Below are 72,089 nucleotides of genomic sequence, written 5' to 3' on the forward strand. Positions count from 1 at the left end.
CTTCGTAGTAATGTCAGCCCTATGTGTAAAGAGGGTAGTGAGAGATCTGTTTCCTGGCTCAAAGCACATACAGTACAATACCATATGCTCCCATCAGAAGGAACCGTGGGTGCTCACAACTAATCAAGATCAATCTCTCAATTAGGCAGATCACAGGGTTCAAACACAAAGGAGAAGTGGTAACTCCCAGTGATGCACTTATTCTCTTAGCCACGTTGTTTCTGTGTTGGATTATTGCTGAAAGGCTCAGGTGGAGGAAAAGGGTGTTTCAAGGAGGAGGTGTCACAATATGTCATTTATAAACAGTGAGTCATATTGCACCATATACAATTTATAACGCATCCACGTGGACAGGTGCAGATACACGCAGGCGGCTTGGTCGGTGCTCTCAAAAGTCTGGATCCCAGCCAGCTCTAGTCTCGGAGCTGTTTAGACACAAACCAGTAATATACACAGCCTGTCACCAGGCCTTACTGACTTGAGCACAGAGCAATGTTAACACAGTTATATAGACCAGAAATGGTTCATGTCTGGCCAGATCAGAAGATGAGGAGACAAATCTTACATCTACATCCACTCTCAGGAGGGAGCACCCATAGATTCCCCTGAACTCCTTCTACTTGTTAAGGAAGATGCAAACATCTGAGATTCAGCCAGTGAAAAAGGGTATTTTCAAACTCAGACAGGATTTGCTTTGCTGTGGGGATAAATATCTATATAAGTCTTATCTCCCTCTGAGGTGTGTGGACATAAATATCTATGTATGTTTTAGCTCCCTTTGAGGTTTTTCTTGAATTTTTACAATGTTCATAGACATGCTGGTAGAAAAAAAAAATATCAGTGTTGCATGTCTTTCAAGCATATGGCACTCCTTAGAGCCAACAAGGCTTTTGTATGAAAGATGAATATGAAATCAGGGCAAGATTTTTGTACACCAAAGTAAATTTCCCCCAACACTGTGTACAGCAAATAAAAAGAGAAAAGAAAAGGTGGAAAATCTGTAAGGTGATCAAGCTACCAGTGAGTTTAACACAGGTCCGCAGGCTACCTGAAAGAAAAGATACAAAACAAATGAACAAACAAACAAAAATCTTCCTTGGAGATCGAGCCAGTCAGCTGGCCAGAAAAAAATGCCAAAGCAACAGTGTATTGGTGCCATCTGGCTACTTCTCCTCCCTCCAATGGCTCCCTGCCATATTCCTGACCAGGATATTGGAAGAACCAGACACAGGCCACATCCAAAAAAATCCTCACAGGTTTTATACTGGGCCCAGTGGATGCTGGAACAGGTTTCTGGGAGTCAGTGTTATATAAATGTCAAGCAGTGTGAACATGCCTGAAAGAGCTAATAGCTGAGTACCAAACCTTGCTACATTAAAGGCACACTGGGACTTGACAGCAGTAAAAGAAGTCCCTTATTCAAGAGACTTCAGGTTAACAGGCTGCAGCACGTAGGAGGATGCTGAGTTTTCTCCTCTATGGCTACTTTTTATTTCAAACTTCCCTTTCACACCCAAAATGGGACTCTTACCTTGAAGAAGACAAGACCTGGGGTCACTTTGCCAAGAACTAATCTTTACCTTAGTTGAAGAAAACCTGGTTGTGATTATCAGGCAGTTGTATTTATTTTGCTTGATATAAATGTAATCTAAGGATTGAAACCAAAACACTACATATTCAGAAGATAATTCACAGTTTTAGATATCAACTGAAAATCAAAATATGCACCATTTGCAGTCAGCAACATTCGCGAACCACATGTATGGGGTATGTACAGCTGGTGTAGAATTTAATTTGAATGCTATTTATGTGCTATGCATGCTGCATATAAAGCAGACTGTCAACTGTTCATTTCCAAAAAAGGAAATAAAAGATACAAAAATTAAACCTGCAAATTCCAGAAACCTCAAGTTTTCAAAACAATAAGGTCAGAGTAAGGTTTAATTAATTTTTTTATTTCATTGATTTTTGCCAGTTTAATAGAACCTTTTTTTCTCTTTTGGTGTGTTTTTTTTTTAAAAATAGTGCACTTTGTAATTGTTTATATGTGGTTATAAAATTCATAGCTCTCTGAGGCACAGGAATGACCCCTATTTAGTCAATATATATTTCTTGGATTTTTTAAAGCTTCTAATATTTTAATACAAATAATTTATATCTTAAATAATTTTATTTTTTTTAAGTGTGAGATTTCTAGATTTTTAGGAGAGAAATGTCATTTATTCATACTACATATATAGCACAGGCCTTTGCAGTGCAAGTGTCCTGGCACTGCTCTAATAAATAAGCAAAACACAGTACCTCCAGTTACTGCAAATTTTACTTCATGTTCATTTGATCTGAAGTAACACTACAGAAAAATGCACCTCACTATTTTACAAGCTGACTTAGAATGACCTAAGAAGAGCTTTTGCAATTCCCCTTAAAAAAAAAGAAACCTGCAAAACTTTTCTTTTTCCAGTCCCATTGTCTTTTACCTTCTCTACAATTATGAATGGAATTTAGCCCTATGAGGAGTCCATGCCATGATCACCAGTGCAGAACACAAGAAAGTATGTGTAAAGGCCTCTATTTAATCTAAAAGACATTGGAAAACCTCATTTAAAGACTTACTTTAAAAACTTATACTACTACAACTACTACTAATAATAATGATAATAACAACACAGACCTTTGCAAAAATAAATTTTACTAGTGTCAGATGTACGGTGTCTGTGACAGTAAATAAAATAAATCATGGCCATTTGATAACCCTGAGAGGAAATGGAATAGTACAGTTTGGATCAATATGCCCAAACTGTTCTCTATCCAAAATGGAGTGGCCCACCCAAACTGCTTATTGAGAGCCATTGCCACCTACCAAGAGATGCTAGACACTCTCTGCAAGAAACCACATTCCATGCAGTGGCCTCAGTGAGAAGGATGAAGGATCTCTTTTTTGTCTAAAACATCGTAGATGACAAAATGGTCTGGTTTTGTCCATCCTTTGCAAAAGGCATTTTATTATCTGTCTTAAGCTGATTTTAAAGAATTTCTACTTTGGCATAAACACAAAATATATACTTCTAACCCAAAATCCAAAATTACTTCCTCAAGCAATTACTGAATATTGGTCTTTCATTCCCCTAAAATATTCTAAGTGAACATAAATTTGGAAAAACTCCATAAGAATTCACACTCATTGAGGAAGATGACTAGCAGAATAAAGTCTGCTTTTCAGAAGAGTAGATTTCGATTTATTCCAATATCTTACAGGTAGGATCCTGTGGGAGGCAGCTCTGAAGGCCAAAGCATCTCAGAAAGGTAGCAGTTCTTTAAAGACAACATCCTCTGAGAACACTGCTTCACACCAACGCTTGGGGGAAAAAAAGGTACATGTATTAGGATACAGTCTTGGCTAAACAGGGAATGTGTGACAGAGCTTCAAAACATAAAGGCAGTATATGAGAGGTGGAATCTAGGACAGACTACAAAGGAGAAATGTATAAATGTTGCTTGGACATGTAGGGATGATGTTAGGAAAGCCAAAGCTCTCTTAAAATTGGCCTTCCAGAGGGATGTCAAGGCAACCAGAAGATGCCCTGCCTTTGTGTTATGGTAATAAAGGTTGAACAAGGAAAATGTGAGTCTATTTCTGAATGAAGCTGGTGATTTCATGTCAGTGGATACACAGAAGGGGCTGTTTCAGCCTCCCCAAAGGAACAAAGTCTTCAGGAACTCCAGGCCTGTTCAATAAGACAGAAAAGCCAGAACAAGGAAGACTCACTCTTGGTGGAAGAACAAGTTAGGGAACGCTTAAACAAACTAAGTATACACAATGAATCCTGCAAGAATGGACTGATTTCATCACAAGGTCACTGATTATCTTTGCAAGAACTTGTCATGTAGGTGAAGTTCCTGAAGAATGGAAGAAAGAAAGTGTCACTCTTATCTTCAAAGAAGGCAAAAACAAAGAGCTGGGGAACTACAGCTGGTCAACATCATCTCAGTCACTGAGATTATGAAAATCTGCCAGGAAACCCTTTTCAAAGAAGAAAGTAATTGGAAGTCATAAGCATAGAATTATGAAGGGGAAATCATGGTAACCAGTGTGATGGCCTTCCATAATGAGATAGTTGGTTGATAGAAGAAGGAAGAGAAAATGTTGTTGTCTACCTTGATTTTAGTAAAGCTTTTGACACTGTCTCACTGTCATCATCATAGACCAACTGATGAACTAAAAGTGGAAAGTGAGATGAATTGGAAGTTGAATAAATAACTGGGGCCAGAGAGTTATGATTGGCAGCATAAGTTTCATTTGTGGTCAAATTATTAGTGGTATAAACAGGGTACACCACACTGGTGCCAATACTGTTTAGCCTTAATACTGACCTGGACACTGGAAGACAGTGAACTCATCAGGTTCACAAATGACAAAAAATTGTGAGGTGTATCTCATATTTTTACCATTCAGAGGCACCTGGACAGGCTGTAAAATTGGTCAGAGAGGAAATGATTGAAGTTCAACATGGGGAAACACAAATTCTTGCACCTAGAAAGGAATAACCCTGGGGACCAGCACATGCTCGGGACAACCATGAAGAAAGCAACTCTGTAAAGAAGGGTCTTGGGCTCCTTGGACAGCAAACCGAGTATGAGTCACCAGTGAAGCAAAAAAAAAGCCAACACTATCCTAGACTACATTAGGAAAAATGTTGGCAGTAGGTTGAGGGAGTTGATCTTTCTCCTCTACTGAACACTGGTGAGACACATGTGTAGCAATCTGTCCAGATCTAAGCTCCCCAATATAAAGGAGAGATGAACTTACTGGAGTGACTCCAGTGTGGGGCCAACAAAGATGAACAAGGGTCTAGGGCACCTCTTGTGTGAGGAGAGGCTGAAAGAGCTAGGACTGTCAGTCTGGAGAAGAGAAGGTTCAGAGGAGATCTTACCAACATTTATAAATATCCAATGGGAAAAAAAATAAATAAACAAAGAAGAGGGAGCCAGACTCATTTCATCAACAGCCACAGATGGGGCAAGAGGCAATGGTTAAAAATTGAAAACATGGAATTCCATCTAAACACAAAGAAAGCTCACTTTTTTTTTTTTACTCTGTGGCTGGTCAAAGATTGCAATTATTTGCCCAGAGGGGTTGTGGAGTCTCCACCTGTGAGGCTACTCAGAAGGCAACTGGAAATGGTCCTAGGACACCTCCTGTAACAGACCCTGCTTGAGCAGGGGGTTTGGACTTGATGAACCTCAGAGATCGCTTCCAACCTCAGTCATTGTCTGACTGGCAAGTTTCAATAGCTAGCAACAGACACTGAATAAAGTGCATTTAGAATTTCTGTAAAATGTTAATGGTGAGGATAATCAGACTTTGTTGGAATTCTTCAGTTACTCTAATATCTTCTCAGCAGCTGAAACCTCTGAATAAGGTGAAAATGTAAGCTTGAAAAAGTTGCTTCAGATCCCTCAGGAATTATATATTTCTAACAAGTACAGAAAGGAGATCTTCAGTCTAAGTAATGCAAAAGTTAGACCAAAGTGTACAGCTTCAAAAATAAATGTCAGGCTGCTTCTCTATGCTGCTTGAACTGAAACTGTTCTAGAATCCTCATAGACCAACATAGATTAAATTATGATAATAGTGTTTTCTCCTTTAAAACTCTGTGAGCATCTGAATACCAGTTCTCTGGTCTGCAATGCATATTTAAATATAACTTGTAGCATATTTGAAGTGCATATGCAAATCTTTGTAGGTATAGAAGGAACATTTAAATTAATATGAATTTTCTGACACAATGTAGATGAGGGATACATTGCAAGACATTTTGTGCAAAAAAATTTCAGAAGAGTTGAGAAAGGAGCTTACTCTATTCTATACTTTGTAAAATACTGGAAAAGTTCAAGATTACTAAAACCACAGTAATATCCTGCCCACAAAATCTTAAACAAAACTACTGAGTGGATTGCAACTCTGTCAGCTTGGCAAAGAAAGAGGGAAGTTTCATTAAGGGAAAAAATGGCTGGAGAGCTGAGCAGTGTTCCAAGTGCAATTTAGGGTCTACTGTAATCTTTGGATACATAAATAAGGCATGTCAAGCAGGGGAGAGCAGCCTGGTATTCAGGCTTAGCTATCATACAGCCAGTCAAATACTGATCCCCTGAAGGAGTGCAGCTGGAGCACAGTGTCCAGTTCTGCTGCTAGCAATGTAGAAAGCGTTCAGCAACTAACCAGAAGACTCCCTGAGGTGTGTTTTGTTATGATAAATGGAAGGGTTTGATTTTAACAAGTGGGAAGTTGACAACTCAATTTGCATTAGTAAGAATGATCTTGAGTCTGGCCAAGAGAGGTGCAGTAGTGCAATGCTAAGGAGTTGAAACTAACCATGTTCAAACCAGGAGAAAGCTACATGTTTTAAAAAGTGAGAACAACTATAATTGGAGCAATTTCTCTAAGGTTAAGCTGCATTAACAAAGAAATTGAAACATTAGTATTTTCTTTTCCACAGACACAATCTAGTTTAAACAAATTAATTCGCTGCAGTCTTATGCATTGCACAGGAAGTCCAATTAAATACTTGCAGTGGTTCCTTTGGGCTTTTTAACTGTAATCTGTAGTTTGTGACTCTCCTGCCCTCCCCAAGACTGTCATATGCATGTAAATGCTGCTCACACAAGTGCACATGCCTGCCACAGCTACAGGAGGATGAGTTGCACACTCCCTCCATGGCACTGTAACCCACATGTTTTATGCTTCAGCATTTGACTTTGGCCCAAAGAAAGAGAGAACAGCTGTTGTTTAGACTCATTAAGAGCCAAGGAGCCCAGCAAAGGTCTGTTCCACGCATTGCCTGCGCGTGAGTGGATCGGTACGGCACTACGGGAGCACAACCCAACAGTTGTTTCCAAAAGGCATGTGCCAGCACCATCTACAACACATTTCCCCACACCTTCCCTTAGACAGCACACATCATCACCATCTTCATCATTTTCCTATGGTTAACACAGCAAAGACTTTCAAATACTTGCAAATGAACTATTAAGTTAATTAACAGAATTGATGCTGAATTAGAGTTGCATATTTGTCATTTCAAACTCTGGGTCTACCTTGACACAGCCTTTTCCTGACTGTGCTGTATTTTGGGACTCGGTCAACTCTACCTGCTGGTCGTTGCCTGAAAATGTCTTGTTCAAAACAATTGACTTAATGCCTCTTGTCTGCTTTCCTCTTGGCAGAGAACACCTCCATCTGGATTTACAACCTCCTATGACCACCAGGCTACCTCTCATGACACAACCAATATCCTCACATATACACAGACTGTTTTTATCAAGTGATGGCAGCTCCTAGGGCATTCTGGTTTTGCCTTATCTCCCTATTTCATTTTTTTAAGTGTCAACCTATCCCAGTCTATAGCAGATTTTTCTGTGTTGTTCTTACAAGCAAAGTCAAAGGTTGCATTAACCCTGTTTCATTTCCACTATTCTGTAATAGAAATACTAAACATAGTAATAAAATTACTCTGTAGCCCTTTAGTACCAATAGTATTTATTATTTGTGTGATAGTTTATAACAAATGGACTACAGAAGAGTGCTCACCTAAACCTTCACTTTACTGCAAACTCGTAATGTCATGTCCACATAGCTGAGACTGAGACTCTAGAATGTGTCTGCTGTTCCAGACAAACCAGCAAGAATTACCTGAAGTAGCAAAATCTCCTCTCCTGTTTAGCTGTATCAAGGCTGTCTCAGAGTTATGAGAACAGGAAGTTTACTCAAACACTTCAGCAAATAATCTATGTCAAGTTTGATCTAAAGGGATAATTCTCTGTTCACCTTACCTGTGAGAATAGTCTTTATGTCTTTTGCTTTAATTAGTCTGTATGTTTTGTAGAAATTCCTTAACTGTTTGAACACTCACAATTTCTTGGCAGCCATTAAAACTTCCCTCTCATCTTTCTCCTGGATTTTTCAGTTCCAATATTATTTCTTCTAGGGTGTTTTGTTCTATTTTTGATCAACGTTTTTCTGTAACTGTTTAAGAATTACAATACAGGATGAAATAAAATCCTGTGAAATTGTGAATTAAATATTGTGAAATAAAATCCTTCCTATTCTGGTCCCTTCCTTCAACTGACAATAATTTTTGTAAATAAACAGTTCTGATTACCCTATGCTAATACCATTTCTTTTTTCTTCCAGGGGGTCATTCCAGCAGCTGTTCTGGCAGCTGTTGTCCAGCTTCCATTTGATACTGGACTGATTTCTGTTTTTCTGACAGCATAACATAAACATGATCTAGCACTAGACTTTGTTACACTGCATTTCTATTAACTACTGAACCTCACTCAGGTTTGTACTCAAACTGCAGCATCACTGATTTGGAGTTAAATGTACAATTTCTATAATCCCAAAGTAGAAGCTGCCAGATCCTTCTTAGTGATGGCAGTAAGTGATGCAAGGGCAGTCTCTGATTATCATTGATTGGAAATGTTAAAAAAAAAAAATCCAAGGGCTGAAACCAATTACACTGAGTCTCTGTTTGTTCCTAAATTTACTGACCCTCTATACTGTCTGGTTTGTCCAGTTCAGTAGAACAAAGTTTCCTTCATCATTTCACATCTTGAGGAAGTTGTGCAGCCTTTACTTGTCAGCTGAGATTATCCCAGAGATGAAGCTTCAAGCATTTAGGCTCTAGCTGCGCACTCTTAAGTAAAGGGAGTGGGAGTCCCTAGTCCCCCAGACAAAGTGGCACAGACTTATGGATACTCACACTGCTAAGGCCAAACCCACCTCCAACAGAGTGGCTTCACCCAGAGCCCTGGGCTCTTGGCCTCTGCCCCATCAAGTTCCTGGTAGCCCTAAGATGTAATTGCTACTTCGTTTTTCTTTTGCTGGTTTACAAAACCTAAAATAACATGAAAGATGCAATACAGGCATCACACACAGCATCTGCATCATCACACTAAGAAAAAAACAAAGCATGCTGACAGGTTTGGCATCTGGAAGCACAAAGCCTTCCAGGATGATCTGAGATGACTATCCAGCATGAAGGGAGCCAAACCTGTTTTCAGGCAATACTACCCTTTGGGCATGAACTGGCAGGAACTACTTTCGGACCCTTAGAACCACAGATTAGTTTGGGTCAGAAGAGACCTCTAAAGATCAGCTAATCCAACCCTCTCTGCCTTGGACAGGGACATTTTTCACTGGATCAGATTGCTCAAAAGTTCATTGAATCTGGCCTTAAACATTTCCAGAGGCATCCAGAAAAGCTCTGGGAAGCCCATTCCAATGTCTCATCAAACTCTTCACAAAAATTCTTCCTTATGTCCAATCTAAATCTGCCTTCTTTAACTTCCAACCTGCTGGACACACTTGTGATACAGCCCAGATTATAGCTGTCTTCGTGGGCTGCAAGTACTCTTTTTTGAGTCCTGTCCACCAGGATCCCCAAGTCCTTTTCCACAGGGTGGTTCTCAAGCCTTTCATTCCCCAGCCTGCACTGATATTCCAGATTGTCCTGACCCAGGTACAAAAACTTGCATTTGGCCTTGTTGAACTTCGGGAAGTTCACATGGGCCCACCCCTCAAGGTTATCTCTTCCTAAAATGGTTTGGAAGTGGCTATCTGGAATGGCTGACAGCAGAAGCAGGGTATGTACTAACAACTACACGGTGAGCACAGTTCAGGCTCAATGCCTGCCTTTTATTTTCCCTGTCCTGGAAGCATGGTTGACCTGCTAAATGTCTAGTGAACACATCTCTTGCATCTTAAATGTATTAACATCTTTCCCTTACAAAATAATTGGGGAAAAAAAACCCAAAAGGCACTTTATTTATAGTAATAATAGCCCTTTTATGTGAAAGCTCTTTAGGTCCTGTGATCTATAATTTTCAAATCATCTTTGAGAACGATGTAGTAGGTGCCCCCCAGGCTGTCTGCAACCACTAGGATTTCCCATCTGGCCCACCATCTTTCCTGTAGCAGACGGATACCAGATGTTTGAGGAATTATATTCACTGGGACAGCTGAACTCCAGCATGAGATTCTTCAGAGCCCAGCTCACAGAGAAGCATACCACCACTGTGCCCATGAAAGCTGGGGGAGGACAGGAGGGCTGATAGCATTGTTTCTGCCCATGTTTGTTTGTCAACATCCAGTCTAAAATATTAAATGTACTCCTTAATTTCTCATTTGATCTCTGGCCACACAAGCAAGTTATTATGAGACAGAGTGAAAAATCACAATAACCCCTTGAGTGCCACCTGGTCCTGATTGAATCTCCTGATCTCCAACTGCATAGAGAGTTATTTATCAAAACCACATTTCATATAGGATGAAGGTCTGTAGCTACAGCCTGTAAACAGAACAGAGAAGATTCAAATGCTTAAATGTTTTTTTTCCCATACAATATATTTTACTTTACAGTCTATTTGCCTCCTGTTAAGTAGTTTCCCATTTAGGGCTTTAGGATTTTTGCAGCTTCTATTGCTGCTTCTGTGTTCTTCTTGTCAAATTATCTTTGACCTCAGTGCACATCTGTCCTCTGCTCAGTTCTGACTTGTCTCCAAAGGAAGGGTCCTAGTCAGGCTCTCTCTGCTGACAAAAAGCCACTCACACTCTTAAAGGCTTCAAAAGCAGACATGATTTATAAGGTTTGGTGCTGTCTGCCTCCCTTTCTCCTGACACCTACTGTCTACAAATATAGGGTTTAACCTTCTGCAGCTGCCTTGGGAAGAGTTTCAGCTCTTAACCAGTTTTCTGCCTGACCCAAGATCCTGGGTTTTCCAAGGCTGCCATAATCCATGTCATAATCATGTTGCAGGGGGCTGGCAGAACTCTGCTATTCTTGGGGCTTATGTCCAACTGCTCCTTCTTCCCATGCACACTATACCTGGTACGCACTGGGAACCACTGTGCAGGACAGCCACAGGTTACCACATGCTTGTGCTACAGCCTTTAGGGACATACTCCCTATGAGAAAACATGTGGGTCTTGGATGGAGTGCTTTGTGTACAGACCGGAGGGCAGCACAAAACAGGTTTAAAAGCTCAGAAATATTCATAAAACAAAGGATGAGGCAGGTGTGGTATGTCTAATAGCCCTTTCTAAACAAGCCCTATCAGGGGTGAACCTCTTGATGAACGAAGCCAGAAAATGCAAGGCACAGGTTCTTGGACTCCTGGACTGCGTGCTCTACACACACAGCAAAATGCAGCCATGTCTCCTGCTGAAGGCCCCCGGATAAGGATGTTGAACCAGACACCCTTGGTCAATCCTAGAACCAATTTGATAATGGACAGATCACAGTAAATTACACTTGGTGTGAAGGAAATGCTGCCAGAGCTTTAGCTGAATGATATTGAGACTAACAAAGTTTCCTAGAAAGGCTCAGGAAATGTACTTTAAGGGTAAAAAATAAAGTGGCATAGTGTAAGATTCTGATGTGTTTCCCCCAGGGTCATTTGCACATCCCACAGCTTTACACCCTGGGACTGTACCAGTGCCATCAAGTTCAGCCACTGCCACCGGCTGAACAAGCACTGTTTTGTGCCAGTTTCCTGGTGGGAGTGATTGATGAGAACTGGTTGAGCTTGCTCTGTCCAGAGCAGGTGTGGAGCAAATTTGCCCTGACTCAGTCAATTAACTTTATCAGAGAATCAGAATCAACAGCATGAATATGATAACAATGTGTTGCAGGGTCCATGCTTCTCACTGCGCCTGGTCTCATGCTGATGGAATAATTCTGAGTTTATTGCCAAAAATGGAGCCCAAGTCTCGTAATGTGTGAGCACTTCGGTCCAGATTCATCCCATGCATGACCTTCTGCTATTATACTGGATAATTCCTGCAGAATTTCCTATAGCCACAGTTAAGAGAGGGAGGCAGGGAATATCCCACAACTTATTTGGTAGTCTAAAAAATGCATCTCAGGGAACCTCTGTTCAAGCTGTTCAAGTACACGCCTCTGCAATTCTGATGGCAAATCAGACAGGTATAAGGCTGACCCTCAGTGAACTGACCTCTTAGAAAAACTGCATGCCATTCTTTACCAAGATCTTTAATTCAGGATTATAGACAAGAAGTAGAGAACCAATAACTACTACTAACTATTAATGGTGGGCTTCTTTCCTTCTTTTCCTTATTAATGGTGGGCTTCTTTCCTTCTTTTCCTTCCTAACAAGGTCTGATGTTATGTGTAGGTATGTATAGGGATATAAAAAGTCTCATGCTCTTTCCCTGACAGTGCCTCAACTCACAAGTTCCCAGAAGTAATCTAAAATGTTTTGTAGATCAGATGCACCTAGTCTTGCCTCCAGCCTTGCCACTTGCTTTCATGCCCATTTAAACTCAAATAAGTCTAACTGTTATCCAGGCGGTTCACCAGCAAGAGAAATGGGACAATTATGAAGTAAATCAGTTTGAAATATGTTCAGACCTCCATGCAAACGTGCCTTTGCACAACTGACTGTCACCTTGGTAGATTCAGCCTGCAGGTGCATGGAATTCCTTGCCCCCAGAAGTCCTCTCCTGGAATAATCAAATTACTCTGCAAAGGAAACACCAGTAAGTCTCTGTGACAGCCTAAGACAGGACTAAGGATGCTAAAAGCTTTTGTCAGCCCTCAAGTATTTTCTGGTCACTCAATCTTACCCTCAGAAAGGAAGTTGTTTGTAAGTTTATTGGCACCCGGACTGTTCTTGGCAACTGAGGATATGTTGCAAAATACTCTGAAAGACAAAGTTCCTCAGAAAACTGAACTGTATGGGGTTTTTTCCCTATGGATAGCATATGGCCTCTGTCTTTACCCCACCTTGATATCTGGCTCAGCTCTTCAGTGGTTGTGCTATGCCTGGGTTTGAATAAAGGACTAACTGAGCAACACCTAGGCTGTCCCAGATGTCAGAGCTCAGCAGCTGGATCTCTCAGGAGCTCAGCAGGGTCCGTACCTCACCTGCTGATGCTTCCCTGATCTTTCTTCCCTGGTCCTTGAGAATGCAGTGGACTCCTTTAGCTTACACCAGCAGGCCTCTGCCCACACAGTCAGTGAAGTGCTGGGCCCATAGCTGGCAGCATTCTCTTCTCTGGATGTAAAAACAAGTTCAAATCCCATTACAGTGCTTTGGCTCAAAAATACTGTGAGTGTCACAGTGCTAATCAGAGCTACGCACTGTCACAAGGAGCTTCCTTGTCGGCCATGATTATTGCTGTCATTAAAAGATCCTACCACTTTTAAAATGAAGCTAGGACATACAGTATATGAAGCAAATGACCAACCAACCAACCAAAAGTAAGAAAAGAAGAGAAAGAAGAAAAGGTAAAAAAGAAAAAGACAGAAAGAGAAAGACAGAAAGAAAGCCATCAAGCCAGGAAGGCAGAGAAAAAGAGAGGAAAAAGAGAAAGATGAAGGAGAGAGAGAAAAAGAGAAAAGAAAAGAAAAGAAAAGAAAAGAAAAGAAAAGAAAAGAAAAGAAAAGAAAAGAAAAGAAAAGAAAAGAAAAGAAAAGAAAAGAAAAGAAAAGAAAAGAAAAGAAAAGAAAAGAAAAGAAAAGAAAAGAAAAGAAAAGAAATGTAGCAATGTTACTTTCCCCTTTTTATTGCAAGCTGTTTCCCCAGAGCCAGTCTGCAGTCTGTAGTCAGAATTGTACTGTACTTCAGTGAAGGCAAAGAAATAATACCCAGGAGAGAAAAAAAAAAAAAAAGAAAAAAAAAGGTGATCTAAAAATGGGAGTTCTCCTACCTTGTATTATGTGCAATTCCAGGCACTGTAACAGTGAAACATGAGCTGATATCTCTGTTTCTCTGAACATGCTATGTTTTAGAGGATGTTACTCTCAGAGCTTCTAAACTTTGTGACATAAACAGCAAACCTAATTCTGAAAAGAGCATCTACCACACCTGATTACCATAACCAGGATCACACATCTTTAAATCAAAAGTCAGTTGAGTTGGAAAAGGTTTAAGTTTTTTCAATAAATTACTTTTTATAATGACTATAAAAGTTATATAGTACACAGAGACTTGCTAGAGGTAGATACTTTACTGTATCTGAATTGCTGGGAATACTTGCTGAGACATAAAGCTGACAATCAGACATCTGAGTGTGTTTGAAAAACATCATCTACCAAAAGATTAAAGTATGGATTTAGCAAAGTAATCCAGGAAGGAATTTCTTTGTTCTTTCTTGTTACTTATCATGGCAACTAAAGGGATATAATAGGAAATGAGCTTACACTTTACTTCAGAAAATGTTGAAATATAAGAAGAGTTTGAAAACAAGATAATTTTTCACTGTTAAATATATGGATTTTTACTCTTCCTGAACTGTATTTCAGCACATTTTTTAATTTTATGCCCATGATAAGTTATTAAAAATATAAAATTACCTTATTTATAGAGTCTAAGCGCATTGCAAGTCACAGAGCCTCCATTTTTCAGTGTAGCAACTAGTTAGACTCTAAATGATCTTTTAATTACAAAGGGAGGAAGGGAATTTCTAGGAATAAAAGAGATTTGTTATTCTACAAAGAGGGTTAAAAAAGGACCGATGATTCTAATTTTTTTTTAAGTACTAATTACAATTTTTATTAAAAGAAAAAATAAAAAAGCCCAGTTAGGAAAAACAGCCTTGTAGTTAAGATTGTTGAGTGAATGTCATAGGGAAGGTTGTGGGAGAGAAAACTAAGGATGTGAAACTGAGCATATCCTTCTGATGTGCAGCATGGGGAAGAAAGGGTATTAACTAATGAATGTATCCAAAATACTGACAATATTTTAGTGTTCCTGGAGACTTAGTGAGCTCTAAGATGTCTGAAAAGAAAGAGGAGAAGGTCACTGATCTTTTAAAATGGCAAGGGAAGAGGAAGAGAAAGAGTGAACCTGTCATCTACCATCTGGTAAGCCTAGCTTCAGTCTGCAGTAATGTAGTGGAAAAAATATTAAAAGGTAAAAATCTTAAGCATTTAGGGGAGACTAGATCCACAACCAATAAACTGCATGGATTTATAAGGAATGGAAAGAAGGCATGCAAAAGTATTTTTTTCTTCCTATAATTGCAAAGTGGTGACTGAAGGGAATACAGTAGGTATAATATACATGCCTACTAACATATAGATTTGTATGTATGGGCTTCAGTAAATTAAATAGGATCTAGCAGTGTGACCAAAAAAAATCCAATGTAATTTTTGGGCTTCTAACACAGAGACATTGTGTCATGTACCTGGGAAGTGATAGATGTCTCTCTCAGTATACAATACTGATGAGATAGCATCTCGACTACTGCTTTCAGATTTAAGTACTTTCAGTACCAATAAAAGTGAACTGGATGGAGTTCAAGAAGCATGGAAGGAAAAGCAAAAGCCTATAGAAACAGTTTGGTGATGAAATATTAACTGAAAATAGACATCTATAGCCTAGTCAGACAAGGGTGGGAAGAATAAGCTCAGTGCCACATTCCTTACAGTGGAAGTACAAAGAAAATAGGGTCAGGACTGAAAGGGAAAGCCAGACAGGGAGTAAATATTAATTGTAAATGGCCAGAGCTCTGGCTCCTGCTGCTGCTGAGACTCAGCCAGGCATTTATTGGGGTGCAGTAGTGCACATGAATGGGGAAATGTGTTCATGAGGATAGAAATGGCTTGGAGGGCCTAAAGGAGCTTCTCTGGGGACAGGAGAGAAAAGAAAGCAGAAGGGAAGGGAAAGAAAAAAAGAGGGAGTGGGGGAAGGGAAGGGAAGGGAAGGGAAGGGAAGGGAAGGGAAGGGAAGGGAAGGGAAGGGAAGGGAAGGGAAGGGAAGGGAAGGGAAGGGAAGGGAAGGGAAGGGAAGGGAAGGGAAGGGAAGGGAAGGGAAGGGAAGGGAAGGGAAGGGAAGGGAAGGGAAGGGAAGGGAAGGGAAGGGAAGGGAAGGGAAGGGAAGGGAAGGGAAGGGAAGGGAAGGGAAGGGAAGGGAAGGGAAGGGAAGGGAAGGGAAGGGAAGGGAAGATCTTCAGCTTCCCCAAACCAAAGCAGAGCATATGGTAGGACCTTCCAGTCTTTGTCCACAAACCTCAATTTAATAACTCAGTGAGTTTGTCACTACCCATATGCCCTGTGTTGTCCCTGAAACAGGGATGGCATCAAACTCTTCCATCCTAATTGGTTTCAAGTACACAGATTTCCTAGTGTGTCTATATAATTTAATAGAAAATACCTCCTGAGAGCCTCCTGATTCTTGTCCAACCACAGACAGCCCACAGGTTTCAGCTTCAGAAGGGACACCAAAGAAATAATTAATTATCTCCCCATGCCATAGAAACGCCGAAGGGGACTTCTACGTTTCAACACAATGCCTTTTTACATTTTCATGTAGTTTTCTACGGCTTCATCCCTTCCCTGCACCACAGCCCTGAGCTCCGCCGCCTCCGAGGAGGGCCATGCACTTCTCCCGATACCCAGGAGATGGTGCTGTGGATTTTGGATCGGGAGCTCAGCGGCCGGGGCTGGGGCCAGTAGGTCCCCGCGGAGCTCGGAGGGGACCCCGCGGACACCCGGCGGGTCTCCGCAGGAATCCTCAGGTGCCCTTGGTCTCTTTGCAACCCTCCAGAATTTCCTTTACACCTCTAGCGGTCACCCCAGAGGCGCAGGGCCGGCTCAGGGTGTCGTTCCTCATCCCAAGAAGCCTTAACTCCGCTGCTCTGTGGGTCAGGTTCACAACGCCGTTTTTTGTCCCCTTACCTCCGTTCCGCAGCCTCTCGCCACAAGAAATGTCCCCAGGCCCGGCTGTACACAGAACCCTGCAGGTCCCCCCGCCCTGCCCGCTCCCCCCGGCCCCGGGGAGCTGCTCCTGGCGTCCCGGGCGCTGAGAGCATCTCCCGCTTCTCATCCCCTACACCTCCGGGTCGCCTCCTCCCGACCACCCGGAGCCCCCGGCGGGTTCCCGGGTCCCTGCCTGCAGCTGGGAACAGCTCCCAGGCGAGCCCACCGCCCTCCTGGGGCCGCCTCCGGGCAGAAAGGCTCCTCTGAGGATGTTTGCACCAGGAGCGGGTGCAGCAGGGAGGATAATTTTATTTCCTCTAACTGGGTTTTTTCTACACCTTGAACTTAAATAAAGTTTTCTTCACAGAGAAGGCAACACAGCTGCAGTTGCGGCGAACGAAAGCGCTCTCCAAAGCTTGGCTTAGTGCTGGAAAAGCTGGGCAGATCCTCCATGGGGGCTGCCCCTGCTGCATTCGGCCCTCGGCTCTGATTTCCCCCAGGTTCGGCGTGTCAGAGGCAGAAGAGACTTCGGGCTGAGCCAGTGGAAGAAGGACTGGATAGCTGGGGAAGATCCCAAGCCCTCCTCTTGCTACGGGGCCGTCCGGCTGCAGCGACCTCTGCTCAGAGCAGGCAGGGAGAGAATGACTTCACCTGACTAAAATCTGTCTGCATTTAGCTTTTGGGCGTCTGAGGCCGAAATTTGGAAAGTGTCTTTCATCAAGTAAACTTTTCTGCAAACCCTGGAAAGAGAGAACGGGGATTTTTACTTCTCTCACAGGTGGGGAGATAACTCTCGATCAGATCTTTCTAAAGACGGGACAGAAAATCAGCAATCGCCGTGCTGTCCGCTCTCATCTGTATCCAGGGACGTTCCAGCGTCCTTGTCCCCCTGTCCCTGCCTCCCGCCCCGCCCGGGATGGCCCGCACCCTGCCGCTCACAGTGGAGCCTGGGGGATGCTCCGGGGCGGCCGGCGCAGCCCTCCTGCAGCTCGGCTCCGGACTGCTCATGTCCCGAAATAATGGCCCAAGTGTGGAGGAGCTGGTGGCAGAGGGCTGCGGTACAATTAAACAGGTAACGAGACGCTAGGCAGATGTGTTTTCATTGCGCTGTAAGATAAACGCGGTGTTAAATGCCTGACAACTTCCCAGAAGCAATCAGCAAAAGTTTACGAGTGCATAAACCTCAAAGACCATTCCTCGGTATTTTTATAAGCGCCGCATTTAAAGCTTCTATAAATTCTTCTGCTTGCTTCCAAACTAAAGTTCCCGTAGACTGCTAAACAGCCACTCCTTCGTGGGGTGGGGGGGAGAGGCAGACCGCAACAGGCAGGTCCAGGGAAGGTGAAAGGGGCTCTCTTCTCGTCCGCTCCACTTTGATCTCCAAACTCCCACACCTCCCAGGTAAAGTTTGTAAAAAAGTTGGCATCTTTAGAGCACGACAAGTCACAGACGAGCACAAGATATCGGCAAGATAAAGGGATACATTCATGCCTCAAGAACAGGGGACAGACCCAGTAGAGAGGGAAAGGAAATCATGAAGACCTGAATGAAAGGAAAAGAGAAGTGGTTGAAAAGACGGGATGAAGCAGGTAAAATAATACGAGCAGATCTAGGGGCAGATCACGCAGACTGACCCGTGGTCAGGGAAGAGCAGAAAAAGCTTAGACGGAGAGGGAAATTTCAGACGCAGAGGGCAAATCTGAGACAACGCAGCCGGGGGGGATGGAGGCTGCCGCGGAGGTCGCCGCGGTGCTCCCGTTCCCTCGCCCCGACGGCGCGGCCCGGCAGCACCCCTCGCCTCTCGGGAGCAGCCCCTGGACAACGGGCCCCTCCGCCTGCGGAGAGGCAGCGTAAGTGGTCCCCAAAGTTGCAGAAAAAACACGCGATATAGTGCTAGTGAACCCACAGAGCAGCGGGAGAGATCAAGCCGGAGCCCTCTGTCTTCTAAGAAATAAGATGAGGGGAATGAAATGTTCCCACCAGCCATCAAATTATAATAACAGTCTCTGTCATCCTTAAATGACCACACCAGTTTTACAAGTTGGATGTTAAACAGATTAAAAAATATTAATAAAAACACCAAATCCCTGTTGCTAACATAAAGCCCTTTGTTTATGATCCCCGGGAAAATGAAGTTGTTAATTGAAAAACAATAAACTTAAAATGCTTTGGATTAATAATGATAGAGGTTAACGGTGACATCCATCCCTTGGAAGGGGGGAGGGGAGCGAGGCTCTCGGTGACTGTGCGCTTGGACGGCGACCAGGGACAAGCGCAGCAGCCAAATGGGGCTGGGGGCGGGGGGTGAGACCCTCCCTCTTCGGAGGGCTCGGCTTGTATGTTCGCCTCTGATCCGGAGACACGAGGTGAGGAAGGTCTGTATTGTAGTCATGTCCTCGCTAGATGAAATCTCAGTCAATTACTCTGAAATCTGCAGCTTGGCTTCTTTTCATTCTTTCCAGGTGAAAATTCAAACGTTTTCTGTTGTCGCCTGGTCCTTTCTTTACTGAAACAAGGCACCCAACTGTTCTGATATTACCATTCAAAAACGGGTTCTGTGGCAAACCTCATTTGTGAATCTATTACAGAGATTAATAGATTATTTCTCCTTTTTCAACTAATTCTCAGTGGGGAAATTTAACCATATGGTAAGGAGAGAATTAGAATTTCATCACATTAGAGCAAAATGTAATGAAAAGAGTCCAACACCTGGGGCCAACTCCGAAAGACACAATTAAAAGGTTTTTAATGAAACCAGAGAAACCAAAAAATTTCATACCCTTCAGTAATCCTGCCACATAAGAATGATTTGGAAGTGTTGGGAAATATTGTTTTTTACTGATGTCATAGGAGTGAAAACCTGCCACTAAATACGCGGAGTGCGAACAGAAAGGCGAGAGCTAGCTGCTCGCCTCAAGCATCAGAGGAGTATGGGACAAAATTCAGACCGAACCTCGGGTTTCCACTTCAGCTTTTGGAAGAGTGTTCCCGGCTCCGAGGATAAGCCCCGGGAGAGGAGCAAGGGGTCGGGGTAGCCGGATGACTGAGGCCACCTCACCCTGACACCGGCGGCGGCATCCCGGTGTTGGGGAGAAGAGCAGGGGTTCTCCCTCCGAGTCGGGTTCGCTGGAGGGAGGCAGGAGGGCACGGACCTGCAAAGAGTTGGTCAGTCACAGTAAAAAATAAATTTTAAAAAGTTTGGTGGGTTTTGCCCTTTCTCTTCCAGCCGTCTCTCTCCCCCAGATCAGTTCATTTTCAAGGTAACTGATGGGGTTTTATGTTTTTTATAGGGACACGGGGGATAATCACCCGCAAGCAGCAATCTGCTACTTGAAAAGGGATAAGGGGAGGAGGAGGGGAACCTCCCCGTAGTTTGGTCTCCGTTTGTTGGAGGGAGGGTGCGGAGAGGGAGGACTGGGGACCACCCGCCTCCCAAGAAAGCAAGGTGGACTTTGGCGGTGGGCAGGAGTGGGCACGACGGCTGGGGTTGCTCCGGGGGTTTTTAATTTTATGTTTTTCTTTCCCAGGCGATGCTTTTTGGGAAGACGGGTGGGGGTGGGAGGGAGCTATAAGTTAATGTAAATGCAGGGGGTGGGTGGGCTGGGGGGAGAGGGTGTCACTCCTGACTCCACGGCTAAGTTAACAGAAGTCTGCTGGCAGCACTCGGAAGGAGAAGTGTTGAAGTGGGCTTTTCTGCAGTGCAGGGCTGTAATTTGCTGAAGGAGGCAAAGAACATCCTTCGATCTAAGTAGGGCTTTTAGTGTGCTCATTGATGAGTGAAAGTCGCCACACATGTCAAGCTAAAGGCAGTTGTTGGGTTACTAACAGGACACAACGTCTTGCAAACATATGCGTTAAGCTGTGTATACAGATGGCGGGGAGAATAATGGAGCAGGCGCCTCTTATAAAGCTCTAGCTGCTGCCTGTCTTCAGACCTGGGAAAAGAAACTATTCAGACTCAGGGCCAGATAGCGCCTGGGATTGTTTGTTACCGTTTTAATCCTATTAATTAAAACGTTAACCTGATTGGGTAGAAAGCTCTGTCCCAACAGGCGAGTCTTCTTCATAATAACCTACTCTCAGAGATAATGATGTAAAAGACTCCCCCGTCTGCGGCGGCTGCTGGTTGATGGGTCCGGAAATCTCTTGAAGGTGAATCCAAGCAAGATAAACGGTGGAAGCGGCTCCACTGGCAGCGCACAATGCCCCAGCGCGGCGCCTGCTGAGGGCGAGCCGGAGCCACAGCCACAGCCCGAGCCACAGCCGCTGCCGAAGCCGCAGCCCGAGCCGGAGCCGCCGCCCGAGCCGGAGCCACAGCCGGAGCCGCCGGAGCCGCAGTCCGAGCCGCCGCCGGAGCCAGAGAAGGGGCAGCCGCGGCGCCGGGCACGACGCAGCCCCGGCGGGAGCCGGGAAACGATTTCTGCCAGCGGGACGCCGGGGAGCCGCCCGCCGCGGCGCGGAGCCTTGGAGGAGCGGGCCGGGAACTGAGGGGGGCGGAGGAGGCGGAGGCGAGCGGGGCGCCGATGGAGCGGGCGCTGGGGCTGCCCGCAGAAGAGGACCTCTTCCACAAGAGCCTCGCCGCCTCGGCCAAGCGCATGGAGTCCGCCTTCCGCTCGCCCCCGGGGCTCGACCTCTCCCACCCCCGCGACCGCCAGCCCTCGCCGCTCGCCTGCTACGAGGCGTCGGAGCCCGAGGCGCTGCTGCAGCCCGGAGTCGGCGGCGACCCGCTGGCGCTGCCGCCGGGCTCCGTCTGCGTCAAGTACGGCGAGAGCGCCAGCCGCAGCTCGGTGGCCGAGAGCAGCGGCGGCGAACAGAGCCCCGACGACGACAGCGACGGGCGCTGCGAGCTGGTGCTGCGCGGCGCCGGGGGGGACCCGCGCGTGGCCTCGCCGGCGGCGGGCGGCGGCGGAGGGGGGGGCGGGGGGCTGAAGGCGGCCGAGGGCAGCTGCTCCAACAGCCACGGGCACGGCGGCAGCAAGAAGTCCAAGGAGCAGAAGGCGCTGCGGCTCAACATCAACGCGCGGGAGCGGCGGCGGATGCACGACCTGAACGACGCGCTGGACGAGCTGAGGGCGGTCATCCCCTACGCGCACAGTCCCTCGGTGCGGAAGCTCTCCAAGATCGCCACTCTCCTCCTGGCCAAGAACTACATCCTGATGCAGGCGCAGGCCCTGGAGGAGATGCGGCGCTTGGTGGCTTATCTCAACCAGGGCCAGGCCATCTCGGCCGCCTCCCTGCCCAGCTCCGCCGCGGCGGCGGCGGCGGCGGCGGCGGCGCTGCACCCCGCCCTCGGCGCCTACGAGCAGGCGGCCGGTTACCCCTTCAGCGCCGGGCTGCCCCCCGCCACCTCCTGCCCGGAGAAATGTGCCATCTTCAACAGCGTCTCCTCCAGCCTCTGCAAACAGTGCACGGAGAAGCCTTAAGCGCCGCCGCCGTGGCCGCCCCCCGCCGCGGCCGCGGCCCCGGGGAGCGGCGAACGCCGGCCGTCCGGTCCCGGTCCCGGACCCGCACCCGGACCCGGACCCGGGCCGGGGGGCGCGGAGGCGGCGCAGGGACTGATCGCTGTCCGGGCCCCGCCGCCCTCTGCCCGGATTCGCCTCGCCTCGCCTCGCTCTTCTCCTCGGGTGCCGGCGAGACGGGACCGCGACGGGAGCCAGCGTGCGTGCGGCGGGGAGGGGGCGCGGGGCCGGGGGTGCCGCGGGGAGGAAGGAAGGCCCGGCCCGGGGGGCGCCGGGGGGGCTCGCTGCGCGTCCGGACAAAGGAGAGGCCGGGAAATAGCAGGCCGGGCTGGGAGCCGGGGCTATCAGCCGGGGACAAATCAGAGAGGGCACTTGAACATAGATTTTTTTTTTTAATTAATTATTATTAGCAGTATTATTATTATTCTGAGCCAGGAAACAAACTAACTTGAAATGTAAACTTATTATTTAAGTGACTCGCAGAAACAAAGAGACTGGAACACTGCTATGGAAGACTTTGTATTTTTTATCGTCTCTAAACTTTGATCCTGTGAAAATGCGCAAAGTTTGGTGAGAGTGATTTAAAAAAATCGAGAGAGTTAAAAAAAATGACAAAAAATAACTGATCAAACCCCCTACTCCGTGTGGCTGAAAGTAACGCATTTTTAAAAGAAATATTTATGTGCACCTTGTTTCTTTCCACTTTGCAGTGATGTATAAACAAGACATGCTATTTATTTGTTATTCTTTAAAATGACCCTTCCACGCCAACAATATTTAACATGTGTTAAGGTCATGGGTCTTATGTGCAGTTACTTTAAATGCTTCTGAAATTCTGTTTATGGATTAACTTAAACTGTGTGCCAAGTACTTAAAACATTTATTTGCCAACAACATATAAACAGAAATGTTGATGTATCCGAGCTGCTTAGGTTTATGAAAGGTCATCTGGATTTTAAGTTGCATCATCCCTGTATTTAAATTGAGCTTTAATAAATTGCTTCAGTCCAAAAATTACAGGAAAAGTGTATTCTTAATTGCTCAACCAACTAATTTTTGAAAGGGTACTCTTTGCATCATAACAGGTAATAACTATTTACTTTTACGAGGCATCAGAGCAATAGCTGCTACAAGAACACTTGCCAAGCCAATATTTTCCCAGGCGCTGTGTTTTCGAGGTATAATTTAAACTGCTTTTAATGTGTACGTAAATTATTCTGACTGTGGATGATTATTTAAGTTGAAATACTTTAAAATACTTTAGGCTAATTTACAGAAAGCGTGGAATTCTTCTCTTCCTTTTTCAGGGGATGTGGGGGGGGCGGGTTTATGGTTTGTGATTTTGTTTGGGTTGTTTTGTTTGATTTTTTTTTTTTTTTAAGAAAAATGAGAGATGAAAAGCAAGAAGTAGCTATTTACCCAAAGTGAGCCTTCAGTTTGAGTTTGCATGGCTGGGTGGCTGTCTCTCTGCCATTTGTAAATCAAGAGGTTTTTTTCATATTCTTTTTGTTAATTTTTTTTTTTTTCCTTTTCAAAAACGAGTCCTGCTATTTTCCAGTACTTGCAGATAATACAAATTCGGACTGTCAGGTTGGATGGCAAAATAGGAGCCATGATGGATCTGTTGGCAGGTCACGGATGTGTAAAGAGTGATATATATTAAATAGGTCAATCAGATTATGACAGCAATGTACGATCGTTTGTATGTGTATCTATGTCGGAAAGAATCTTTATTAAAATATTTTGAACAAACGCTTGTATTACGCTGTGCTTTGTTAAGCATATCTATCCAGATTTAAGGGGGTGGATGGTGGGGGTACGTAGTTTTCCTTCCTTTGCCTTGCTCTGAGTGCGCCCCAGTACGCTCCCCGTCGCCCCACTCTCGGCTCCGGGTGTCCAGGCAGGGAGACGACAAGTTCCTCGCTCGCTGCGTTCCTCCCGCTCCCGTGGCAGGCGGACGGCAGCCGTGGGGCAGCGCCGGGCCCTGCCCGCCCGTCCCGCTGGTCCACGCCCGCCCCGAGCCCTGGCGCTGGATGCTCTCGGGGTACGCTGCGGGACCGCCCCCCGCCTCCTCCCAATCCGCCGAGTTTTGGAGCCGCGCCTCCTCTCGTGGACCCTCCGCCCTGCCCCAAACCCGAGGGCAGGGGAAGCGGGGAGCCCCCCAGGCTGTCTGCTCGGCGCTAAGCCCGGGCCGGGGGTCCCGGTCCTGCGGCTCCACCCTCCCCTCGGGCTGCCCGGGCCGGCGCCGGGTGTCCGCGGAGCCGCCTCTCCCAACGGCAGCACCACAGGCGGGGGAATGGGATAAATATTTTCTGCTCCACTTCCCATCAAAAGAGATTAATCAGAACCTGTAACTTTTCAGGAAACATAACTGTAAAGTGCCACGGAGCTGTGGGAAGGCAGCCCAGAGAGGGTGGGCAGATCAGCCCCCAGGCGCAAGGAGAAGCGTCTCTCAGCATTTACTAGACAAAGGCTGGGTGCGTCTAATTATGATTATTAAAACAATTTCCATGACGATGTCTAATATTATGTTAATTTGAAAACAACTGTGTATGAAAACTGTCGACTATAATACCTAAATTCATTTAATGAAACACATCGTTAAGGCAATTAAACCTCCTGGATGTGATTAAGGAACATAATTACGACACTGTTCTGCGCCATAATTGGGTGTCTTTAATCAAGGGGTAAAGTGATCAGCAACACAGCCATTAGTTTGTATTGTTCTGTCTCTGCTGTCCATCATTCTGATTAGGAATTAACCACCGCCACCAGCTTGGCGTGGTGCGTGCCTGTGTGTGTGTCTGTGTGAGTGTGTGTTCGTGCATATAACATCGCAGGACACATTTGCTGCAATATTCACCGCCTAATGTCTCTGGCTACCGGGCGGGCTTCCTTCCCGGAGAGGTTCCCCTGGAAGGCGCTGGCGCTGCCCGGCTTTGCCCGGCCGTGGGGTGGGGGAGGACAAGACAGGTCCCAGCAAACTCCTGGAGCGGCCGGGACCTAAGGTGGGGAGAAGGCAAGGGGCTGGGGGAGGCCCACGCCCTGCCTCCCGATTCCCGTGGGCAGGGTCCGAAGTGTGCGGGCCGGGCCTGGAGCGCTCCCCGCCGGCTCTGGGAAGCGAGGTCTATGGCACATGGAGCTGTTGGTCCGTTCACCGCTCCCTCTCTCGCCTGCATCTGCTTCGGAGCGACGGGACAGCGGAACGAAAATCTTTCTCATCCCTGGCTACCGCTGCCGCCCGACTTTGGGCTCTCTTTCTTCCTCTTCCATCGCTTCGGAGGGGGACGAGGGGTCCGTGCCGGGTAGAGGTGCTACCACTCCTGGCCCCACTCCTGTCGCGCTGCACCGGGCATCCTCCTTGGGAAGTGGCACGGAGCCACTGGGCCAGTCCCTGAGCAGGTCTTGCCAAGGCAAGCGTAATGTGTGCCGGGCTGGGGGGAGGAGAGAGGCTCCCCCGCCTCCCTTAAAGCCTGACAGATCACTTAGCCAGAAATGAACATGTACCCTTTCAAAAGAGCTTCTTCCCCGTTTCCAACCACCCCACGGAACCGGGATGTCCCTCAGCCTCCTCCGGAGCTCCCTCTGCTCCCGCCGCCCAGCCTGGCTCCCTTTCCCGGCCCCTTACCCCGGCTCGGAGCCTAGATTGTCCCAGCATGAGTGACATTGGCTTTCCTAATGTAATGACTTATGAAAGATATAATCATGTGTTAAATTGAATCCTCCGCTTAACTGTTAATGGTGTGCTCTGGGCACATTTACGTATTAGATGCTATGGTAACTAATTACCACTAGAAGAAGGGATAATACACTTTCCAGACTTTGACAAATAATTATGAGTGTTCACATCCCTGCTAGCAGCAGTTGCAGCGGATCTGCTGGAATGAGTAAGTGAATAAATGAATGGGTAAGTGAACTTGTGTGCATGGAGGGGACTAGATAATGAATAGTGGTCAAGTGAGTTTTCTTATTAAAACCTTTAATGAAAATGTGATTTAGGGTGGAAGGGGGAAAAAAAGTGCTACGCTGCCTCTAAACGTAATTAAATCGCGTAATATAAACATCAAAAACATAAATAAGTTTGCTTTTAATTAAAAGTCAGCAGTCAAAGTAAATTATCCACGTGCTCGGAAACTTTACAGCAATTAGCACTTTTTTTTTTTTTTTTTTTTTGTGGCGGTGGTGGCGGTGGGAGGCTATTAGGAGGTAAAATAGACGAGCCGGGACTCCATGACTCTCTCCAGCATCATTTGTAACTGTGATCGCACCGCCCCTACCCACAGGCCGGAGGGATCCTGAGGCTCTAAGCAAACGGCAGAAGAGCTCCTTGTCGGAGCGGGACAAAAGTTTGGGGAAGTCGCTCTGGCCTCTGTGCCGGCCCCGGCCCCCGCCGCCCGCCCGCTCCGTCAGGGCTCGGTCCCCGGGGCCGGGAAAGCTCCGGCACTAGCGGAGCCCACGGAGGACGTAGGGCAGGTTCTCCCTGAAGTGTTGCGCACGGCTTAGGCAGGCGCCGCAGGGGTTAAGCCGATTGTGCCCGTTCCTGCGCTGCCATCCCGCCGGGCAGGGGCAAAGGCAGGAGCCGCTGCCGGGAGCGGGAGCCGGCACGGCTGCCCCGGCCCCCCAGCCCCAGCCGGGGGCTCGTAGCAGCCGACCACGTAGCAGAGGGGACATCTGCTAAATGAGCACAGAACTACAGCCAGCCCCATTTCCCCCTGGTCACTCATCAGCTCGGTGTCACCCAGCCCGCCCACACCCGCCCCCGAAGCGCTCCGGAGGGGAATTTGTTCTGGTTCGGCTCGTTCTCCAGCCTCGGGAAGGGTTAAATCCTTCCCCAAGCCCCTAGTTGCCCTTGTCCTCTCAACCTGATTCAGAGACGTGTAATAAAATAGGAAGCAAATTTATGGTCTGTTTCAAGCACTTTACTGCTGTATTTTTAAATTCATATATGCACATATAAGAACTATGATCTGTGAATAATTTGAAATGCTATAGGAAAAGGATGTATTTTAGATCAAACGTAACCGTTTTCTTACATAATTGTCTCGGATTAAAATAAAAAAATAAATATACATTTCGAAGAGAGACAAAGCTGAAAATCTAATGACAGCCATAAACTGCTAGACAGCCATAAATTAACGTCTTCATCAAACACTGAAGGGATCAGTGCTTATCTAAATCAACAATTATTTCTTCCGAGAAGTTGCAGAACAGATTGTCCCTTTAATACTATTTTTAAATCTTCATAATTGAGGATTAGGGAAAAACAATCGCCTTTCCAGAGTAAACCTCCTTTCCACCAGCCGAAGCCCTCCAAACTCACTGAACACCCAAATCTCTTCCCTAGGAACCTCCCCGGGGGTCCCGTCCCCCTTCCCACTGCAGCATCCCTAGTAACTCGTGATGCTTTTAGGAAAGGGCACGCAGGAATCTTTCTCACCCCCCCTCTCCCCTGATTTTTATCGCGGGCCGGGGGAGGTGGGATCGCAGGGAGCACAAGCCGGCGGCGGGAACCCGGTGGGCAGCGGGCGGGGATACGGGCGGGCGAGGTGCGGGTCCCTGCCGCTGCCGCGGGCCGGGGGCATCCCGGAGCGGAGCCATCCCGGAGCGGAGCCATCCCGGAGCGGCAGCATCCCCCGGTGCTTCAACCACGAGCTCAACTAATGCCCATCCGCTTTTCAGGTTCAAAGCTTTAGCGAGGCGGCACTTCTCCCAGCTGCAGCCACCTGCGATGCCGGTTTTGCAAGAGGCTGATGCTAAGAATTCATTTTTAAAAGGGAACTGAAAGATACGTTGTGAAGAGAGGAGATTCACTGGCTCACAAGATGGAAAAGAGACAGGGAAAGACTTGCTGCCTGTAGGAGGTTAGCAAGAGACTAAACTGTTTGGAAGAAAGAGATAGTTGGAAAGATGAGCTGATGGGGAAGAAGTCACTGTCAAAAGTCTTCACAGGGTGTTTGCTTACTGATTTTTACTCTCCCTGTAGCCAGAACTTAGACTTTTATTCAACTTCTCTGTACTCATAGCTGCTGGTTTTGGGGAAAAGAAAAAGAAACCAACACTTTAGTGTCACAATTGGTTTAGCAAGTCTTTGAAGATAAAGAGAATCCTGCAAGGCTTCCAGCAAGAACAGCTGAAGCTCAGGCTTCCTTTGATTAATTATTTTGGTGTGAATAGTTTTGAAGACAAGCACATTTCTGCTATTACGAATTATGTACTCAGATAATCTCAGTACATGAGATCCCAGGAAAGCCTAATGCGTAGAATAAACACAGAATGAGTTATATGAGGATCAATATCCCACTACAACTTACTTGCTTTCACTTTAAAATGGAACAATGTCTACCTTTTTCTGACATGCTTTTATATGTTTCTTCATATTTATTACTAATTATAAACATAGACAATAACTTAAAGATCATGATACTTTCATAAACATAACTTTGAGGGGTGTTTTTGTAACAAGACAATTTTTCTATTATGTAGTGGGTATGGCAACATGACTAGGTGGGATACATAGGCTGGTTTAGGCAGCAGACAGGAAAATACTTCACTTTCTATAGCCTGGCAGTCAGAGTAGCCCTATTCATATGAGTTAAACATATGCATAAATTGATACCTTGAACAGTTTTAAAATACATTGCTATACAAATAACATCAAGACAGTACCTAGTATCAAATCAAATACTAGATAAAATAACAGTGTTAGGGAGTCTCACTAACTCCTTCCTTTCAAGCTATCTTTCAGATCATTATGGAAAGCTCATTCAGAAATGTGCCCTTCAAGGAATCTTGAACAATGCCACTTTTTAATTTATAAATTTCAGCAACTTCTAATATAGCCTGGAGTTAAAACAATTGCACAGCTACACACACATTTATCAAACCCAGAAAATACTGCAGGTCTGTCTTCTCCAGGAAGTATCTTCAATAACCCTCGCAGACATACCTGACAAGCATTTCTGCATGAAGGAATGGAGAAACATCGATGTCTTTAGGCTACAACCTTCCTATTAAATACCTACTCGTAGAACTCAGCAGCCACAGTGATACCTAGTAAAGCCAAGGTGTGCTTTGCTTGTGCAGTGCTGTGTATCGTAACAATTTCATTCATATCCCCTTTTAAAATGAATGATCTGTGAAGACAGAATATTTTACTTTAGCTAGTACATCTTGTACTACATGGAGGTTTACAAAAGCAAAAGCCTAGCAGTTGTACTTAGGAATCACTAGATGACTGCAGATTTTTATACCAATTTTGAATAATGTCCTAAGAATGTCAGAACTATCACTTTTTTTACCTCCTCTGATGAGAACTGGCTTATGTTTCATGGTGGGGGGGAGGGTGTGGTAAAAAAAGACACTATCATTTCCAATATTCAGAGGAGTTTCTGTATTCCACTGCTGAATTAAAGGCTTTTTTTTTTTATTACAGAAATATCGTCAAGATCAAGTAACAGAAAAATGTAGAATGTTGAAATAATAATTAAAAAGTTAAAGCAATAGTTGTGAATCTGTGAGAAAAGTATAAACATAAGCTGGAAAAAATACCATGGAAAATCATCCAATATTAAAATAGATATATTCCTTTTTATTGTGCCCTTGAAATACAAAATTCCTTTAAGATGTTAGATTACTAAAATAACGAAATTTTGATTTTCTTGCTCAGAAGTACCTTAGTTATCTAGGAGCCTGAACAATGGATATTAAGTGTTAAAGAAGAACCTAGCCACTGTTCATCTATATACAAATTGTGAGTTTGCAAAATTAAGAGCACTTGGCAATGTCTTGAATGACAGAAAGTTCACTAATGACAAGATGAAAGATCATGTATAATTCTACAAGAGAAATTCACAGACCAGTAATTATTAATAAAAAAGCAGTGCCAAAAATAGTGACATGCAGCTGGCTTAAAAGCATAAACAAAAGAACAACTCTTCCATGGTTTTGTATTATTACATTAGGACATACTGACAGAGATATGAAAATGTAATTTGCAAACACGTACACAAATACTAGATGGTTTCCTAAATAATGGAACATTTAAAAAAGTTTACAATAGCATCTAGCAGCACTAGGTGCCAGCATGAAAATGGCGGACATTCAATCTGTAAATTAAAAAACGAAGAATAATTAAAAAATTATGTTTTAGCATTCACACTAGTTCGCGATAAATTAACTTTCTTCTTGGGTGCTATAAAGGACCATACTGACTTAAAAAACCTATTTTTAATGAGAAAAAAGGTGCTTTTTTTTAATAGTAGAAGATACTATTGATACAGCCATAGACATCAACAATTTACAGTCAGAGGCTGGTAGCAACCAGCCGAGTCACATCTCAAATGGATGGGTGAGTGCACCAATTCATCGGGAACACCAGAGAAATTCAGCGGGTACCCATGTGCTCCTCCTGCCTGACCCTGCACCTGCCAGGGCTGTGGATGCCTCCAGCAGGTACTGCTGGGCTGGCAGGGCAGAGCTCCCCTGCTGAAGTGGAGAGGTGGGAGAAGGAAGCACAGGTTTGCCTCCCCCCACCCTGCCCTGCAGCCCCACCTGCACCTGAACGCTGGCAGACACCACTGCTGTTTCTGCTTAGATGATTTTGCCTCTTTGTGCTCCAGTGACAGACACTCGAGCTGCACACTCCTGGGTCCTGCAGCAGAGGAGGTCACCAACAAGGGTGCTGTGCCCTGTGTAATGAAACGTGCTCTTCTTGGCACACCATCCTGCAGCTAGCTTGGCTCCAGCTGAGACTTTTGGGGATGCTACACCCTGCTGTGCTGTCTCAGCCTATTGACCAGGAATACCAACACCATGGGCCTTTCAGTCGTGCTCCATGGAGACTGAGTCACTCCTGGTCAGACCAGCTACTGACTCTCAATATATCCCCTCCTCAGCTGCTGAATACATGGACCAGAAGGGCTTAACCTCTCTGTCCAGCTCCAGCTCTCATGAGTTTACATGGGGATGAGGCTTACTTCCTCAGCAGCTGAGGTATGCCAGGGTAGTAGTGATGCATTGCTTACCAGCCAAACCAATCTACCGGAGCCCGGGTTACCAGGGACACAATTCCAGGCCAGGCTGGGCAGACCCTGCTTTGCATTTGATTATATTTGGTTCCTAAGCAAAAAAAGCAAACAACTTTCATCCCAGAAGAATGCTGGCCTCTTGCGAGGTGCTCTCTAACTCTGATGCAAGGCCTCCAAGTGGCTTCATAAAGGTTTCCTGCAAGTCCTGAGAAAGAGTCTGACCCTTTTCTCTCTTTTTTTTTTTAAATGGAACATACCATGCAGATTTAATTTGCTACTTTGGAGACAATTTAGTTCTTCTTTTAATTTCAGAACAGATACTATACAAATTGATCAGCAATTAATCTCAAACTACTAATGATTTGCATGTACTTTTGGCACAGTCCTATTATGCCCTATCAAATTATGCAGCAGTCAGTGATGCTGTAATTCAAAATCCTAAAAATAGAATACAATTATAAAAAAGAGACTTCTGTTTAAAACAAATACCCACTGTTATTTTCACAGTTGCTTCAGGTTTGTTTTAAAGTTGGATGCCAAAGAGGGACTCATCATAATTGTAGCATGAGACATTTTACAGCTTATATATAAGCAACATCGGAATACAGTCAACAGTGTAATGATATCAACATTCCCTCTCTCAGTAAACCAGGCTCTAATGTCCAAACTGGATTGTGAGCTGCAGCTGAGTACAGAATAGCTTCCACAGAGTAACCACAGGAGTAAGTAACCTGAGTACAAGAATGTCTCCATAAAAACCAGTTTTATTCTGTGGGACAAAGCAATAATCAGCTTTTGTTGTTGATTAAATGTTTAAGTAAAGTTAAAGTATTTAATCAACTTCAAAGCCCGTTTAACCTAAGTGTACAGCAAATGTGTAGACATTATTGATACTATATATGAAGAGAAAATGTTTATCCAATACATCTCACAAAACCACAATTTTCTTCTTGGAGGATTTGGAATGGGGCTGTACCAATCTCTGAAAGTCTTTCTAGTGATACTGATGCTTATTTAGGGTATGTGCTTCACACAAATAACTGAACAGGCTTCTACACAAATAACAATAAATAATTCTTAGTATGTGGGTAGTAGTTTTCATCTATAGGTTCTACAGATGAGTAGAATTTCTGATTTTGAAAGCCTTAATCTGACACATCCCAAAGAGAGATGTCTTTTAGGAACACAAGGCTAGGCCCACAGATGTGGCTATTCTGCCATCGCAATTATCATCTTGGCAAAATGAGACTGGACAGCCATGGGAATCCTCATCAATCTCTGCAGAGATGGCTGGGAAGAGAGACAGGGTCCAAAATCTCAGATTTTGTGCACCAGGAAATTAATTTTCCAAACAAGAGCTGGGCACCCAGTGAAGCAGGTTGGGCAGCCAGTATAAACTTCTGTGGCTGCCCAGGGTTTTCACTTGCTCAGATTTTGGCCCCAGGGAAGAGCCTGATTTCCAATTTACAGATGGACAAGTCTGTTTCCAAACACAGGTCACACTACTCTGCCTATGCATAACTTAGGCAAAGTAAAGCAATGTTAAAAAGCATTTTTAGATACCACGCTTGCCCTTGAAACTCTCTTTCTCTTCTGCCTTTTTGGAGAAATTAAGAAACCACATGAAATGGACAAAATAAATGCACTAACGTTACTAAGAAACAGTGAGAGAAAGAGAAGCTAATTTTCGAGGAGACAGAATAATTTCAAACAGGCTTATATATTTTCTCCCTGAAGAACATGCTTTTTTGAGGGACTCAAAAGCCAAAACATATAATTTAGGCTTGATCGAGAGCCTATTAAAATCAACAGAATTTCCCTTCTGACTTTAAATGACTGCAGGAAAGGAATCACCTATTTTAATTTCTTTGCACTGCACAAAAAAAAAAAAAGGAAAAAGAAAAGGAGCAAGAAAGCAAAGCATTCACCCTCAGTACATAAACCTGAAGTTAGAAATGTGTTCTCAGTAAGACATTCTTGCAAATCATCCTCCCCCACCCCCCACAACTTCCATCACATCTCCCAAATAAAGGGCTAAGACTCTCAAGACCATAAAAGGAATAAAGTAAATATAAAGTTAGGATAATAATCACAAGACATTCTCTCATCCTCTAGAAATAAGCTCGCCGTTTCTTGTTATTATGCTTCTATGAGCGGATGCTGATATTTCATTAGATGATGGGTGTATGGGACCTCCCAATCTAACACTGTGACAGAGGGCTGCTGAGCCCATTTCCCATGTAAGTGGCCTGGATTTGTCCTCCCTGTACATCCTGCTCATCTCACAGCCATGAGTATGGGGATGCACCTTGGAGAGATGCTGGGCTATTTACTTGGCCTGACTCTTGTCATGTCACCTCACTTCTCACAACTCCAGCAGGACAAATTGAGGTTGCACATCCCTGCATCTGGTCTCTACCTCCAGCCCAATGGCTTTTCTCCTTAGAAACAAAGAGGAAGGAGGTAAAAGCAGAGAGGGAAAAGAAAATGTTTCCAAAAATATAAAGCTGAGTGATGAAACAGAGAAAACATGGAGATTAGTGGAAAGCATACAGGCAACTGCTCAATTTCTTAAGGACCTCAGCTTGTAACGAAAGGCAATATCAACGTCTGGCAGGAGGATACCAAGGCCCATGCGACTGTTATCAAGTCTGACAGCTTTGTTTTCTGCTAGTTCTACATCAAAATGAGACAATAGTATGAAAAGAAACATCTTCATCTCATTCATTGCGAGGAACCTCCCTGGACACATGCTGATCCCAGAGCCAAAGGGCATTAGGAAATACTTCAGTTTTCTTCCTGCTTTGTAGAATGTGGTTTTCTTCTTGCCATTCTCTATGTATCGATCGAACTTATACTCCTGAAAACGAAAGAGAGAGACAGCGTGATATCTAACAAGGCGGTTACATGAACTGCTTTCTTTGCACAATGGTAACGCATCTGAAACCCAGAAAATAAGATAAAGAGGAAGACATGAAGCTGACAGCTTCTTCTTTTTAGTTGGTTCCCTCAAGTTTCATTAACTCACATTATCTTCTCTGCAAAGAACACCTTTTAAATCCACTTATTTAGCTTAGTCCTTTTACATCAAGCTCCTTCAACTTCCACATTTCATCCACTGAGTGTCTGGCCTATATTGATTGTAATTAGATTTTGACTGCTTTGTAGCAGGGACAATGAACCTTAGTGGAAGGACAATTTTCTTGTAAAGCATCATGCGCACTCAGTGTGGTACATACATCATGAATAAGGATAATCTGCCAAATTCTGAAAATGCCTATGAATAAATTAATGCATTGCACCAATTTTGCTCTTGTAAGCTAGAGCAAAATCCATCCTTCTTTTGCACCATACAATGTGCACAGAGTAAAAGGTGCACATTATTTCAAAACTCCAATGCTTTGCAGTCAGTTTTCCTTTCAGTTGGAGATGGTTGCTGCCTAATTTGTCACATCTTACCTTGAAATATTTTGCTGCAGAAGCTGTGAGCAAAACAGGACAATGCCAGTGACTGACCATTATATATGACCATTTTCAAGTAAGGCTTGAGGTCACACTTGTAACCCACATTCCATAAACTGAACATATTTCTGACTATTTTTGAGTAGCAGGATCCCCGTTTAGAGATAATTTGTGTTTTTGAATGAAGGAGATCTGGCATCCTCACTCAGTCAATGGCAAATTAACCACTTACAAAACCCTCCTGCATGCTTTGAATAAAAATGACAGGCACTTCTTGCTTATGGTCACTCATTAGCATTTGTCCTGCTTTGCATACATCTGCTATAGCAGCAGCCATTTGGAGCTGGCTGGGAACAAGTCAGTCAGACAGAAGCCGACCTCAACTGATTAAAAAACCCCACACCACCATTAAAAATACACTGATACTGATCTACCCGTTAGATTAAAGGCTCTGAAAATCATGCACTCCAGGTCTTGCTGTTAAGAAACAAATATCAGGGGAGGTGGTCACTGAGAAAGGGAACAAGTACTTGGTGCACTGGAGGGGATGCAACTTTGGATGCTGAAGAACAGGATCTTGTTTCACTAAATGGCAGAAGCCTGGATTTTCCACAAACATAAAGGTGATTCTATGTCTGCTTGTACTGACAAGTAATTTTTTTCAGTCTCTTTGAACACCCCAGCCAAAAAAGAAGCACGCCTTTATTTTTTTCTGCCAGGAAGTTATTGCTCGATTTGAAGCAGCACAGTAACAAACGAAAGCCCAGAATACCGTAAGATTTACTTCCTGAATTCTAAATCCTGCTGGTCTAAAAAAGCACTGCTAAATATGAACTGCAGTAGTTTAAAAACCCAACTCAGAGCTCTTCACTTCACTCAAACATTTCCACAAGGTGCACTTCTGGTGTCTGGAGCAATTAAGAACTGTGTTATTGAACACACAGACACACTGGGTCAAACCTTATGTTTTTTTTGTCATATTAAGAGCTTTCTGAGACTTGTAATTGCTTTTAACAAAAAAAAAAAATAAATTGCTGTCTAAGGAATAGGGAAAACAGAAAACAAGTGTGAGACAGGAATGTAGCCAACGACAGTGACATCAAACTCAGTGCTACTGAAGGCCGTTGGGTTGAGTAGCGTTTCCTTATGAGCTAGTTCACTGGCTAAACAAAGACTAATTTTTAAAAATGAAGGAGCTTTCAGCCATGCACATGGTCTCCTGAAAGAGACATGGTGTCTATCAGAAAGTAAAAGGTCAGGACACTGAGCAAAAAACAGGCAGTGAAGCTCTGTGTGGACAAGCTGCTACAAGTATTATGAAAACTGAGCAAACTCCTGTGATTGATCTAAGTCTCTTTCTGTCACATACTGTATTTAGCTTTGTTTGGGAAGTCACCACGGAGGGTTTCCTGCAGGGTTTCCTGATATTTACTCTATGGGTTTTGCAGAGTTCATTTACTGAGCTCTATAACTATTAGAGGTAGAATTTAGGGATTTACTTATATACTTTATATAAAACTGACTAATTTATTTAGGCCTTAATGGGTGGAGAAAGAGGTCAGAAATATATGCTTACACTTACACAATATGGTGCCAAGGCACAAGATAGCTTGAACTTAAATTTATGTATCCAGGAGAAAAAGCATTGCTACAAAATTATCTCGTCAAGCTGCCTGTTTTCCCAGGAAAAGTTTTCCCTAAATACATGACAAGCTCAAGACTGCACCTTTCAAAAAATTCATTCTCCATCTCTATCTGATCCTCAGTAGTTATTGTTGAAAGCACACTGCATATTTTAAGAACCAAACAGAACAGTGATTTCCCCACTTTTTGAGAGGGGCCCATGTGCTGAAATCAATGTACTGCAATGTGTGGATTGCTCATTCACTATCAAAAAGATAAAATATATGAACTAAAGCTGTACTGTGAAAGCTGAGCAGAGCTGATACTAAGCAGATATATTCAAGCAATGGAAATATGGTAATATATTCCGACAATTATTGGATAAGGGAGGAGATCAGTTTCCACACTGATGCTTTTGGTCTAGGACCTAAACAAACAGATGGACTTTTGACAAATCAATAACGTTCTCCAAAATAAAGTGTTAAGGATAAAATGAAAAAAAAAAAAAAAAAAAAAGCTTACTTGTTAGCTGTTATCTATCCTTTTTTAAGGATAAAAATATTAATCAGCTATTTGCCAATAGATGGATTATTTTTAAACCCCTGGTTTTCTCTGCAGGCTTTATGTTCATTTTTGGGTGGGGACAGCCAGCAGAGCTCCCTTGAATGTAATTTTCATTCTTGTGTTTCTAGTGTTCATCCCAGTGACTGTACCTTATTCCTGCTGACTTCAACATGCTCCACACCTCCTCTCACTGAGGCTGGCAGTGTTCCTACACAACGAAATGCTGTCCTCTACCAACAAGGCACTTGAATCTCATATTTTCTTTGAAACCTCTCATCTTTAAATTCCTGAAAGGAAGAGCTTTACGGAGCAATGTCTCTAACATGGGCTTTCTATAAACATGTAAAAAAATCCAGTTCCTTTCTTCTTTAGCTCAAATGCCAAGGATGGAAATCAGCATGGCTGGGAGACAGCCATTTGCTTAGGAAAATAGGGGTGAGGAATGGATGAGGTACAAGCTCTTGTGTCTCAGGCAGACAAGACATTTAACAGCCTCAGCGTGCACCCTTGCTCTTTCTTGCTCTTCCTCTGTGGAACCCTGGGCTGGGCACAGCAATCTGGGGAGCAACCTAGCTGAGAGGAGGACTATTCAATTTGCATGCAGGTGGTGAACTTCTGAAGCTGTATTACAGCTGAGGCAGGGTGGATTAATTTCAAGTCTTTGATATTCATTAACTTGAGCGTCAGAGAAAAATACAAGGAGATGACACTATTACCCTCGGAGCTCCACTGCAGAGCAACAGCTTTACAGTCTCAAGTTCACAACACTCTAATTGATCAAGTAGGGGTGAATCCCTAGGAAGGGAGGTGAAAAAGCATAAGGCTCAAGTAAGACACTGCTATTATAGGGCTTCAGAGAGTCAATGATGCTTTGCTGGCACTTAGCTAAATGGCCCACATTATTTGCTATTTAAACCACCTTCCATTATTCAGCCCTCCTTGGGTATCAAATGATCCACTGCCAAACAAAGCCCACATTTAGCCTAAAGTTTATGGTAGTCAATGTGCAATTGTCAATTCCTTTGAAAGCAGTCCAGTCAGTCTCATCACCATATTTCTCTCTTCAGGCTGTGAATCCTTTGACCTGCAGGGCCTTAGAAAATACAGCTGAAACTAGGAAGATTTGTTCCACAAGAAGGAACAGCAGTAAAAAAAACAAAACAACCCACAGATCACAAAAGGCTTGGCTGCTTCGATGTGCCTGGAGTAGGAAGGTAGCACCAGCTGAATGTTTACCTTAGGATCTTCATAGACCTCAGGGTCCATGTGCAAAATCTGCGGGTAAAGGGCTATCCAGTCTCCTTTCCTCAAAACGACTTCTTGATTCCCTTCAAGCTTGAGAACAAAATCCTCTTGGCTGATGCGGATGTTCATGGAGGATGAGCACATTCTTAAACTCTCGTTTAAGGCACTCTCTGCGATTAAACAAAAGGGGGAGGGAGGAAGCATCAGAAATATGGGAGATGACTGGAAGTTATACATGGCTACAGCTGCTGATTCTCCATGAGTTTAGTTGGGCAGGCTAAAGGAGAAAAAAAGGGAAAAATCCACAGAAGCAGAAACAAACATATAGCAGAGGCCAGGAGGAGGCATACACAACCCCACAGAGTTGGGGTGGGGCACTCGGGATGCTGAACATTCCAAAGTGATTCTCACTGATGGTGATGAGGAATCCTGTTGGTTGTAAGCAGCACCAAGTTTTGGGTGGAAAGTCATTATTCAGGCATCGTGTTGAAAACAACGCAATCAAAAGGCATGAACACTTTTTACATTTACATATATTTTGGTGGTTGCAAACATATACCGGCAAAAGCATCCATGGAGCTGTTTAGCTTGCCTTTTGTAGGATGCTGCATTTAATGGTAGGACTACACATTAGAAATATTCTGCTTGCTAATTCTGTAGTCATTCTGAGAATTTAAAAATGTACTTTCTTTTCAATGCACAATGCTGCCAAATTATAGTGTCTGTTGTGGTCAGCGTGAATGAAAGCAATTCATTATCTGCCTAGTAATTTTAAGAGAGAAAGACACTTCTAATTGGCCTAGAGGAAACAAAACATAGTCCTTTTAGGTTTAGGGAAAGCAAGATTTCTGTCTCCACCATCACATTCTGGAAGGCTCCAGAAGCTGAATGTCCTTGCTTTCCCAGTGGCCTTCACCTTTTGCTCCTAGCACGACAGATTTTATGGCTAATTTCCGGCAATTTATCCTGGCAGTTTGAGGAGGAATTCCTTTGGGAATAATATGCATAATTTGCATAAATCATTCTGATAGCATGTATATCAGCATGTAGCTCCTGTCTAGGGCTGCATCTCTCACTTTGTAATCAAAACTGACTATTTTTTCACCAGTGTGTATGGGCACTGTTATATGTAACTTGATTCCTTCTAATCATTAGTGTGAAAAATAGCCTAAAATAGGGTTTCATTTGCATGTAATAATCAATTTGTGTCCTCATTTATGTTTTGTGATATCAAATAAGCCTTCCCTAAGTGTTCACCAAGGCACTGCCATTGCTGCACCCAAAAGGTTAGTTTATTAGAGACAGTAGCTACCCAGTGTAGATTCCTCTGAAAAAAATAATAACAAACGTTCTTTCACTAAAAATTAAATCTGGTGCAGCATGCATAGCAAATAAAGTGGCCCTGGATGCTTTCTTGCAGGAGGTTTTTCCTTAAGCATGCATTTGTCTAAAGAAATGAGGCTGCGGTCAGCTTTGTGTGGCCAGCACCGTGATTCAATGTGACGTACAGTGAGTCTGTGCATATTCTTTTGGACTGCCTTCGTTACTATAATCAGGCAGAGTCAAATCGGCTTGTTGGTGACGAAGCCAGAAAAGAACCCTGGTTCCAGAAGATGGCCTCTACTGCGGATAGCCACAAGGCACCTGACACGATAGATTTCAACTGGCAGCGCTCTGGCAACAAAACTTTACGCGGTACAAAGGAAGGGTTCAGCCTCGGCTCAAGACTGCCTTCAACCTGCAGAAAATGAAGCTGGTAGCTTTGTACCAGTCCACCATTTGGAAGTGGTGGTGACATATGTAGAGATGGCAGAAATCAAATGAGGAAAAGGGAAAGAGGGGGAAAAAAAGAGAAATATTTATAAAGTTCTGTGGCAAAATAGCAGGTTTACATTTAACCACCCAAGCAATGCGGTCACATCCTATTGGCGGACATCCTCCCAGAAAGCGCGGCAGTCCCTGCCTGCTGCCGGATCTCAAATGACAATTGGGCAGCATATCTTATGCAGAAGTTAATCACAATAATGGAGCACAAAGTGTGGCTTAGCGGTCAGATCGTAAATGACAAATCTGTTTTACCTTCCAGTACCAGTTATGTGTGGAAGGCGAGCTTGGCTCTTGCTCTGAGCGATCATGCTGATAATCATTAGATGACAAAAGTAATGAGTCACATTATGATCAACAAAGGAGAATGGAGCTTATATGGCTTTGCGGGCTCGCATTAAAAAAATAGACAGTCAGCTTTCCACAAATGCCAGAGCTATACATTGAGAGGAATGACAACTGCACAATAAAACTGCAGCCTTTACTTGCAGTTGTCATAGTTCAGCAGACACCAGCCATTGCTGCTGACAGACCAGCTGGGTAGCTTGGGAGGCCTTCCATTCTGCACCGTGAGGTACAGTAAATTATCCAGCACGGTAGAGCAACATCTGTTTCTGTGCTTGTGCCGAACAAACAAGGCAATTTAAAGCATACCAAGGGATAACCAAGCAGCAAATGAACATGACCCTCATTTTTTTCCCCCCTTCTTACACACATGAGATGCTAAACTTCACTGTGCAAGCGCTACATAAAGAAGCCAGGCTGTTGTTTGATAAGGTGTTGTCAGAGAGATTTTACATGTTTTCTAGAGAGAGAAGGAGGGGGGAAGAGAGAGAGATATCTCTCATAGTATTGTTATTCTTAGAATCCTCCCACTTCTCTCTTCATTTCTCTTATACTAAAGCTAGCACTCAGCTTCCAATTCATTCTAGACTTTTTTTTTTAAAAACTGTTTCAATATACTTATAAATATTCAGTCTTTAAACCCTAATTTGCTATACTTAGTTCACATGCCTTCAAGCATTTGTCTTCCAATTTCCACTGAATAAATGCGTACTAATGAGAAATAGAGCAAGCTGCTGAGGCAAAGCTGGGTGACTTGAGCCTGGCCTGCCACCAGCTTGTGATAGGCAGGCAAATTGAGTTAAAATGAAAAGTCTTGTCAGCTGAAATACAACATGGTAGCCAAACAGCAAGCTGTCAATCATCCAGCCAAAACAAGGGACTGCAGGTAATAAAAGGTCATTGCAAATCATAAGTGCATTTGGCTTTCGTAGGCAAGTTAATTTTAATTAAACATGATCTCTATCTGTAAATGTTTTATAAAACTTATTGTGCAGTAATGGATTGTTAATTTTACACTAACACAGAGCAGGTAATAGGGTGCAATAATTATTAGAGTGTATTGTAGGAAAATAGCTATTGAGTATGCAAATATTTGGGGGGGTCATTTACCCATGGACATCACGGTGTGCCAACATAAACGATAATCTGAAACAAGAACATTTGCATCTTACTCAGAACTAAATGGTACTGCCCAGCCCATTCCAGAAAAATATATTTATTCCTTCCAATTCAATTTTAATGCTTAGCCTTTGTGTTACAACTACACACTCTGTATTAGCTCATTTTGGGTCCCTACGCTTTCTTGTGTACAAAACAATTTTTCAAGCTGTGCTCTTTTTGTACGAATATTTGGGATTCGGCAATGACCTGGGGCAAGAATACTTCACCATATAAATGAATGGACTAATATTAAACAAACGAACTGACTAAACATGCCTAGCATTAAACATGCACTAAGTACATCTCTGCTTTACCCTTGGCATTTCCATTATAACCAGTTTAACTGACAGACCATTTTCACGTGTCCTTTACCATATTAGAGCTCTGTTGTGAGCTGCAATGTCTAATAATGTACACATCTCTGTGCACATAAATATGTTCGGATTTTGGGATTGTATTGTGTTACGCAGACAACACAAAGAGTGCTGCCCCAGAAATGCCATCAGAAAAAGATAATCAGGGCCAAAATTTGCTAGTTTGATTTTGGGTTGAATGTGCTTTGCATTTTGTTTTGTTTTGTTTTGTTTTGTTTTGAATGACATAAACATGTACCTGAGCATAGAATTTAGGAGTAAATCAGGCTGTGTTGCTCCCTAGACCCAAACAATCTGACCATAACAACAATGCTACTTCCTGAGAAATTCTTTTAGCAATTTGTGCTTCTTCTCTATAGCACGAAGAATCAAAAAAAGTCTCTTGTTATAGTAGGCCAAAAAGAGGACGGAGAATCAGAGTGCTTAAAACAGGAGAATGAGATGACAAGGTGATGAACATGCAAGCATCCCACCTGGTCTGCCTCACTCGAGAGCGGGGACACAATCCCAGTTTCCTATGCTCCGGGTTGGCACAGAAGGAACGGAAAGAGCAAAAGCTCAGTCTTGGAGGTTTGGGGTCAGTGGCCTTCCTGCAACTGGGGAGCTTTTGGTGTGCAAGCAATGCAATTTGGGACTTTCGTCCCTCCTACACATTTATTAACAAAACATTTCTTTCCCTTTTCCACTGAAGCATGACTCTAATTCTCTTATGGTACAGATTTTTTTCTATATTATTATTTTATGGGACAGTATCCAGCCCTTTATGACTTAAGTGCCAGAAGAATAGAAATCTAGCTTCTGTTCATATCACATTATGTTTAACATGATTATAAAATTTAACAAAAGTGTTACAAGAATACTACAATGTAGGATGCAGCACTTCCCTCTCAACACATAAATCAAATGCTACCAAGGTACTCAAGATTTCAAGAAGCAGAGGAATGACACAGCTAACGTTTTAAAACTGTTCATACTATTTTGCACCAGATGGTTTCAGTGAACTACATAGTTTTATTTTCCTTGTTCCTACACTTTTGGGAAGCCTTCCCCTCCCCCCCACCCCCCGCCTCCTTTTTTTTGGCCATTCCTATCTCACTCTATACATAGAAACTAAATTCTCTTTTGATCTTCTTGATAACTTATTTATTGGTGTATGCTAGCTCTGACACTAAGTAGTTTTACCCATGTACCTTAGAAGTCCATTAAATGCTTACAAAATCATGTTACTCACCCAAATTGTCATCCAATACCTTTTGTATTTCAAAAACATTCTCCATTGGTTAGAGATAAATCTGCATCAAAACAGCCATGACTGCGGATGTAACCAACTCAGTAGACTCACAATATATAAGATTAATATTAATGCTCTAACACAAAGGAAACAGATCAGACTCAATTTTATATTTGTATTAATCAAATCAAGCTTGCACGCAGATTCTTGAGACATGCCACACTGGATGATCTTGGAGAATGGCAGCTATTACAAGGATCCAAACCAGGCACAGAATGCAATGTTCCACCACCATCCCTTGACACAGCTTTGTTTAAGAGTGGAGCATCAGTTCAGGTCATAAGCTACCAAGACCTATGGACATGAGCTTGTTTTGAACACAGGATTGGTTTTGATATTTAAAAACAGAGGATTATTGAACCTTTAATCTTTTAATCAGCTGTTGTCTCCCTTTGTTAACACTACATGTGGAGACTTACAGATGTTTAAAGGTTTGGTACCTACCTGCTACACCCTCTTTTCTCCGTTGGGCTATTTTCACCATTTCTCTTGCCAGTGTCTGTGCACTACCAAATGAAGTGAAACCAAGAGCTGATGCTCTGAAGGCCTATACAGCTCCTCAAACAAACTTCCAATGACAACTGGCAAGGGCCTCCCTCTGAACCCTGGATCCAGAACTGGAAGATGTGTAGCTCCCTTAAAGCTCCCTCTTTTGAATAAGGTACTGAAAACACCATTTCTCCTCTGCTAATTTTTATCTTCTTCTATTTTATTTTGAGGCATTGCCCAACAGAAGCATGCCTTAGAAGCCTTTTTTGTTTTGTTAAAGAGAGAAAGAAAGAAATTGCTTGCGGATAAAATACATTTGCAGTTTAAATACACAATCCCACTTTAATCTCAGAAAAGGGTCTTTCTTGGCAGTACCATACAGAAGTATTTGAAATGTGTTAACACTTCGGCAGATGCTCAGAATCAAACAACTTAATAGGCATCAACTTTTTTTCAAATAATTGCAAAGCTTCGATTTAGCCTTTTGCATACCTTGCATAGTTAATTACCTAGGCTTTAATGTTTACATGCAATGAGAGTATCTACAGCTATAAACTACATAATTTATAATTGATGTAAATGGGTGTTATTATGTCAATTAGGCAGCTGTGTCCTCCACCTTCTCAGTAAACAGAAATGAGTGATAAACCGAGTTTGCCGGGAGAGCCCCTCTTCTCTTCCTAACAGATAAAAAAAAATTACCTAGGTAGACCAGGTTGTCCAATTGTTCTCTGGTGAGGTGGATGTTATATGTGGGCCCTCTCTTTTGACCTGTTGACTGCAGCAAATGGTCAATCTCGTCACGCACCGCTGCAAGAGCTTCTGGGTGCCGCAGAAGATAATACATGGCCCAGAATGTAGCTGGAATCGTGTTTCCCACAGAGGCCCACAGGAAGGCAAAATGATGTGCTGGGAGAAAATAAGTGAAAAGGAAGATTAATAGCGTTTATTACACTGATTAGATTTGCAGTGTGCTAATTAAAAGATGTTAGGACACAGACCCAGCCAAGGATCAGTGAATGCTAATGAGGACCAATAGGCTTCTGAAGTCTAATTTTCTGCTTAATGAGAATAGTTTGAAATGTAATGTCGGGGGGGGTGGGGGGAATAAGGGGAGGAAATGCAGCTCAGTTATAATCTTTCTCATTATCACCATTAAGTATCTTGTTTTACCACCTCAGCACAAAAAAAAAAAAATCAATTATCATAGAGGGTTGTTTCAGAGTAAAACATTTTATCATTAGCCAATTAGAAAGAACATAAAAAAATTTCAAGGTCGCCATTTTGCCTTTTTATTTCAAAGGTCTATAGTAAATTATTTTATTTTAGACAAGCAATCATTCATAAGTTTCCTACCTGCTTTGTCATAATCTCCAAGCAGCTCATATTTCTCAAATATATCTTGTCTGGCTTGGACCACTTTTGACCCTCCCAGCCATTTTGTCATGTTCTGAAGTAAAAAATGATGTATAAGCTCCTTCCGAACCTTCTTGGTAGCTCCTAGCAACTCAATTGGTATGTTTGCAGCTAAATAGGGAAAGCTGGCATCAAACTTGATAAATTTGTCTCTGATTTCACTAATAACTTTGTGGCCATCTGCAGCAGGAACTCTTCCATATAGTGTTACAAAACTGGCTTCAAACATTACAGAGCAGCAGAATTTGTACATTTTTTCTGTTTCCCAATCTGTTGCTTGTGAGCATTTCCATTCAAATATATCCTGGAGATTTTTCATCATGTGGTCAGAAATGATATCCAAAGGCTTGCCTTGTAGATACTGGTAGATTCTGTGAAGGTTTTCCTTGAGTTCAGGGAATTTTCCTTTTGACAAGGCTGGGTAATCAAAGGTTTTGGATGCCATTTTATTAGCGAATTCATGAAATTCAAGTTGCTTGCTATTTCGGATGACATAGACGTATTGAAACGGGTCCATGATAAAGGTAATATATCTACCTGAATAGAAGAACAGGAAATAATTAGAGACGTGCATTTTTATAATCTGGTGACATTCCAGAAGCAGTAACTGAAAATAAGCCAAAATCTGTGAAAAAAAGAATGCAGGGAAAAAAAACCAACCCAAAGCAAATAATAAATCTGCAAAGAAAAAAAAAAAGGATGAAACAAGTATTATTTAGATATTCTTTGTCAGGATGCAGATTCCATCAGTGTATACTTTGCAGGCTCTTCTAAAATATGTGTGAAGCCATTTCCATGTAGACGGATCTACTGTTTGTGCCGACAATTGTGCACGATCTCTTCAATTGTGGTGCTTTGATACAAATCATTTACTGCTCAGATCTAATTCATGAAAATACAGTGTGGAGCAATAGCAACACTGGGAAACTGTAGGTTTTCACCAGCAGAAAGCGAGAAACACACATGTTTCACCTGCACAGAGAAAAAGTGAATGACAGGGGCTGGAGTGGAAAACATGCCACCTAGGCAGCTTTTTTCCAAGCAGATGACACAGGAACTCAAAATCTGTCAGTTACAGCTTTAACTGCATGCTGCAATCCCCAACATTTAAAGCTTCTCTCACATCTGGCTCTCTCCCCCCAAAGCTTTGCTAACTCTTTGTTAAGGATGTGCTTAGTACCCATAACATAACTATCTTAGTTTATGAATGTGAAGTCACAGCTCACAATGCAGCAGGCACCATTTTTAGCATGGGCTCCACTGCGGGACACACTCTGTCCCAGGACTAGGATCCATTTTGTCAGAGTGCACCACTAATTTCCTGCCCTTCCCAGGGTCCTCAATGAGGTGACACAGTGGTATCTTCAGCTCCTTGTACAGAGGGATAGGATTGCATCAAGTTAAACAATTTTTCAAATTGCCCCTGCCAGAGAAGTCCTGCAATTTCTCCCTAAACTTCAAATCAACTGCTGAAGAAAAGTATTTGGAGGAACTACCATGAATCAAAATGCTAACACTCCCAAAGCTCAATTAAGTCTCAGCTCTTTATAGATGGTTCTAAATTTAGTGTTACTGATTCTTACCTTGAATGAAGAGGTGCATTAGGGAAAAAGGGTACCTATTAAAATGTACACTTTCTCTTTGAAATATCCCAGTCACAAACTCAGGTAAAGAGCAAAGCTTCCAGCACTTACAGTCTAATTCTGTCTCACTAAAGGGACAAATCTCCTTTGATTTTAATGGGAACACTACATGCTTAACTGCGGACCAAATTTGGCTCTGTGACAGATGTCCAGAGATAAAGTAGTCACTACCACTAAAAATGTCAAGTATCCATGGTTACCATATAGTGATATCTGAATTATCACAGTTATTTCATATTCTGATTTATATACACACACAGTGCTCTATGGTATCTTGGTACACTCTGGACTTCCTCTGCAATTACCAGCTGCCATAATTTCCCTCCCAATTACATCAACTGCAATCCCAGTGAACTAGTAAGTAAATATAAAGGATGTACCAGGACAGAATTTGAACCCCTTTTTTGTCAACAGTGTACGAAGGTTTTCACAATACTCATGGATTTTGTTTTACTGTGAAATAATCAACCATAGATGTAAATTTAATTTTAAAGAATATTGAGAAACCAGCATGAGAGGTCCTGAATTCTCAGTACCCCTTTTTGACATCCACTGACTACAGAGGCAAACAGGAATTTTCAGTCTTGACCTCTGCAGGATCTTTGCTTAGAGTCCTAGAATTACTCTCTCTTTCCAGCTTTCACCTACTTTCACGCTCTTTATTGAAGCTACCATCTTTGTGATCAAAGCTTGGAAAGAATGCCCATTGGAGCAATTTTTAATAAATAGATTTTGAGTGTTATTAACCCTAAAGATGAAAGCTGGCTTCTTAACTTTGCATTTACAGGGTAAACAATTTAAGTTAAGATTTTTAATTAATATTAATTTAAACCATCTGTCCACCATCTGCTTATTTCTGATGCAAAATATGAGTTTCTTTGTGATCTTTAATCAGACACTTAGCAAACGCACATCAATTCTTATCGTTTTTAAGTAAGAAAATTATTTTCAGCAAATGAGTTTTCAGACAAACAAACTATTTTAGTAATAATTTTAAATCAAAACTCACTCACAACTAGCACATACTTTAAAAAAAAAGTCCCTGAGAAAAAGAATATTACAGATCGTGTTTTTATTATTCTCATCAGGTTCCTGGTAGCAAAAAGTATGTACAAAATATAATTCGTTTTGTAGAATCATTTCAAGCTCCAGACCACATCACTGCAAGTCAACAACCTATATAAACACATAACCCAAAATATTTCTTGTTGCATTTAGTAAGGGTCTAGATAATCAGTAAAGTGGAACCCCCCTATAACAAAGGCAGCTCCTTTATATATGCCATCGAAAATATAATTTTAGATCTCTTAATTAGAAAAGTACTAAAACCTAGGGCTAATTAATGGCTTAGGAAGTTGTGAGAGTGAGTATGGGAACCTTTAACAATTACAGTCATCTTTGCACACAGATGCATTACATGGCTACACTGCTTACCCTGGTCTCCTCCATACAGGAACAGATTGCTAATTACAAAACCATGCCCCAACACCTCCTCTACACCCTGAACAGCAAACATCCGAAGTGGAACAAACTTTCTCACCTCAAGTTATGATTTTAAATTTTTTACATGCCAATATGGTCTTTAGTTTTGCTTTTTAAATCTTGTCCTTGTCCCCAGTGAGGTTTCTTCCCACTGATTGTCCCTAATGGTGTTAGAGACCAATAAATAAAACCTTTCATAAAGTTTTCAGTTATTATTTGGTATTTTAAAATGCAGCTTCCTCCTCTACTCCCCTATCTCTCCACTGCAGCTAATGCTAAGAGAATCCTTGGAAAGTAACCTTTCTGAAACCAATCCAAAATCTTGATAGCCGTGAGTTTCCACCACAGAACTAGAAAAGGTAATGCCAAATCAGCCAAAAATGGAGGCATACTAGAATCTCCACAAATCAGGTAGCCTTAATTAAATATTAAATGTATTTATATAGAAATCACTAGAGACTAAGCCTTTCCCTGTTAGCTTGTAAAGAAAACCCTTCAACACCAAAAATTTAGTAGATATGTACAGAAATGTCACAGTCTAATTCACAATAGTTTAAGTCACTGAGCTATTTTATTTAATACAATAAAAACAAGTCAGAGCAAGAGATGTATCCTTGTTTTTGCAAAAAGCCCTCTGATTTTTTTAAATGGCTAGGGAGAATTCATACTTCATTGTCCAATTCTTCCTTCTGCTTTACACCCATGCTGCAAATAGCCTGGTTATCTCCATATAATTTCTTCCTAGAAATAGAAGATTGATGTGGAAAATATGAAAATTGTCAACTTTGGTAAATCTGAGCACAGAAGCTGTATCTGTATGATAGTTAAGAAATTACTCTAATAATGCATTCTGGAGAATTTTAATGCTAATGATGAAAGACAAGCATTTCAGATGGCATCTAATGATGGATGTTATTTCGGTAATGCTTGCAGCAGGCTTCAGCCTGGTAAGGAGTTAATGTAAATTACCTTTTGCCTACAAGAGAAAAATGTGATATGTTACTGTAAGTGTATCATGCTTTAAAGAAAAGAATGACTTAGCAGCAGGATTCAAAAAGGCAAACATGCTTAGCAAAACCACTAAGATTATCTTATTTAAAAAGGTGAGTCAGTCTCACAGAGAATCTTGCAGGGTTCATTATCACTCCTATCAGTTTGGGAGGAAAAGGACACAAAGTTTAATCCCAAGAAACAATGACAAAACTGTTTCAAGCTCTTTAAGTTCTTACCTAGCCCTCTGCCTATGCTGCTGACCCTTAACAAGCAGAGAGGGTTGGGAAGTATGATCATCTCAATGCCACAGACTCTCTCTCTCATTCCCCTCCTTATTCTTTTCTTTTCTGATCTATTTTTTTTCCCCCCAAGACTATCGCATTTACGTAATCGTCCTCTTATTAGGGAGATTCTGCTGAACTGCTGACAATGATGTACAGTGGTGCTGCGCTGGCATGACGTTTGGGGAAAACGATTCTGCTGCACCACCACACAAAACCAATTAGAGAACTATTTTCTGCGACAGGTCAGGAATTTACATTGTTTCTCATAGAAAGATGTGCTTTTTAATTTCTTTATTAAGATGACATCCATGTCCCTTGCGACTTTTAGGGATGACAATCATTTGCTCATCACATGGGAAAGTACAATCAGCAAAATCGCATTACCAGTACGGGGCAATGCCAGAAACTTCAAGCATCGTTCCGCATTTTCCAAATGAGCTAGTTTGAGAACCAATAATTAGAACAATATATATTGATAGAATTTTTTGACAGGACCTTTAGACATCCACCAGGGGGGTAAAGTAATGATAGTCCACATACAGCTGGCTACGCTATGTTTGCCGAGCGCAGAAACATCATCTTTGTCAAATCAGTAAGACATACAGAAATCCTGTGCGCCTTCAGATCAGACACAATAGGAGATACTAACTAGCTTTGGTTTCCTCCCTGACTTGAGGATGACAAACTATTTCTCTTCAGTGAAGTCCTGATGATCAGCAATTTTATACCGAAAAAGAGAACTTAAAGTAGCGTCTCTGTTGTGATGAATTCACAAAATCAAACATTTCCCTGAGATGAACAAGAGTTAAATGATATTCAGAACTAACTCCATTTACTTCAGTCTTTATCAAGAAGGGAGGCTTGGCCCAAAACACTTGAACACAGGGGGATTATCTGAGATGGAATTTGGTTTGTCATGGAAATAGAAATTTCTGAAACTATACTGCACTCATAGATTGCTTAAACACAAACTTCTAAACACAGTCTTACATAGAATAATAAAGAGGCAAAAGCAATAAATATTTGATTAAACACTTTTAAGATTCTGAAGTATGACTGTATCCATTTTATGAATGCACTAAGATAATATCTGAATTACAGTTATTAATCTGTATTTGTAAGAAGCCAAAACTATTACAGTGTGAATTCAAATTAACAATAAAAAAGACTGTATTTCAACAAGAGTTGCTTTTGTACTGTGCCAAACTCACTTTCAAGTTGCAAAAAATCGAATCATACCAGTATCCAAAAAAAAAAAAATCCTGAGTGAAATATTGAAAAATCACATATTTAACACAGTAAAAATTCTCTTCCAAAGGAACAAAAAGACATATTTTTTAAAGGGAAAAACTTTTATTAATTAAACACATGGCTTGCAATTAAATTAGTTGGCTTTAAAAAAAAAATTTTCATTCCAAAATATTGCTTATATGGAAATATAAAGCATAATGCTACTGTCCTAGAATTAAAAAGCAAACTTCATAACTTCCAGTTAATATTTTTGTTTCAAACTCCCTAAAACTACAGGAATAACTAAAAATTATATAGACTAAAGTTGATCATTTGAACAAGGATATCTGTGTGTAAAGGTACAGAAGATGATTATAACCATCTCTATTAATAAGAGGTTGCCCTTCTGAACATAAGAAAATACTGGATTTTATATTGACTTCAGTAAAAGATAGATTTCTACAGATAGATGGAAATTTACATATTTATCTTTCATTCAGGATTTTAGTTTTCTTCTACGTTTTTCCTTCCACAGCTAAGTGTCTGTGTGAAATCACTCAAATGTTTATTCGCAATCTAGCTCAGTAATACAGTTATAAATACAGGAAGCAGCAAGGTTATATCATATTTTATTATATTGTTATTTTCAGCAAGCATGATCAGAGTAAGAGGCTGGCAACGGGAAGTTTCTACGTTCCAGTCCTGATTGTATCACTAAGTCAATATGTCATTCATTCCCTTGTGTTCCTGTCAACCAGTTGTAAAATGTGTGAGAACAAATTCTCCACTTTTTTTCTTAAGTGTTTTCTAAATTTAATCTGATATTTTTCTGTGCAATGTCAAGATGATGTTAGTTCTCCCTTCTTTAGGAAAAAAACCACCAATACTCAATTAAATGTGCTGGCAAAATCTATCTTCATACACTACATACCTAAAAAATCTGTCAAAATACATATATACTTACAGATGCAAATAAATCCACACACTGGTAGTGATATTTTAAAGATAATTATTATGCCTACAATAGATGTAAATTTGAGGGATTTTTATGGGTCTATGCTAGAGAAAAATGTTTTGGGTTAAGGAAGGTTCTAAACTAAACATTTGGATTAGTATTTAACCTCACTGATGAAAAAAATAAAGATACATACTAAAATATTTCTCACCAGCAATATGTACAGTGAAAATATCTCCAAATTTCTTTTGCTGATCCAGTAAGAATTTGTAAGCATCTTTTCTAAAAATCAAAGCTTTCCCAAGGTAAGGAATCCAGCCATTTATTAGTGGGGGCTCTCCAGTCTTTCTGTTAAAACCAGAAAAAAAAATAAACAGGAGTTAACTTTGGCATTAGAGCAATTCATCTTAACATATACATATATTACGCTTAGATCCACCATTTACATCTATAATTCCTGCAATGTATAATATGTTGTACGGAAAGTTCTTCAGATATGATGGCAGGTTAAATCTAATCACACCTCTGAGCACTGAAGGCTCCATGTGGTGATTAGGAAAAATAAGTGAGAGAAATTGAGATGCATTTAACTACAGGTCGTCCAGTTATTACCATCAAGTTACGAAAACAGAAAAATGACATTCAGTAGAAAAGCTCCCAGCAAAGAGTCATCTCATTTTCAATATTTGGTGCGTCAGAGGAAGATGTATTGGAAGGCAATTATGACAGATTTAGGTAAATGGGATGCCGACACACCACACAAAACAAGTATCCTTACAGATAACATTTTAGTAATTTCAGTTTACCAGGAACGAGAACAGCCATTCTACATTCCAACTAAATATCTTTAAAATATGGAATAACAATGCAGGCTGAACATTAACTGTAATAAATCTGAGTCTCTTTATATTTATACTCTAAGACAGAAATGCATCTTAACAGGTAAGACAGTTTGAGAAGAAATTCCAGGTATTGATGTTTGCATCCCAGTTTAAAAAAGCAGCCACGGTGTGTTAGTTTTCTTTACGGAATAGTATAAAGTACCTTTTAAGACTCTACTGAGTGACATTTTTCTTTAAAAGGAAAAAAAAAAGGTTCCCACACTGTCCTACTCCTGACTGCAAGCAAATATCTTTCCTTCATGCTGGTCTTTAGTTGCTTGAATCTGATTTACAACAAAGAAACATAAAGCATGCTTGTTCTGGAAGGGATTAAAACAAATATTCACTAACAACTCTGCTGCTACATCCCATCTGTGAAGGTGACTTATACTACATGCAGAACAACCCATTCTGATTAAACACAAGATATTTACTAGCTTGGATCTAATCAAAGATCAAGGGATCACAAGCTTTACTACTATCATACACAGCATGGATTTTTATGTAGCTGGATTAACCCTATCATAGTCACATTCCCCCTTGAACTGCTGCAACACAAATTAAAAAAAAAAAAACAACAAAAAGAAAACCATGGTATGCTGCATTTGCTTTTAATTTTACTTTTATAATTAAAACTTTTTGAGCAGGAAAATCCAAGCCAGAGTTTTGCTCACTTACTTTAAGAAAGTTATAAATTTAATCTACAGATAAACAGATGTGGCTAAACCAAGCTGCATATTTTGACCTCTTTCCGTTTAACTGACTACTAACTTCCAATGTAAGTTTCCAAAAACATCCTTTTGTCCTCTGGAAAACCAGCACATCTTCTTGTCCGACAGTCTCACAGTCAACAGTTTGCTGTGCCTTTTTCATTTCCTTAAGTTTTGTGGCTTTGGTGTTTTGTTTGGTTGTTTTGTAATGTGTTTTTTGTATTGAGGAGACAGTGGAGCCCCTCTTTCTTCAATACCTCCCAGAAACCACTACATTAATCATCCTCTAGTGACCAAGCAACAATATTATTTACTCAAGTGGTCCAGAAAACTTTGCAATGTTTAATTGTGTATTAAGTGAATAAAAGTAAAGAACTAATCTGAGATTACATGAGAGGGATCACTAGCCCTGGAAGCATGGCAGCCAACTTGATACCCTCAATTATCCCTTCCAAGCCCGTAAAGAATCTGGATGACTTACCCATTTCCACCCCACCCCCCTAGACTTTTCAGTTCTGACAGTGTCCGCCTTTCACTTCCCTGGCTGGACACTATGTCCTGTAAGTAGCATCCTGACAAATATTTAGATAGGCTTTTTGTCATCTTCTAATTGAATGCATCTAATTTCACCCTCCATGTTCTGTCATTCGGTCAGAAGCTGTATTCTTCACAAGCTCTCCGCCGGGTAAAAAGAAGGCAGCTCAGAAATCCAGGGGAAAATTAACTTAATGCTCCAAGTCTTTGGGATCACATCAGGGAGGCATTTTGCTATTGCAAAGACGTGAGGGTCATCGTTCACTTCAGACATGTTTAGCTCAGCAGCAATAAGCTTAACACTGTTAAACACTGTGTCAAGGCTACGTGGCTTTCAGAGGAAAATATAACACCAGTTCAACTTACGACCCACAGCAGACTGATAACAGAAATGTGTCTTCATTTCTAGCTTTCTGTCTCTTTGGAAGATGGAGGTCATCTCTACGACTTATCGATGTCTGCTAACACACGGCAAAGGAAAGAGCGGCCGCCTGTATTTTAGTGCCTCCCCAAATCCAGTGCTTCTCTGCACAAGCTTTCAAGCAGAGCAGTGCAGCCAACCCCATTTCCTGAGGGATGCTTACCTCCAGAAGGTATCTCCAGAAGTCTTCATCGACTTTGGATGCTAAACGGAACCATTAACAAACCCCACAGAAACTTTTAGTGCTTAATTAATTTGCTCATGAACTTTAACTCTGGACTCACGCTTCACAGAAGTTGTAAAATTTGATAATTAGGGAAAGTATTACAATCATTAAAGTTATATTTTACTCATGACAAATATATTGTTGTATCAAATGCAAAATATAGCTAAGAAATATAAAAGAGCACTATGAAGTGTTTTGATGGAAATTTAAGACTGCATTTTTTAAAATTTAAGCCCTCAGAATGTCTTATAGATTACATTTTATTCAGGTCTAGTCTAACTGCTTAAATTCTAATTCACTTAACAAACCTCACGATATTCAGGTATTTTCACTTCACCCATTGGACTGGTTTTGCTTATATACAGGAATATCTTTACTTGTCTGAGGAGCCTCTGTGAAGCCAGTAAGACTTAAGGAACAAATTTCTCACATATGTGAGTGAATTTTACAAATAAAGCATCAGCAACATGTCCAATGCAATCTATAAGTAGACGGATCAGTTACAAAGTGGAGTGAGAGCAACACAGTTGTATTATCCATCATTGTTAAATGGATAATTTCAAATGGCATTATGCAAAAATCAGCTGGCTACAAATACAGCCCATAAATAGAACAAACAGATTTTTATAACTGTAATTTTTCTTTGCTTTCACAGAGAAAATATACTTTCTTGTTAGCAAGTAATAGAGTTGCAACATCTACTTAACCAAAAAAGCGAAGTTTTGGAGTTTGTTTACAGTTTCCTTCAGGGAATATTTTTCAGCTCACCTAAAACACAGAAGGCAGTGACTCAGGTGTGATTATTTAGCTACTGAGGTAAGGCAATACTAAAAAATGTGGATGCTGTATCTATGTCTCACTTAGGCGAAGCAGCAGCGATGCAATAAAGCAGGAGGAAAATGGGCTTCAACATACATATTTTAGAAAATATTCAATTAAAAAAATATTAAACTCAATGTCTCTAAACTTTTTGTTTTTATGTAGGAAAAGGAATTATTTTGGAAACCCCAGTAAGGTCATTTGTAAAGGTCTCTGAACATTACCTTTTTTTTTTTTTTTTGTTATAAATATCCTAAAGATTCACAAAAAAGATTTTGCCAGCATGATCTCTCATAGAAATTTTATTGCTTTATAAAAGCACACAAGACTATTCTTTTCTTGGTTACACCATTTCAACATCACTGCAGTGTGAGGCAGACCTGTGTAAATGAGAGGAGAATCTTTCTCATCTCACTGGTTATTTGTATTCCAAAGGAGCAGATGCCTTTCAAATTATGCAAAAACCCACAGCGCATCTTGTACTATAGCAGATGAACAGGTTAATTTTTCTTTTTGCACATAATAAATCATAAGTGCTTTAACACCCATAGTCGCATTTCATGAACATAAACCTTCTGTTTAATAATGTCTGTTTACAACTAGAATCAGACATACAGTAATCTCTTGCCTGGGATAAACATTAATCCAGATCTGTCTAGAAAAATTATACAATTCATTACCATAAGTAATCTCTATTGTGCCCCATGCTTAACCTTCATCTTTTTTTCCTGTCCTATAATCTTGCAAATCCACTGGTGGTGTATGATTGGCATCTGGTGTTAACGCAGCCTTCACTGCACACAGCACAGCTGAAGAAGCCCGACACGAACACGTCACTCTGCAGGGTAACGCCGGTTCAGCTGACCGCTTTTCACAACAACTTCCACCAAAGGCGGAAAAAACCCACAAGCCGAGGAGAAAAACGTTTAACAATATCTTTTGCAGCAGAGGGGTCACTTCACTTTCCAAACCATCGTTACCATCCCCAAAAGCTAAAGGTAGTGCTCTTATTTTTCCATAGTATCTTTGGACAAACCATCATAATACCATGTCCGAGACAGAAGACACTGTGTCAGAGGACTTTAAGGAATGGAAATGGATTGGTACGGAGTAGAACAAAAGCTATTATGAACATGTCAAAGCAGTTAGAGATTATTCTCAGGCCCGATCACAATATTTAAGCAACAAGACATGACAGACAGTGTCTTTCCAGGGGCTTATGAAAACTCTAACTGTGAGGAAAAGAATGAGGCCAAAGGCTTCAACCCCGAGAAAGGTAATCCCCAGAAATGTGGTGTCTGGAATGTCTTCTTGTATTACGAGAGAGAGAACACAGGAAACTTAGGACAGGAGGAAGCCAGTGAGTCTATCTTTCTAGTTTTCTAGTTTTTAAAAATTTAGCAGTTGCAGTTTTCCCCTAGACCTATTTACAGCTGTTCTACATCTATAAGGACAGAAAATAAAGTTTTCTTTCAAATATATGGCCACAATGCAATTTACAAAATTATGTGCATGTTAAATCTTCACCCAGATTATCTGACTCAGTGATTGCCTGGAACTCTAAATCTTCCAGGTTGAATACATGCAGTACAAAAAAACATTCCCTGCAGAACAAGCCAGATGAGTCTTTGCAATATACAGTCTTTTACTCTTTAATTATCATTTTAGATAATTCCTGTGGAGGTAAAGACATTGCTCCTATCTGATTGCTATTTTCAGGTTTGTGGGGAGTAAATGGATGTGTCATCTTGAGAGAGACATGGATTGACTCGATGAAGAAGTGAGAGTCCTGGATAGAAAAAACCTCACACTGCCACTGCCTATTCTCATGTCTAGGTAAAGTGGTTTCATACTGCAGTACTGATATCCATCTCTTTTTCATTAGAATGAAAATAATTCATAAAATAAAAGGACAAAGACTCAGAAAAAAGTAGCAAATGCAATTTTGAGCCTACCAAGGAGAGAAGAGTTTATCTGTGCTCCCAAAAAGAGCAGTACAGCAAAACAGACTCTAGTGGTAATGTGAGACAAACTGGGAGAAATGCTGACAAAAGCAAATCAACCAGTGAATTTGTATAGTGATTTTTTTTCCCCCAGAAAAATGCAATCCTTTAGTTGAAAGTTTTTAATGTCAAAAATTTCTGGGATTTTAATAAAAATACATTTTTTTTTTTCTCCTTTGAAACCATACAAGGTTTTGTTGCTAAGATTTCCAACTGTAATCCATTTACCACAGGAGCATCTTCTTTCTTCTTTTCTCTCTCTTCTAGTAACTTCATTTAGGTAATCCCCAAATATCCAAAAAATACCAAGACCCAATAACTCATTCAGTAACTCTGAAATACCACTCTCTAAGAAATCTTATTCCTTTGCAGTTTAGGCTAAATTACATCAAGAATTGCACATTGACACTGTACATAGCAATTCTTCACATTGCACACCGTGTTGAAGGATACATCTATAAGTTCTACCTCTATTTGTAGTTGCCAGTTAGGACATTGCCAAAAAAGCCAAAAGGCAAGTTAATGCCCATTTTTTCCCCATTGTGAGAAAGTAATCCAAACAGTTTTAAAATGGAAGCACACTAAAAAAAAAGAACTTGTGGCTGAGGCTTTATCAGAGGCTGAAAATTCTGAGAAATTTTAGATTACCAAATGTAATGTAAAGTTTCACAACAGCCAGGATAGGAATCATGGTGAAGATAAGACCTGGCCAATGTGACAATGATTTGTCAGTATTAAAAATTAATAAAACATTTAATGCTTATAGCCTTCCTTTTTTAATCCCACTTTGCTTCTGCTCTGGGTGAAGGCTGTGAGAGAAGCCACAACTATTCAACACATTCCCTGACCAAGCCCAAGGTTATTCAATTACATTTTACATTTGAGGTTATTTGTCCAACCCAGCACTTTTCTTTATTCAGCTTTAATCAAAGAAAAATAGGCTAGGCAGAGATGATGAGAGGTTACTTATTTCATACCTGGTACCCCAGGTAGGGTGCTGTGCACAGGTATTTTCTTGCATTTTCCTATGCCCTTCTTGGAGATACTCAGTAACAATCTCTCCAGTCTCCCCAGTCTCCCAAAGCAATCTGTTTCTTCTCACATCTAACCTTTATCTTCATGTTGTACCTCAAGTCCACTACTTCTCACTCTGCCTGCAAAGGATAAGAGAATAAATGATTCCCTCCACTTCTGCAGGAACACTTAATGTATTTCAAGGTACTTACTACGCTCTCATTTAGTCTTCCTTAGGTTAAACAACCTCGATTTCTTCCAGTATTTCCTCATAACTATTTTCTAGACCTCTGCATACTTGTGTCATTTCTTTCTTGATTTTCCAACCTTAGCCCACACCTTACTCTATGGCAGTGTCCTGCACTGAGCACAGCAGTGCAATTACCTATTCCATCTCAAGGGTGACACCCTTTGACTACCAGCACAGCCTCAGCTTTCTGTGCAAAATCACCATCGTGTTGATAAAAATCCAACTTGGGAACCATTGCAGCCCTCAGCCTTTTCCCAGAGAGAAGATTGTGTTCCCATCCAGAAGCTGTTGATTAGTCCCCTGTGTTTTCCAGTTCACCATTTAGAATGCTAATCCCTCCTTTGCAGGCTTGCAGACACTCCTCTTTAGGTATTACCCACAAACATAAACACTTTTCCTCATATTCATTTGAGAAGGATGGGATCAGAATATGAAGTCCACCTGTATCTCCTTTTACTCCTAATAGGAACGTATTTATGCTGCACATTAACTGATTTCACTGAAGGTAACCCAATGACTTCTGTCTGATATCTCCTTCTTAATTCATTTCTTCACTTCAGTATACTGCTTTGCTGCAACACATGTTAAAACTGTATGCAGTAAGTAGCTCATAGTAGGAAATCATATTAACCGTCTGGCCTGGAAGTGACAAGTGAAGTGTGGATAAGAATGTCAGCACTCCCCACAGAAATATATTCAAGCAGGCAGAAATCATTCCTTACGTAATAAAGAGCAAACAAATAAATTCAGGAAATCTCAGAAACAGTGGTGGGACATTATCACATTTTAAAAACCGTGGTAACAAGGAAAGAGAGAAGAATGCTAGATGGAAAAATATTGCTCCTTCTGTATGCAGCAACAGTGGTTTCTTTGAGAATGTAGTATATAATTTCAGAAGTAAAAAAATAATGAATGTAAAAATCAAGTGGTGTTTTCTTTAAAACTGCATACTAAATAATGCAGAATGATCATTAGAATAAAAAGGGTAATGAAAATAGACCCTTTCATTTAATGTAAATTAACCATCCAGAAGTTTGGAATCTTGGTTAACCAGACATCTCCATAATCACCGGAGAGAAAAGGAGCTTTTTTGGAAGTATTGGATTTTATTAATGATACAGATAAATTAGAATTGCTCATCTAGATAGCCAAGATGATGGATCCCCTAGATTTTCCCTAATTCTGTCTTGTCTTTTCTCATATTTCTTTTTTAGTGTCAGTTTTCCTGACCCATTCATACGAAAACATTTTTCTCCTGCCTCTCATTCCTCAGCATACTTCCACCCTGGCTGCCCATCCCTCTTGGGATACCTCCACAGACCTGCCATGATCAATCAGCCCCTTTCCCACCCACTGTTAAATTTCTTCTCAAACCAAACTCGTGTTCAGATCTGGGGAGCCTAACCTCATATTGCTCTTGCAATATGCTCTTAGTCTAGGTGTTGTCCACCTGCTTTCACTTCCAGTTCATCCTCAGTCAAACACTTTCTTGAATCCTGACCACCACTGTCACCACTGTGAACCACACACACACTGCTCTGGCATAGAAAAGGAGTAAGGCTGTTGGTGAGTCTGGTCCAGTTTCCCACTGTGCTCTCCTGTCTTCCCACACCCATATGCTGTCTCCTGTCTTAGGCACCAACAGGAGCAGCCTTTCTACAGTGCATACCTGCATTGTTCACTGCAAAATTGATCCTCAGTTGTGAGATCAACTAGTACTGAAAAATCATTCCCTCTCTCCTTCTCCCCTTTCAGGGAGTATTAGCCATTTCTGAGAAGCAAATACAATTCACTCAGGATGCACGTGCATGTGTTCACGTGCATTTATCAATTATGTGTATATATCCATCAGATTATGTGTATCAATACAGATTATGTGTATATAAGCATACCTATTTCTATACGCATGCACATATGCATTTATGCAAACAAAGATCACATCATAGGAAAAACTGAGTGGTGCTGCAATTTTTTTTTTTTGGTAGCAGCAATACAAACACTATGTTGTAACACAAACAGTTCTATTCTAATATTTTGGATTTAGCAGTAAACTTCTGATGTTATAGCCATGGTGGCATTGTGAGTATCAGTAGCACCCTTTTGACCTGAGTGCATTATATACCATTACAGACCAGCAACAGAACACTGCAGAAAACTGCTCCATCCCTCACTCTGTCTACCATGCACAGAATTTTCAAATACCAGCAACCCATTCCTGATTTATTGAGGTAATTAACCAGAAAACAGGGCCACTTTTTCTGTCTAAAAATCTCCATGTGCATAGCTTTAGAAGAAGAAAAGATTTTGCATTTGATCATCTTTTAAAAAAAGATGCAAAACAGCTAAGAAGAATTTTAATTAACAATTTCATGACTCCCACAGTTATGGCCATGCATTTCCCAAGTGGAAGCATAGAAGCACATGGCGACCTGCAAGCAATTTCCCTCCTCTCCCCCATGAGCTTCAGATGTCAGACATTTCACAAGTTGTATTACAGAATTAACAGTCAGGACGTATTTTGTGCAAAAATGTATTGAAAAATTCCAAAGTATTGTCTCAACAGTTGGATAAACACACACACACAAAAAAAAAAAACAAAACAAAACAAACACCCAACCCCCCAGGTACTTTATTTAGTTCACTTATTTGCAAATAAACTCAAAGTTGATATAATGAGAGAAGGTAACTAATCCTGCCAGTAAGGCACATATCACAGGAAAACAGCACTTGAATACTGTACTTAGGTGAATGTTTCAAAAGCTTTAAAGTCTTTAAGATGAACACAGTATTAGTAGGTTTTGTTCTCATTCAAAGATTATTCAACTATTCATATTTTCTCTCCAGATATTTCTTTTCCCTCTTTTCCTTCCAGTGCTACAAATCTATTGCACATGTTAAGAGAAACAGTCTTGCAACGGGATTCCCCACAAACATTCATTCTCTCCTGCTTCAAGTCCTTCTGCCACCAGCCTAGATTAACATCTCAGTCTCTCCATCTGAACTGATTTTACTTCTCAGCAGAAACTGCAGGTGATCTATTTCAGCAAAAATCATGCTGCAATCTGCACTCTTTATCTCTGGCTTTTCACTAGCTGCAACAAGTCTCTCCTCTTTTTCCCCTTCCTAGATGTGCTTCTGCATTATTTATTCTTCTTCCACAGCTTCTTTCCCATTTCACTTGTACCTTTCCTTCCTTCTCTCATCCTCTCAGAGCTCTGTTCTGGCTCTACCCCTGCATTCAAGAGCATATGGGTCTTTTTCAAATCAGACTTTCTCATAGCTCACATTGGGTAAGTCCTATCCCTGCCTTAACAAGCTGCCACAGTTAGGGAGCCACAAATCCAATTATTGCAAATGTATTTTCTTAGGTCTGTGCAGTGATACTTTTCACATAAATGTATGTATGAGCATCACCTTTCTTTAATTCATACTATGCACCATGAAACAGCAATCTGATGGATTCTTGGGTCTGAAGTGAGTGGATATGAAAAGTGCAGTCTTCTACTAAGCAATCTTGAGTAGGACTAGACTGAAACTAGATCTCTTGTTATGAGGGGAACTCTGAAGTATCTTAAAACATTTTTATTTTTAAATGAAAAAAAAAAGTAGCCCTTAAATATATTTCCCACAAAACAGCTGCTCCTCAATTTTATTTAGCAAATATCAAAATGAAGCCAGTCACAGCCTTCTCAGCTTGCCCACAGCTTTTCCTAGGATGCTGAAAGGACTTAACAACAGGGATGGTGGTGCCCTGTGCTCCTCAGGCAGATTTGCAGAGCAGCCTGCAGCCACCCTCAGCCACACAGACTCTGTGAGCGTGGGTCGTGTGTCTCACAGGCAATCTCTGCCCGACCTCCCCCTGGGGTGCTCTCATCTGCTTTTCCCTCTCCTGAGCCTAAAACTCTGCTAAGCCCATAACAGATTTAATATGTATTAATTTAGGAGCATCAGTGCATTGCCTGAAAACAATGGTTTGATGCTTGGAAAATATATTCCTTTAATTGGTCTGTGGCTGCCCTTCTTAAATATTTATGTAAACTCTATTGTGTTCAAGGGCATAAGGGTTAAACCTAAATGAAGCTTCAGGCCTTGTATTTGTGTGAGTTCTCTCAAATGTAATCCTTATTGGCTTTAGGCAAACTAACTAATTCCAGTTTTAGGTAAATCACGAATATATTTTCATTCTGCAGTCACAGAAAGTAAGATACTACTAACTGAAGATCATAAGACAGAACAGCAACTGGGACACTGTAGGTCTGAACATGTTTTAAATCCCTCTGCTATGAAAAATGGAGTAGAAAACATAAACAAAATTCTAAATGTTTTTAATTAAAGTGAGCAAATGTCAATAGGGACTGGAATCACAGACATTAGAATTTCAAATGAATATTTGTTACATTTTTTCCTCATTTGTTTCCTGCACAAAATAATATTCAGGTTATAAAGGATCATCTTTCTGAAGGATCCTGAAGGTGGATATATATGAAAATATATTATCATTTTATTTTCTTTTTTCAAAACCAGATACTATCCTACTGAGTAATTTCATAGAATAATGGAGTAATTTAGGTTGGGAAAGACCTTTAAAATCAAGTCCAACCATTGCCCTAGCACTCACAAGTCCACCACTAAACCACATCTCCAAGTGCCACTTCTACACATGAATTTCCAGGGACTGGGACTCAACCACTTTGCTGGGCAGACTGTTTCAATGCTTGGCCACCCTTTTGATGAAGAGATTTTCTTGTCATCCAATCTATACCTCCCCGTGTGCAACTTGGGGTCATTTCTTCTTGTCCTACCTATTGTTACTCAGGAGAATAGACTGACCCAGTTTCAGGGAGTTGTAGAATGATCAGGTCACTCCTGAGCGTCCTTTTCTCCAGGTTAAACCACCTCAGCTCCTTCAGCCACTCCTCACAAGACTTGTGCTCCAGAACCTTCACCAGCTTCCTCACCTTTCTCTGGACACGCTCCAGTATTTCCGTGTCTTTCCTGTAAACTAAATCAAGAGCCCAAAACTAAGCCAACACATGATGAAAAAAAGGTGAACACTAGGGTTGGAATCACATATTGATTTGCTGGCTCTTCCTATTTTTTCCCCATCATTCCCTGCCAATGGAGGAGAACACTACTTGTGCGACTGATCCTTTAGCCAGTTGTCCCAAACCCTGAGGTCCCTCTTGACTGCCCTCAAATTTCGTGTTGGGACTTTCAGACTGCCACGGGAAAAATCAATAATGGATGATACTCTGAAGGCCATAACAGGGTGGGAAGGTTTCTGTTCACATCTTTAAGGTGGACCCCAGGAGGCAGCGGACTTCTTGAATAGGAGTGTCCAGTCTGCATGTTGGGCCTTCTGTTCCCATCAGAAGAGAGTTTCCTATGACAATGACCTGTCTTCTTTCTTTCTGGAAGTGGTTTTGACAGAGGGTATGGTCTGACCTAACTGTGGTGACACCTCAGCGATGAACCCTTGCCTTCACTGTTGTCCAGTTGCACTCAAAGAGCCTCACTCTGTTTCTCCAGGTACCTGGGCAGTCACACAGCTGAGAATCCTGCTGCATGGGGCAGGAATTTATTCCCCTTGCTCCCTATCCTGTAAGTCACTGTGTTTAGTGCAGTCACTGTTTTCAGAGAGGACAGGCAATCCTCCATATCACATGGGCTGTTGTCTGCTGGGCCTGTCTCAGGGAAGACAGGATGAGATTCTAGTAGTCCGTCCCTCTGTCTGTCTATCATACTCCCTGATACTCCTCAATCTGCTCACCCTCATCTCATTCTGATTAGAAAATTAGAATTTTTATTAATGCAGTGTTCAACATCTTTTCAACCAGCTACTTCAACTGGGTACCATTACAACTGTTCTGAAGCCCCACATAATTAAATGCTGATTCCCAAACAGCAGAGGCAGCTGTCTATGCATGGGACACAAAATTCACAGAAGTGTCAAAACTTCATGAAATCTTAAAAGTTTAAAACATTACTGTTGAAAAGGTAATGAGCTTTACAGTTTCTAAAGAAAAGAACGTGGATACAGACAAAGAAGGAGACTAAGATTTAGAACACCTCATCCATGTTAGTCCATGGATGCAAGCTCAGGACTACAGACTGGTGACTCACCCAGTCATCATTCCCCTTGCTGAAAAGATTTCAAGACTGGCTGCACAGAACTCATCTAGCACAGAAGGCTGTAGGTGTTTTGAGAACATTTGAGTGACCTATGTGATCTAGGAGCCAGACCATTAGCACCCTGAATTGTGTCATATGACTACTGCCAAATAAAAAAAAAAACTATGTGGATTTCTTCCTAGAAAGGAACCTCAGTACTGCTAGCCAGCAGACAGTTGGATCTGTAAGAAATCTGAAAATCCCCCAGCTCAGGTTGTCAGTAAAGCTGATATGAGATGCTGGGTCTTGTGGATGCCCTGGACATCAGAGCCTGCTGGGATGAGCCACCTCTCACAGATCACAGATGCGGCATGCAATCTTATTTCCATCTGTATGCCTGAAACCCAAAACATGCATTGTCTCAGTGTTTAAATATTTGCAATTTTGTCAGATTCTGTAACTTTTGTTTGTTCTGACTGAAAGCCATTGCGTCTTACAAGTACAGTGTAAAAACTTGTTTTATTCCAGAGGAAGAAAGTGGGTATCAACAGCATCATAAACTGCTGGAGAAATATGGCCTCACTGAAGTCAATACTAAACTGAATATTCAGATTGATTGTAGAAAGATTTCTTACCCTGTGCTGCACCAAGAAGTCAGGCACAGGGTGAATCCTGAATTTCATAATCAACATGATATCCCATTGCACATAAACAACTGGTGACATCATAGGGGTGATGAAGAGTGCATCGAAGGCATGGCCAAAGGGTGCAATTGACCATGCTGAATTTTGTATTGAGGGTAGGCAGAAATCCTACGTTGTAAGTTTGCCTAGCCATAGCTCTACTCTGGTTATAAACTTGAGTTCTCCATTGCCAATAACTGTTCCATATATGTGCTGTATTTTGCAGTTTTTCTATTTTTTAATTATAAATGAAAAAAAATCACAAGAAAATGAAAATTAGAAACAAAAGGTTACCAGTAAAAATTTTTAACATTTCAATTCCAACTATTTGCACCATTCTGATACAATATAGCCTTCTGTTAATGATGCATCTGTCATTTTATTGACACCCCTAAACAGCTTTATTCTCTTTTCTAATTAAGAGACAAAGCTGATTATGTCAATCTATGAACTGGCATCTGAGTGCTTTTGCTAAAATCTAAGAAGCAATGAATATGACTATTGTTATGCTAAAACAAAAAACTTGGGAATTTTTACTGGAAAACCCAAGATAGCATAATATATAATGGCTAAATTAGAACAGATTCTTCCTATTCATGCAGATGCACATGTGATTGTATTATATAATTAAGTGAAGACACTGTGTGAAAAATTAATTCCCAGCAATAGAAAACATAAAGCAACAGTGATACATAATATGCCTGACTAAAATATGTGAAGAGAAATCATCAGATCATAAAATACCAAACAAATAAATGACAGACTAATCTATCAATCCTCAAGAAAAAAAGTTATTAAATGATCCAAAATGCTTGCACGTGAGGACATGATTCCAGCTCTATCCTGTTGCTAAATCAGAGATACCTATTCAGTAGGCTCTTTTAAGACAATACTGTGGGTGGGATGAAATGCTTATCATTGTAGGTAGATCTTTGTGTTTGTATTGTCACAGGTAAGACTCTGGAACAATCTCCCACACACCAGCATGAATTACCACAATCTGTCCTACCTAAAAAGGCCAGGGAAAAGACAGCAACAGGGAAATCTCACAGAGTCAGATGATCTTCAATATTTTGGGATGTTAGCAGTTTTCAGACTCAAAGATAACACAAAACAGTTTTCCCCTCAGTTTTGATCAAGGCAGCAGACAGAGGTTATGTGTCACTTCTGGCAGCATTAGATCTTCAAGACCACTACTGGTGCTGAGCTCCTGGCAGGAAAGCACTGAATCCCTTCCAAGGAACTCAACTGATTCCATGTTTGCAGTTCCCGCTGATGGTACTGGGTGTCCTCAGGACAGAGCTTAAAGTACTGCAGTCTGACACAGCTCTCCTGGCATCAACTGAGCTAAAAGAATTTACACCCTGAAGATTTAGACTTCAGCTGCTGACTGTGTCAACCAGTGTTGACATACATCCAACCAACACATACATCGTTCCTCTTTTTCTTTAAAAATTTCTGTTCTAAATTATCAGACAAAGCCAAGACATTATATACTCTCATTACTGACATTATAAACTGTTGTTCCAATGGTATTAAATTTAGTTATAGCTTTTGTGCTCCCTCACATGCACACCACACCTGTGGCTGCAAACTACCATTCTTCTACCATTTGCTCATGAAGGAATCATATATTTTTGTCTCAGATAAACTACAGGCAGCGAATGGAATGTCCATGACCTTCTACTTCGACCTTCATGGACCACCTTTAGTCCACAGAGGAAAGGTAGCTTCTCACACTTTTGCTAAAACAGATCTGGAAGTACAAACTACAACCTTTGCACTGTATATGTGCAAGTTAAGAATATGTCTCTGGATAATTTATGGAGATGTTCACTACTTGTAAGACCAATGGTCTTGCTCAGTACTTCAAAACATCACTCTACTTCTGTTGCACATCATGAAATACCCAGTTGACTGAAAGCAAAATTTTGGGAATGCTTTTGAGGAATTATTAAAAGGGGTAATAATTTTTCCTCTGTTGCAGGATCTCCTCTAACAGTCCACTCAATAATGTGCTGTGACTAATCACTTTGGTAAACTTCCATTTTGACTACCCACTAGTAAGGCTGGGCTGTTCACTGTTTAGTGAGAGAAAGGGAAGGTTTCAGCCCTCTGGCTTGAAAAGGTCTTCTTTTAAGAACATCATGGTCTTCTTTTAAGCCACAAACATTTTTCTCACACTGAAGTAGCAAGATTGAGATATTTACATAAGTTTGGAAACAAATTACACTCTTAACTCCAGCTTCCATCACATATAGGATCATTCAGAGGTGACTGACAACAGCAACAAATCATCCCAGTAGAGAATGCAAATATTTGGAGTTAGGATTATTGATTGCTGTTATTTTTTCTTAATATTACTTAGAATTTTCATCCTAAAATAAAAAAAAACAAGGAAGTAAGTGAATTGAATCATAGCCTCACATTTTTCTCACTAATTGGGGGATATTTTTAGTTTATAAGGGCGGGTAAATAAAAACTAAATTAAAATCATGAGCTAGACTCAATGGTCTAAATCCACACATCAGCATTAACTTAAATACTGCTATTGCTAGGCTGGATAGTACTTGGTAGAGATAATAACTCATTAACACTGATACACTAACAAAACTGACCATGATGGTCACAGAATAGGAACACCTGCACACATGTAGGACTTACAAACCAGTCCTTAACAGATGGGATTCCCAGGGAAAAGGGACTCTATGTAATGTGAAGAACTCTCAAAAAATGCCTTTGAAAATCAGATTAATACAATCAAACCCTACCACTGCACCTGGCCATGGCCCAATCACAGAATTCTTCTTGCCTGTGCCGGGATCCGTTCTGACCACAGCCAGACACTGGACCTCTGCCAGCCACAGCAGAAGCACAGGTCTTCCAGCAGCACAGGCACCACAGCCACTTCCGTGCTTTTCCCTTTCTTGTCCCCCGACTCCCCCTCACCCCCCTCCCAATAGCTCCTCTGGATGGGCCAGGGGACATGGCCAAAGGAAGGGAAGTGCAGCCAAGACTTTGCTATGCCCCAGCAACCCCTCTCTGCTATTGCAGGGTCACTGGCAGCCAGAATGATTTAGAGCAGCCTTCAGGCTATTCTAACTTACAGTGAGGGACTTGACTGACTCATTGCAGCTCCAGGACTGTGGGAACATAAAGCTACCTTAAAGCCATTTCAGTCATCCCTGCTTCTGAGCTGTGCTATTTTATCCTTGCCTATGACTGAAAAAAAAACCTAAGAGTGAGGGTTGTTTACATGTCTTGCAGCAGCAGCAAGGGATAGTTTCCTTTGCCTTTCTTCTGCCTTTATTTGTTGGGGGTTTTTTGTGTCTGTTTTGGCTTTAGAGATAACTCTGGTAGTGTTCATAGCCCTGCACTCCATCTGAGATGGTGATTTATGGCAGTCTCTGCTCTATTGATTGGTCTTCCAAAGCTGAGGCTCCCATCAGCTTCAAGGCTGTGGGAAGGCATGCTGTGCTGGAGTTTGCTGTCTACAACCAGGACAAGCAATATTCTTGTGGTTCCCATGCATGCCATGCCCATCAAGAATAATTTTGTAATTTAGCATCTCAATTTTTACGGAATCAAATGCGAGTGACAAGCTCAACTGAAGAGAGATCAACTGTTTCATTTCACTGCTTATCAGCTTTGCTTACATTTTAATTCTGATGGTACTTTGGATTAAATTTCTGCATTGATAATCTGTTTTGTTAGGCACAGAAATTATCAAACTACATTTATTCTACTAATTCCTGTAGCATTCATGCACTCATATATACCTTCCATATTCTCTTCCTTTTTATATTTGCCATTTTAATTTAATGCTCTTCATTGCACATTTTTCACCCCCTTTGTCCTTTTCTTCTATAATACCTTTATTAAATTAAATCTTTTTATAAAAAAGTACTTCCATTTTTTAGTATTATTGCTTCTTCTCTATCACTATCTAGATTTAACATTTCATTGAGCAGACAGTTTTAATTTTACGTTTCTCCAACTGTTCTTTCATTAGACTCTTTCTTAACTATTTCACTTTATTTTTCTCTTCAGTAATTTGCTTTTACGCTGCCTAATGGACTTGTCTCTTCTGTAATTTGCTTTTATTCCCTGTTACTCTCCTTGTGACTTCTCTTTGTTGCTCAGTGCTGACAAGTGTTCTTCCCCATCCCCTGTGAGTGACAGTGACAGCATTTGAGTGGTAGCTGGCAGATTTAGGAACAGTAAGTATCTGTCTGAAAAGATTTTATTTGGTTTTATTTTTATTTTGACTGTAAAATCAAACCTCTCGAATCCTAGAGCACCAGGGGGCATTGTTTCATTTAGAAAATAAAAATTGTCGTGATAGCTATTAACTTCCCAGCAAGTCCACTGCAATACCAAACAGAGCCAAAGGGGAAAAAAAAAAAATAAAGGAGCTATTAAGGCAAACGCAGCAACCAAGGAAGGTTACAGGTCAAACACTTCAGTACTTAAAAACAGGTATTATTCTGGAAAGCTACTCTACTGTGAATCAGAAGTGTTTTTCTGACCCCCGACCTCCATGCCTGTATGCCTCAGTGTTCAACTACAGCATCGAGGAGGAAATAAGGATTTGGGAGTTACAGTGACAGCTCTTGAGCAGAAACATGAATTTAACCAAGAGTGGAAAATATTGACTGAAGCACCTAGAAGGAGCAGGCAGTGACAGCCAAGGGAAATTACATATAAACGTAAAGAAACTGCCTGAACTGCCATTAAAAGGAATGGAAATGTAAAGCAACAGGAGAAAGTGGAATGTCCCACAGGTCCAGCGGCTACATTTTAGTGAAATAATTAATGGGCTGCATTTCATAACGAATTGCAGGGTAATAACAAACATAAGTGCAGCTTCACAGCTGACTAAACTCACAATAGCAACAGGCAACTCTATTACCACTACTGAAACAATCCTGTTTGCCAAAGAAAAAGAGAAAAACAAGGCAGCAAAACTCTCTATAATTATGAGGGAAATCATCTATGTAACAACTTAACTAATGCCCAGAAGCTGAATGACTCACAGCATTAAGAAAATTAGAAAGGGTGCTCAGTAGTATTATATAATTCAGGACACGTACATTAGAATACCGTGGTTTTACCATGCAAGCAACAAATTTAAGCACTATGCAATACAGGGCTCCAAACCCTGCAGATCACAAGCAAATGCTTAATTCAAACCACACTGGAGAATTGAGTGTGCAGCTATATACAGATTATGGATCTGCATGTCCGAAGATGCTTTTTTTTTATCTGGAAGGGAGGTTTTTGTGTTTGTTTGTGGGGTTCTGTTTTGTTTTGTTTAGGGGGGAGGAGTTGTTTGTTTTAGTTTTAGTTTCAGTGATATGATGCTTGTGTAGCTTCAAGAACTCTTCTCTAAGTGTGTTTATAAGGAAAATTAAATTAGATGTAGCTCCCTCTGAACTGCCTGCTGCAGGTGATGACCACCTGATGGAACTGATGGACAGCACTGTCTGAAACATGAACTCTGCTCACACTGCCATGTCTTGCTACAGCTCTGTTAGCTCGAGTCATCTTGACTCAAGCTCAGAGCCAGGCCATCTACAGACCAGAAATATGAACTAAGAACAAGCTTGATGTCATTTACCTAACTCATTAATTTCCAAATAAATTTGGGTAAAAAATGTCCCCTTTTTTACTTTGGGCCCCATTTATACCAAGAAGAATCACAGGTGCCCTTGAGCAATACATGCTGAAACTCAAAGGAGCTTCTGCAAGTTCATGGTTTTCCTAGAGAGGCAGAGCCCAGGGGATACTGTGCATGCCCCAAGGTGAAGTCAGCTGGAAGGCATCAGAAATAAGGTATCAAGTTCAAACTTGTACAGCAAAGTTTTTTTACAGAGCAACTATTTCATACATCTCCACTCCTTTATTTTGTCTTCAGCTTCTGAGCCCCTGCTGCTCTGCATCCCAACAATAGGGCAGCACCTGGCACACTGTGCTGCTCCTCTGAACAGCATATTGATTCTCCATAGAAATGAGAATCACACAGCAGACACTTCATGGTTTGCTGTAGAGACTTCTGAAGATTAGAGAAATACATGTCTTTGTATATATACATAAATACAAATAAAACAACCAACACATCAAACACAAAACCTTCCCTTTATCCCTCTATATTTCATGATTTCAAGTTTCCTCCACTACTTGCAACAGATACATTGTTTCTTTATTTTTGCTAATAAAGCTCCTGTTGACCTGTCTCCTTTATAATTAATAACCAACAAAGCATACATTCATATTACAAATAATACATTATTGCTCACCTAGACTGAACTATTTCAATTCCTGCCATTTTCCTTACTATCAGTGCTGTATTTTACCTATGTGTACATTATCATTTTACTATGGCAACTCACATGACTTTAAATGCTCATTTTCTTGTTATATTATAAGCAACCTGTTGATGTCTAATTGAATACTAGATAAGTAATTTAATCTTGAGCTTCTACTGCCATCTGTAATATTAGGAAAATATTGTATGTAAATCATAACCATATACCCAATTGGTTAAGAGTTTACAGTCCTTTAAGAAAACATTCAGCACAACAGCTTGCAGTAATTCTGTATTATCTTCCATATCTACTATCAACAATATATTTTATTTATTTTCTGGTACATTAGCATTTTAAAAATAAGTGTTTATGCTTATTGGTTCCTTCATTAAGATTTGTTTTGTAAATAATATGGCTAAGTTTGAAATACAACATCTGCAATTAACAAAACTGCAAGTCCAGTGAATGCTTACCTGCGGAGCTAATGCATTCAGACACAGGTTAAAGCTCAAAAGCAGGTGGACACAGCATCATTAACC

The 72,089-nt window shown here is 41.5% G+C and overlaps 2 protein-coding genes across 2 annotated transcripts; one reads left to right on the forward strand and one right to left on the reverse strand.

Moving 5' to 3' along the window:
- Positions 1-21,247: 21,247 nt before the first annotated feature.
- BHLHE22 (basic helix-loop-helix family member e22) lies at positions 21,248-22,147 on the forward strand. Its single transcript, XM_062501978.1, has one exon. The coding sequence runs from the start codon at positions 21,248-21,250 to the stop codon at positions 22,145-22,147; it is 900 nt and encodes a 299-aa protein (XP_062357962.1).
- An 11,625-nt stretch (positions 22,148-33,772) lies between these two features.
- Positions 33,773-51,934, reverse strand: LOC134049503 (cytochrome P450 7B1). The gene is made up of 5 exons (XM_062501989.1): positions 51,802-51,934; positions 44,944-45,540; positions 44,290-44,496; positions 38,095-38,273; positions 33,773-34,069 (listed from the first exon to the last, which is right to left on the reverse strand). The coding sequence occupies exons 2-5, from the start codon at positions 45,518-45,520 to the stop codon at positions 33,773-33,775; spliced, it is 1,260 nt and encodes a 419-aa protein (XP_062357973.1). The 5' UTR covers positions 45,521-45,540; positions 51,802-51,934.
- Between the last annotated feature and the right edge of the window lie 20,155 nt (positions 51,935-72,089).

This window comes from Cinclus cinclus, chromosome 1 (assembly GCF_963662255.1).
Source record: "Cinclus cinclus chromosome 1, bCinCin1.1, whole genome shotgun sequence".
Lineage (NCBI taxonomy): Eukaryota > Metazoa > Chordata > Aves > Passeriformes > Cinclidae > Cinclus > Cinclus cinclus.

What these genes read in the sequence shown, in the direction of transcription:
- LOC134049503 (XM_062501989.1), bottom strand. Translation starts at nt 45,520, where the DNA reads ATGGACCCGTTTCAATACGTCTATGTCATCCGAAATAGCAAGCAACTT. An exon ending in TGGAGATTATGACAAAGCAG is followed by an intron (nt 44,497 to 44,943) that starts GTAGGAAACTTA and finishes ATTTTCTCCCAG; the next exon opens with CACATCATTTTGCCTTCCTG. An exon ending in AGGTCTATGAAGATCCTAAG is followed by an intron (nt 34,070 to 38,094) that starts GTAAACATTCAG and finishes TTTCGTTTTCAG; the next exon opens with GAGTATAAGTTCGATCGATA.
- BHLHE22 (XM_062501978.1), top strand. Translation starts at nt 21,248, where the DNA reads ATGGAGCGGGCGCTGGGGCTGCCCGCAGAAGAGGACCTCTTCCACAAG.